Source organism: Dryobates pubescens, chromosome 28, assembly GCF_014839835.1.
Source record: "Dryobates pubescens isolate bDryPub1 chromosome 28, bDryPub1.pri, whole genome shotgun sequence".
Classification (NCBI taxonomy): Eukaryota; Metazoa; Chordata; class Aves; order Piciformes; family Picidae; genus Dryobates; species Dryobates pubescens.
The window spans coordinates 14,651,745-14,712,692 of record NC_071639.1 but is presented as its reverse complement, the minus strand read 5'-3'; the positions used below and the strand labels follow the sequence as shown (position 1 = coordinate 14,712,692).

General features: G+C 47.8%; 2 protein-coding genes across 7 annotated transcripts; one reads left to right on the top strand and one right to left on the bottom strand.

Moving 5' to 3' along the window:
* Window positions 1–332: 332 nt before the first annotated feature.
* Window positions 333–2,469, bottom strand: NDUFAF4 (NADH:ubiquinone oxidoreductase complex assembly factor 4). Its single transcript, XM_054174040.1, has 3 exons — window positions 2,326–2,469; window positions 1,728–1,825; window positions 333–1,092 (listed from the first exon to the last, which is right to left on the bottom strand). Exons 1-3 carry the CDS (start codon window positions 2,450–2,452, stop codon window positions 796–798), a joined length of 522 nt encoding a protein of 173 aa, XP_054030015.1. The 5' UTR covers window positions 2,453–2,469; the 3' UTR covers window positions 333–795.
* Window positions 2,470–7,209: 4,740 nt separating this feature from the next.
* Window positions 7,210–59,450, top strand: KLHL32 (kelch like family member 32). 6 transcript variants are annotated; one of them, XM_054174060.1, is made up of 11 exons: window positions 7,210–7,318; window positions 17,404–17,491; window positions 18,492–18,672; window positions 24,568–24,675; window positions 29,588–29,686; window positions 39,574–39,789; window positions 48,266–48,992; window positions 53,291–53,349; window positions 56,190–56,382; window positions 57,076–57,170; window positions 58,139–59,450. In XM_054174060.1, the coding sequence occupies exons 2-11, from the start codon at window positions 17,469–17,471 to the stop codon at window positions 58,298–58,300; spliced, it is 1,863 nt and encodes a 620-aa protein (XP_054030035.1). In that variant the 5' UTR covers window positions 7,210–7,318; window positions 17,404–17,468; the 3' UTR covers window positions 58,301–59,450. The 6 variants fall into 6 exon arrangements, with proteins under 6 accessions (XP_054030035.1, XP_054030037.1, XP_054030038.1 ...); XM_054174061.1 differs by lacking the exon at window positions 7,210–7,318 and adding an exon at window positions 7,542–7,598; XM_054174062.1 differs by lacking the exon at window positions 24,568–24,675.
* Window positions 59,451–60,948: the final 1,498 nt, after the last annotated feature.

Genomic DNA, 60,948 nt, shown 5'->3' with positions numbered 1-60,948 from the left:
TCTTAGAAATAGATGGGTAATTTGGATAGCTAAAGGTACAGCTTTCATACCATCTGCAGTGCCTTCACAATGCTGGTGACATAGCCCAGCATGTGGGGCAGGTGACAAGCAGAACCCGTGTGCCCACAGCAAACTGCATGTCACAGCTACCCAGTAACATGAACAACCATTCCTCATGCAGCAGCTGCCAGATCATCACTCCTTACAAACCCACTGATGGATTGTATCTGGGGCTGCAGGTATTTCAGCTAAATCTGAACAGAGTGCAGGAGGAGCCACACATCAGCCACTACTGTTCCAGCACCAGGAGGAGGCCTTTTGCTTTTCACCTCTGTTTTATTTTACATTTGACACAACTGAATTCCTGGAATGACCTTGTGGCTGACCATCTTTACAAAGCATGAACACTATCCCATCTAATACACAGGAATGCAGCACCTTGTATGCACACCTTGACAGACACTGTACATAGAATTACACACACAGAGCACTGGGCCAGCTTAAATCTCTGCTAAGGTCAAGGTCTCCCTAGACCTTGTGTGTTTAAACTGAACTTGTGACATCAGTACCCTGTGACAGGCTCTAATGCAACTTACAGTGACATTCTGTTTTGCAAACTGCACCTGTGTGTGCTGCACTTAACTGAAGCCATCCCATATGGAATGGAATTGCTTGAATGCAGCTTACTGGTGTGAGGAAGCAGCCGTGTGGGATGGTGTCACCAACTCCTTTCAAACACTGAATACACTGTAGAGTAAAATTAAGACACGAGTGAGATATGAGTAGTAATTATTTTTATGTTGCCTTTATAGCTTTTTTTGTTTCTTTAGGAAATTCCTGCACAGTAAAAGGAATGAAGAATTCCAGAAGAGAGTGGACGTCCTTCAGTTCCAGACTGTATTCCACTGCTATTTTCTCTGCAGTCCATGTTTGAGGATGAAGTTTATGATTGTTCAGAAGCGTCAGAGCCTCCACAATGGAAATTCTGCCTTTGGAAACTTTCTTAACATCTAGATCTCCCAGGTGGCCTAGTTTTGTAAGTCTCTTTTCCTCCAGTTTAGATGGAACATGTTCACCACCTTCATCTTTTACCTAATTGTGGGAAGAAAAACAAAAGAGAGGTTATCAGCAGTTGTGTTCATTAGGTTCCTAAGCAGGGCATTTCCAGATAGCTTTCCCCGTTTTCACAGCATTTAAAAAAATACAGAACCTCAGCCAGCATTGCTTCTTGGTATCAGAACTGTCAATTCTTTGACAGCCATCCTACACACAATGTCAACCCCCAGTTCCACGGGGTGAGCAGCCACTGAGCTGTGTGTGCTGTGAACCCAGGAGACCTTCACGTGTGGCCAGCTGCACATTTTGTGGCCAACCCTACATGCAGATAACCTGGTGCTGGTGCTGACTCATGGGGGGGGAGAGAAGCTTACTGAGTTGGTGTGCTGGTTCTGAAACCACTGAATGCTGCTTCACACAGCCTCTCTCTCCTTCTGTGCACTTTCAGGCTTAATGTTTGCAACTAAAGGCTGTCCCTTCTCTGGCTTTGTCTGGACAACAAACTCTGTTGGTGTATAAAAGAGTGATGACCACATCACTTGGATCTGTGAAAAGGTAGCTTTTGGGCACTAATGGAACCTTTTTCTTTACAGAGACTTTGTGCTGAGCTTGATACCCTCAGGGCTGCCGGTGCTGTGCCTCCTACAGCGCCGGCCCCATAGGGGACTCACCCGCGCAGGGGGGTCCCTGGACTCCACATAAACGTCCTTCAGCAAGCTCAGCAGCCTGGCGTCCTTCCTGCGGACTTCTGCTTCTATTTCGGGGTGCTCTGGGGGCAGCGGGGAGGAGGAGGGAAAAAGAGAAAGGCCAGATGTGAGTCAGCCAGCTTAATTTCCGTCACTGCTGCGGCTCCACCTCTTCCCCGGGCCCGGTTCATCTCCCCGGCACGGTGCTGCTCGGGAAGGTCTCCTTCACCCACCCTCTACAGAGGCAGCAGCGCTGCCGCACGGGGCCCGTCAAAGCGGCACGGTGCAAACAGACCGCCGGGCCCACGGGCACCCCGAACTGCCACCGCAGGAACCTGGCCCCGGCCCCGGCGCGGCCGCCTAGCAACGGCGCCGCCGCTCCCGGCGTGCCCCTCGCGCCCCGCTCTCAATGTCACCCCGCCCCGCGCCAGCCCCGGGGGATGCTGAGGCCCCGCAGCGCCCCGCGGCCCGGCCCCGCAGCCTGCCCCCGGCACTCCTTTCCCCCTCCCACGGCTCGACCTCGCACCGGGCCTCCGCAGGCCACCACACTCCGGCCCCGCGGCCCGCCCGGGCCGGCACCCACCGGCCAGCTGGTTGCGAGGGGACGTGGGGTGCCGCGGTGCGGGCGTGGGCTTCTCCTTGCTGATCTCGCGGCGGGCGCGGCTCTCCACGTTGAAGGTGCGGAACACGCGTGCCAGCCGCGCGCCCATCGCCGCGCACCCCGCGCCTGCGCGCGCCCCGCGCCTGCGCCAAGCCTGGCCGCGGCCGGAAGCTCGACCGCGAAAGCCGCCGCGGCCGGGAGTGGCGGAGCGGGCGGGCCCGCTGTCGCCTCCCGGCGGCCTGCTTGCGGCTCTGGCACTTGTGGGCGAGCGGAGGCTTCCCCGCGCCGGCGGGAGCTGTGGCAGGGGCGGGCAGCTCTGTCGGGGAACACCCCCGAGGCCGTGGCGCCCAGCCGCGACTAATCCTCGGTCTCGCAGCAGCATGGCGTGGTCCAGCTGCCGCCGCTGGGCTCCTCAGCGGGGCTGCGGCCCGGGGGAACGGAGCCCGGGAACGGGGCCAGGCGGGTGCCCGCCACCAGCGCAGCGCACCGGGCTGTGACCGCCCGGGCCCCTGACAGGATCCGTGGGGTTCTCGCTGATTTATGAGCCGGGCAAAGTGAGCGGAAGCTTTGTGAAGGGACTTGGAAAAGGTGGACGTTTAGATTGCTGTGCCCTTGCAGTGACTTCTGGCTGTGCTGTTACCTCATTCCGTTTGCGTTGCTGGCTCCAGCTGCGCTGTCTCTCACTGCCTTCTGAGGTCCCTACAAATACGCAGGAGGCTTTTGCTCAGTTGCAGGCTGTGAGCAGTGTTACTGAACACTTGCGGCTTTCCGAGGCTAGGTGGCTGCAGTGCTTTGTTTAAAATCCTTACAGGGATGAAGTTCATGGAGAATGCAGCAAGCTCACTTACAGGCTCACTACCAGCCCAGGCAGCAAAAAATGGATGCAAATGACAGTCTTTGCTTTCTACAGTCTCTACTTGCATTCTGCTTTGGCGAATAAAAATGCGCATTCTGACAGCTGAAATGGATGAAGTGCAACATGAATGGCAGTACCCTTTGTAGCTTGGGAAGGTGCACTCTGATTTGTGTGAAGCATGCTGACAGCGTTGCTTAAATTGTATCTCTACAGTATTTTTTTTATCACAAAAGGAATGAGCGATCCTGAGATCTGATGTAGACACCGTGTGTATTAACGACAGAAAAAGGGAAAGAGCAGATTTTAAGCTATGATTATCCCAGGAAACTGGACAAACTAATGATCAAAGCAGGCAATGAAATAACTTAGTTGTTTGACTTGGATCTGACCAAATCTTGCAGATTTAATCCCAAATGTTTCTTAGATTTGTGATTGCATTAATTTCCCCCCGTATTTTAAAGAGTAACTTTAGGGGCTGACCTTAAAGCATATAAAACATAAAGTCACATTGTCTTCAGAACAGGATAAACAGGGATGAAACTAGGAAAGAATCCAAGGCTCTACTGAAAAATCTACATTTGAACTGGGTCAAAAATTCTCAGCCTTGGCCTGTGATCGTGTGAGGGTCAGGAAGAAGATTCCTGAGGGAAGATTTGCATAAGTGCTGTTACCTCCAGCAGTGGGGTTGGTTGGTTTGCTCCATATCACTCCGAAATCTCTTGCAGAAGCGGTTATTAGAGACACTTGCAGACAACCCATTCCTGCTGCTGATTGGGGGGGGTGGTGTTAGGTTTATTCTCTGCTTGCTCCACTTACTGTGAAGGGTGATACTTTGATTTAGGAATAAAATCTTGAATTTGCTATTGCAACACATTGCGGGAAAGTGCACGTGTAGCAGGAGAGATGCTCACTACAGGGGGCTTGGTTTATACCTAATGCAGTAGTAGCCATTAATGATGTGAAGAACATCCAGGGTTCAGAGAATACAGCTGGGAGCAGTGATGCTGTACTGCTTGAGTTAACTTTGCACTGTTCCCAGCTAGCACACTTTGTGTGCAGTGATACAGAAAATGAGCTGCACTCCTCACATGGGGTTCTGAGCCTTTTCATCTGTGTGCATCATCAGCCTTTGCCTGAGAGCTTGCAGCTACAAATTGTGTAGGCAGAGAATGAATCAGAGAAACAAAAGAAGGTTTCAGTGATACCAGCACATGATGACCACTATTAGAGTTCAACTGGAAGTCATTACTGAAATGACAGAGACCTTTTTCGGGTGTCTCTTCTTTCCGCAGCATCAAAAATCTGGGGTCAGCAAGCGAGGCACAGATGGGGTTTGAGCAGTCACATTTACGAATTATATACAGAGAGAAACAGTGTCTAAAGAGAGAAGTGTTAGGTTGCTCTGGGGGGCTACTGAAATAGCCCATTAAAGAGGTCCTAAAATATTTAAAGAAGTAATACCTCTGTGTACTAGAAGTTCCTTTTGAGATTGTATAATAAGGACACAATTAAGCTTCAAAGCCCCAGCATTATAACACAGGCTTTGAAGGTAAAGTTCTTTATGTAGGACACCTTTGGGATCAAGATGAAGCTACCACACGTACCTGTACACGCAACACCATGTAGAAGCTCTTTTCAGCCGTGTCCAGTGTCCAGTGACAGGACAAGGGCCAATGGACACAAACTGGGATGCAGGAAATTCCATGTTAACACAAGGGGGAAAAATCTTCACTTTTGAGGATGGCTAAACCCTGGAGCAGGCTGCCCAGAGAGGTTGTGGAGTTTCCTTCTCTGGAGACTTTCCAAACCCACCTGGATATTTGGATCCTGGGCAACCTGCTCTACGTGATCCCGCTCTAGCAGGGAGGTTGGACTGCATGATTTTCAGAGGTCACTTCCAACTTGTGCCATGCTGGGATTCTGTGATTGCTTTTGTCTGGTCATGGAACTTCTCATGCATTGAAGCTCCAGCTCCTCTTGCAGCAGCCACAGGATGAATGGAGCAGCTACATTTCCAGAGTACTGGCAGTACAATATGCTTGCTTGATGTCAGGAATACATCTCCTGCTTCACTGAAAGAAAGACTGTGGTGTGTCACAGCTAACGTGCCAGACTGCTTTGATTTCAACAGTTCAAATGTGGAGAATCATTGAGTTTAAAGCAGCCTCAGGCTGAGCCATGCTCCACTTCTTTGGGAGTAGGGGGATCTAGAGAAAGAGATGGAGGAGTAAAAAAATTATTAACTTTCAGTGGCCAGCAATTTACTTGCCAGCAGGCTACTGCTTAGAGAACTGCTTTGGTAGTTTCTCACCTAATGTCCCCTTTCTTTCCTCCTTTCTGTAAAGAGCTGTATTCAGAACACCTGCGGAGCAGAGAAAGCACTGCAAGGTTCCAAAACAGGACCTCACATACCCCTCAGGAAGCTTCCTCCTCTCCTAGGCAATATCACTTCATCTCACTTGACCTGTAGTACTCAAGCAGTAACCTAGACAATTCCAACATCACAGCGGACACCACTGTTTATATATCTGTTTCTGAGAAGGGAGTAGGTTACTTCCTTACCCCTTCCAATTTTAGTTTTTTTCTTACCCACTGGGCTTCTTTTAACCAGGTGTTGCCATGCAGTTGGTGTTTGTAGGCTCCACCAATACACAGAAAATCTGAGGTGCCTATGGGCTTTTGCCTAGCTCCAGCTGCAATGTTAGAGAATGGCATTGAGATACACTTTTTTATTCCTTTTAAAATGTTTGGCCTTTATTCTGTGTGGTTTAGATGCTCGTGGTTCTGCCCTGTGACTTGGGAAATGCTCCTTTGAGCAAACTGCCCAGAGCTTAGTGTAGTATTTGAAATGGTTTTAATCAAAATAGTGGTGCTTGGTGTACTTCCAAATGTAAATAGGATTTGGCTGTGCTTATCTTGGCAATTTCCAGGTTGTTGTGATAACATGCAGCAGTACAGCGGCTTTGCAAATTGGGAAGACTAGAAGAGGAAACAATGATCCAACCACTTCCTAGCATGGCTGGAACCTCTAGGTACTGTGCTGTTCACAGAGGTTCCAGCGACAGGAGCTTTGAATTCACTCTTTCTGGTGTCAGGAGGAGTAACATAAAATTCTGTGTTTGCAAACAGTCCCAGTTTTACGCTCAGCCCAGCCGAAGCCTGAGGCTGAAACATGGCCATGTTTTGGCAGCAGAAAGACTGCCATATGTTAAAGTGATAAAGAAATTACATTGATGCCAATCTCTAAAGTCAGACACAAAAAATAGCTAAGGGAGTATATTTGAAGCAGTATATGCTTTTATATAACGTAAAAGAGCCTGACAAGTCTCCATTTAAGGATGAATTTTCTGTCTCTGTAGCAGTCAGCTGTGTAAAACCTGTTGTTCTTGAGAGGAGCAGCATGTGATATAGACATCCATTTCATGTCCCTGCGACACAGTGGCTGTCTAGCTCCCGGCTTCCGACAGCCAGAGGACAACTCCATTCTTTAAGTTCTTACTGACCGGTTTCCAGTGAGCACGTACTGGAAATCAATCAGAAAGCTCTTTTTTGGGGCATTCTCATTCAAAAATGAGAGCACGGATGTGGAGACCTCGACCCTGCCTGGCAGCACCATGACACAAGGGCACCAATGACACACTCTTGTTAGGGTCAGCGTGGCTGCTGTTTTCTGGTGCGGGTGTTGGCACGGCTACATCGGAATCCGTAGCGGGGCATTGCCGCGCCGATGCTCTGCTGCCCCTGACCGCAGCGGGGCTACCCTTCTGCAGCTCTCCCTTCCCAGTCCCAACTCTTGTCCTGCAGCCCTGTCCCACCGCCCCTCGGCTGCTCTGTCCACCAGCTCAGGGCCCCTCGGCCGGGCCCTCTGCCCTCCCGCAGCCGGCGCCGCTCCAGGGGCTCGCGGACGCCAACTCGCGCCCCGGGAGCGGCCGCCGCGGCGGCCGGTGCGGCCCCGCCGGGCCGGGCAACATCTGCGCGCTGGGCGGGGCGGGGAAGCTCCTCCTGCTCGGGCCGCGGAGCCGCGCAGCCGGCGCGCGGGGCTGCGGCGCTTGGGCCGGGACTCGGCCGTCGCTGCCGTCGGAGCGGGGCAGAGGAGTGTGCTCCGTCACCTGCCGCGAGGTGAGCGAGCGGCCGGGCTTCGGGCGCTGCTTCCCATTACCGAATCGCGACCGGCGGGGTGAAGTCGCCTGGGGGCGGGGGCGGCTGCCTCCGCCGCCTGCGAGGCGGCCGAGAGTGCGACTGTCCTGGTTGCCACGGGAACGGCGCAAGCTGTGACTCCGCCGCGGGGACGTTCCCGTGTACCGGCCGGCGCAGCCCCAGCGGTCCACCGGTCCCCGGCTCGGTGCAACTCCGGCGTAGGAGGCGACGGGAGAGGGAGGGATGGAGCGAAGCCCGGGGGGTGAGTCGGGGACGCGGCAAGCCCAGCTCCCGGGTTTGTGTGGGGACGTGCCGCAGGTGCTCGGCGGTGTCCTGTAGGATGGCTCTGCCTCCTCGAAAGGGGCTGAGAGCGGATCCTGCCGGGCTCCGAGCCGTTCTACCCGTGCGGCGGGCGGAAAGCCGCCCGTTGGGGTGACAGAGCCGAGCCTGGCTCCTCCAGCACTTAACCGTGCGGGAGCTGGCAGCCGGGAAGCAGCGAGTCATCCCCTGGCCGCACGCTTGGATGTGCAGCCCCAGGAATTCAAATAGTAATGCTATAGGGGGCTAATTGCCTGCCTTGGGGTGGGGAGGTGCTCTGTTCTCGGCACTCAATTTCCTATACGCCTGGAGCAGTAATGCCCAAACATCTCGGATCCCTGCGACCTGGACAGCAGAGGGACAGCAGCCCGCAGGGCTTGTCCGGGTCCAGCTGGCAGCTGATGGATGGAACCGTCACACACCGTCACATACAAGTAGCGTTTGCCGCTGCGCACCACAGATTGTGAGGACACGGTTTTAGAAAGGTTGTTATAAATTTGCCCAGTTTGGTAGGGGTGGGAAGGTATCTTGGAATGCTTCAGAGTCAAGCTGAGGTTGGTCTTTCGGTGCTGAAGAGATCGGTAGCCCCCGAGGCACAGCCCTGCTGACTGCAGTGGGCAGGGTAAGGAACTGCCGTAGCCTTGCCAGGGTCTGCGATTCTGGGATCTGCCTGTCTGAAGCAGTAGGCAGGGCCATGGCCTCTGAGGGATGTTCAACAATTGTGTAGAGTTTTCATCAGATAACCAAGCTGTGCTAGCTCCTGCAGAAATCAGTGCTGTGCTGAACAAACCGTAGAGGTACCACAGATGCTTAACAATGTACCAGTGCACAGCTCCTCGGCCCCAGCTCTTTGCTTTGTTCCAGTTTACAAGTGATTAGAGAGAATTTTTTACTTAACTTTGAAAGTATTCCCGAAAAACCCCTTTCATCTTTTGTCTGCCTTTCAGATTATGAGTAATTTGACAGTGAAGTACTTTGCAGTCATTCTGGGTGGAATACTGAGCTAGGTGCGTGCACTCTGAGAGGCTGCTAGGCAGTAATGAGCTCCTGTGTTAGTGTGGCACTAAAAATAAAGCAGCCGTCGCAATTAGCACCTCTTAGACACCTGCTCTTTTTTTTGGGTGCTCACCGTGTTTATGACAGATTCTGCTGTGGTTTGTTGTGCATGCCAGCAGCAGAAGTGCCTGCTCCATCCTGCACAGGCACACAACGGGAACGTGCATTTGGGCACCAGCTGAGGGGATACCACTGCTCCCGGTATGGAAGGGGGGCCTCAGGCTTTCTGCGGAAACGCCCAGTTGGATGTCAGGTACCTCTGGCGCTGGGTGCCGAGCGGAACAAGTGCGAGAGAATTTAAGGTGGAATTTGACACGTGGTGTGTTTAACACTTCCCAGTGCTGCGTGAACCGGGCAGGTGAGGCTGGGCATTTACCCTCAGAAAACCATCTTGCGGTCTAGCAGCAGGGATGACTCTGCACACAGGAATTCTATAGAGATGTTGTTTTTGAAAGAAAACCTGGAAGTGGCCCTGAACAGATAGTGTTGCCTTGGACCATGAACACAAGATTGCCTGGGATCTTCTAGCTGAGCTGTGGTCTCGTTTGGATCTCTCTTCCCTGCAAGGACAGAAGAGCTGGCTTTGAGGTGGCAGCCCTTGTTCAGCAGTCTGCATGTGGCTAAATGCAAGGGGAGTTTGGCTCAGGATTCCAATTTCAACACACAAATTCCAGTAGCATCCGGAAGGTGGCTTTGGTTGGGATTTGTTTCCTCTCTGATCAATCTCTTTGTATTAAGTGGAGCAATGAATTTGTAGTTTACAGTGATGATGAGTATTGGCAGCAGATGGAAGTGCAGGCTGATGTGGGCCTTTGCTCCAGTGGGTGCTTGCAAAGAAAGTGAGTGTGATTTGACCAGAGAAAAGGCAGTGCTCATTAAAAAAATAACGTTTTTTATTGTCTCTATTTCTGGAGCAGATTGCCTTGCTTTGGCTGGAAAACTGACAGTTGATACCATGTGGCTTCTGACACTGCTGATCAGCTTCTCCAACTTGGAAATAAAGGAATCTTTTGAATATGAAATTCATGGCACTGCTGTGGTGTTTTCCAGTGCTCTGCTGACTGGAATATGATTGACTTAATGGCCAAGAATTACAGTAATTTAATGTCATGCTAGTGTGGGGAAGTGATGATTATAAATTGGTCTGGAAATGGGAATTGGATTAAGTGAAAAATGAAATTAATTTAAACTCCCGGGTGAGAACAGTTGACAGCGTTATCAGGAGCAGCTAGCCACACATAAATATCCTCCTCCACTCTAATTATGCTGAGCTACAGTAACTATGTAGTTGTTTCATTTTAATTATTTTTAGCTTAAAGAAATTACCCTTCGTATTTGTCATCTATCCAGGATTTCGCATGGCACTTGCTGTTGTGTTCTGTGCTCTGAGGACTTTGAGTACTCGAGCTGACTGTGGGGTGAGGTGGAGGAAATCTCTTGAACTTTTGTATCTCATCTCTTTGAAAATGGAGGAACAGTTCCAAAAGGCTGAAAGTGGCAGAGAGTTTCTTAAAAAAAGTATTCCAGTTTTAGAAACCTGCTTTGAATTTTTTAATGTATGGTGGTGGTGGTGGTGGATTGCCCCAGTTCCCTGAATTACCTGGCACTGATACTTAATAGTGAAAGAAATAAGGTCTTTGACATAGAAGTTTCTAAATCTTCATTTAGTTGTGCTCTTGGATGGCATTTTGATGAGGTCTGATGTTCTGCCACTCTGTATGCTCACTCATCTTCAAGAGCTTGTGCTTGGTGATGGGATGCTTTCATTTTCAGAGGGATTGCTGAGCTCTTGCTACCAAATTCTGGTTACTGGAAATGAGTAAAGAGCAGATGCTTTTTTAAAAGCATTTTGAAATGTTGTCTCACAGGTGGGCTTTGCCTCTTATTGAGGTTTGGGCTTTAAACAGTTAGAACCTTCAATCTGAGATGAAACATACTCATGTCTGTGAAGAAATTCTGAGGACCAGAGAGAATTCTGGGAAGTAGCTTCAAGAGAAGAAAATGAAGCAATGGTGTCTGAGCTTGGCAGTTTAAAGTGAGAGACCAGGAGAGCCTTGAAACTCCTGCTTGTGAGTGTTCCCACCTGGATCAGCCACCCTGATTCTAAACCTGCCTGCCTCTTCCAGAAAAGGGCAGAAAGAAGCTGTGGCATTTTCTGGGCAGGTGCTGGTCTGTGTCCTAGGCCACAGTCTCTGTTTTCCAGCATGTGTGCAGGAGCTTTGTACTGTTAGCTGCTTGGTAATGTCTCCAGCAGCAGGGCTGCAGAAATGTTCTGTCAGGATTTTATCAGGCTGGTGTTACATTTGTACCATTAGCTATGGAAAATCTTGGATGTAGCTAGGATTTGTCACTCTACTCCCTTACCAGACTTTCTGTGGACCAGCAGTGTTTGGCTTCCTTTCTTGAGAAGGAGTTTTGCACCCATGAGGTGGCTGAGGTGGAATCCTTCTTGTGCTCCATGCTGTAAGCAGATGGTTGCATCAATGAGAGCTCCTCTCTGGTACCTGGGGTAGTGCTGAGGGGTCTTCACACACACTGCTGCCTCTTCAGAGTACATCTCTCTGGTGGCTTGAGGAGCGCAGGAGTTGCCATTTCATGTTCTGACACTCCAGCAGTGGATGCTGTGCAGTTCCTGCTAGGTTGAGGTTACTGACGTCAGCAGTTGGAGATTTCACTCTGATAAGAAAGCAGCAAAATATGTAAACAGCTGTGAGGAGAGGCAACAGGAGGCTCCAGAACATCTACTCCTTGGGAGTCTGGGGCTGCTCTGCTGGGTGGCTGCTCTCAACAATTATGTAAATTGAGAACGTCTTCTGCCAAAATTTCAGGAGCAATATGCTGCAGCAATTGAGAAGAACTTTAATTGTAGAGAAGGAGCTTTAGGGGGATAAATATTGTAAATATTTTGATTCAGCAGTATTTAAAGGTTGTGGTGGTTCTGAAGAGTCTTTTCTGCCACCATCTGTCTTTATTTTCCATGACAGCCATGGTGGGCTTTGCAGTATCAAAGATGTGGTGTTTTAGCCCAGCTTACGGTGGTGTGTTCCTGAATGCTGTGATTACTTAGAGGGTGTCTTTAAAATCTGTGTGTGGATTTTTACCCTGTAACAACCTCCAGCTTTTAACCCCTTGTACTTCCAGCATAGCCTTTCATTCATCTCTGCAGTAAGAATATGCCTGGAAAAAAAGATTCTCAGCACCACTAGTTTGGATAGCAGGGGACTTTGGTTCTGAGGGTGTCGTGCAGAGGGATCAAGGTCTGCTTCTGCAGTGTTCACAAGGCTTGATTTCTGTCCTGCATGGTTTTGGGTGGTTTGTGGAGGTTTTTGGTGCTGTTTGGTTTGGGGTTTGTTTTGGTTTTTGAAATGATGGCTGAAGTGAAAATAGCATTGCTTAGATTAGTAACAGATTTTGAAGTGGACATGAGCAAGCTTATGGCCTTATTATGTCTGAAATATTTTCCACCAGGTTTCATTTCAGGTTAAATAAAGTAAAAGGGCTTCATGAGCTCAGCTGGGACCCAGCTTATCAAGGCAGAACCTGGGACTGGAGACAAGTCACCAGGATATGTGGAACATGTTCTTTCCAGGTTTACTTTTGAAATTCACTACAGCTGCTATGAATGTTTTTTCCCAACAGCTACATGTGAAAGAAGAGAGTGGCTTTGAGCAGTGTTTTCCCCTGATCTAACACAGATGTTAAAATTATGTTATAATAGACCATCAAAAGGTTTTCCTTTGAGGGGCTCCATCTGTTGTATTTTTTTCTCCTTTCTGTGTTTTGGTTCTGAAAGCCCCCATTCAGTCCCTGAGCTTTATTTTAGTTGCATAAACCAGAAAAAGAGTTGAGGTGACATTTTCAGAACTTAACTGGCACTCTGACTTCAGTGAGCTGTGGAGATCAAAACAGAGACCTCAAGAGCTAAAAGCTGAAGTGTAGAACATCTGTAGTGGGATAACAGCCCCTGTTTTATGTTTTTGGTGTATTCCTTGGCTGAACTTCCTTTTTATTCCCCCTTCCCACCCCCCAAAAAAATATTTTTCTCCTTTAAGGGGAAACTAAACAAAAGTCTGTTCTCAGTTAAGACGATTTTCCATCTGTTTATCTCCATGATGAACAGTTTCAAAACCTGTGGGAAGAGACAGACTTTACCAGAACATTCATCCTAATGTATTTGTGATCCGTTAAGCACCTTGTCTGGGTGGATGGATGACAACTGAGCAGAAGCTGTGCATCAGTCTTCCCTTGCCCTGCTCTCAGGTTTTGACATGAGATGTTCTGCAGTAGTACTGGCCTGAGGTGCTCAGCACCCCTCTGCCCTCCCTGCTGCAGCTCCTTGCTCTTGTGTTTTGCTTGCACCACTCCTTGTGCAAGTGTGCTGTGGGCTGTATCACCAGCTTGCCTCTCAAAGTTTTAAGAAAAATACCCCTCCAAAATGAAATGAAGCCTTCCACAAGTTAAAAATCCCCTCCACAGAAGTCTCTGTGCACTCTCAGGCCAGGTCACTGCTGCTGCATTCTATCTTCAAAGCAGAGCAGCCAGTTGCTTTGCCTTGTAGTGAGTGTGTGCAGGCTAGGGAAAGACAGACTCGAAGTACTTAATTTTCTTTCATATACTAGGGGGTAAAAGGTGTGAAATGACTCTTCTGATGTACCAGATTCTTGCACTGATTTGAAGTAAGCAAATGTTTGTAACTGCAGCTTGCCATGAATGAACAGAAGGGGCTTGGAAATCCTGACCAGCTTTTGTGTAGGAGAGAGCAATCACAACAAACTGCTTCTGTGAGAAACTGCAAACAAATAAAAGATGAGCTGCTATTCGTGCCTCACAAAAGCAGGAGAGATTATGCACCAAAGAAACAAGGGATTTCCAAATGCTGGGGACCCTTGTTTGCAAACCTGGGGCACACTGCAGTAACATTTCACAGAACCACAGAATCACCAAGGTTGGAAGAGACCTCAAAGATCATCAAGTCCAACCTGCCACCACAGACCTCATGACCAAACCATGGCACCAAGTGCCACATCCAGTTCCCTCTTGAACACCTCCAAGGACGGTGATTCCACCACCTCCCTGGGCAGCCCATTCCAACGGCTAACAACTCTCTCTGTGAAGAACTTTCTCCTCACCTCGAGCCTAAACTTCCCCTGGCACAGCTTGAGACTGTGTTCTCTTGTTCTGGTGCTGGTTGCTTGAGAGAAGAGACCAACTCCCTCCTGGCTACAACCTCCCTTCAGGTAGCTGTAGAGAGCAATAAGGTCACCCCTGAGCCTCCTCTTCTCCAGGCTAAGCAACCCCAGCTCCCTCAGCCTCTCCTCACAGGGCTGTGCTCAAGGCCTCTCCCCAGCTTTGTTGCCCTTCTCTGGACATGTTCAAGTGTCTCAATGTCCTTCTTAAACTGAGGGGCCCAGAGCTGGACACAGGACTCAAGGTGCAGCCTAACCAGTGCTGAGCACAGGGCACAATGACTTTCCTGCTCCTGCTGGCCACACTATTCCTGATGCAGGCCAGGATGCCACTGGCCTTCTTGGCCACCAGGGCACACTGCTGGCTCATGTTCAGCCTACTATCAACCAGTACCCCCAGGTTGCTTTCTGCCTGGCTGCTCTCCAGCCACTCTCACCCCAGCCTGTAGCACTGCCTGGGGTTGTTGTGGCCAAAGTGCAGCACCCAGCACTTGGATTTGTTGAATGCCATCCCATTGGACTCTGCCCATCTGTCCAGTTGGTCGAGGTCCCTCTGCAGAGCCCTTCTGCCCTCTAACAGATCAACTCCTGCCCCCAGCTTGGTGTCATCTGCAAACTTGCTGATGACTGACTCAATCCCCTCATCCAGATCATCAATGAAGATATTAAAGAGCATGGGGCCCAGCACTGATCCCTGGGGGACACCACTGGTGCCTGGCCTCCAGCTGGCTGTGGCACCATTCACCACCACTCTCTGGGCTTGGCCCTCCAGCCAGTTCCTAACCCAGCACAGAGTGTTGCTGTCCAAGCCATGAGCTGACAGCTTAGCCAGCAGTTTGCTGTGGGGTATGGTGTCAAAGGCCTTGCTGAAGTCCAGGTAGACCACATCCACAGCCCTCCCCGCATTCTCCTGCTTTCAGCCTTTAGATCTCAGGAAACCAAAGGCAATGAGTTTAACCAACTCCAGCCTTCCAGAAGGATGAAATTCTTCTCAAGCTGCTGCACCCCATGCTGCTGAAGTCTTTTGAATCTTCCCCGAGCTGTTTCCAAGAACACTTCCTACCTGCTGGAGTGTTGCAGTCTTGCAGCCATTTAAGGATCCTGCAATGAGCTGAGCCATTTCCCCTAACAAAACTTTTTGTAGAAGGAGAGATGCTCCTTTAGTCCTTAATAAGGTTGTTACCCACTACACTGAAGCTGCTTTCAGTGTTTTGAGTTCCTGGCATTTTCAGTCTGACAGTACTGTACAAAGGGGTGGGTAGGCGACACAGATGAGCAGAGTAGCTCTCAGTTCTAGTTTGTAGTTGGTGCTCTTTCTCTCCTGGAAATGAGTGGGAGGAGCCTTTTTTGGCTACCTCAGAATCACTATAAATGTATACAGAGCTAAAAGCTTGCATTTGTTTTAAAAATATAACAGAGTGGCATGTGAGTGTTCTGCAGGGCTCCTGGCGATGCCACAGCTGCTGCCTGCTCACCGGTGGCAGCGCTGTCAGAGCTAAGAGCCCAAGTGCTCAAGCCAGAGCTTCCCAACCTACTTCTGCATTATTTACTGGAGAGCAGGTGTAGAGCTGACCGTGGTGTCAAACCTGGCCGAAGCTAAAGTCAGCCCTTTGCTCACAGTGACTCAGGTCATCTGGATGCAGCCCTGCACTTGTTGGCTGGACTCAGTGTTGGTGTCCAGGGATGGAGGACAAGCAGAGGCTGGGCTCGTTTTGAAATGAAAGCTGCAACTGCAGCTGCAGATACATTTGATGACAGAGAAGGAAACCACTGTGCCTGCTCTATTTTGGCTTTTCTTTACCTTAAAAAGCATTTATTTTCTGATCATTGCTTACCCTGGATTGCCACAAAACTTTTCTCTAGTGATAGAGTTGGCATTTTCCTTCCTGAATCAGGTTTTGATTTAGAAGTTCAGTTGCTTTAAGGGTGATGCTGACCCAGTGATTCTCTTAGAGATGTGCTGGCACCAATCTGTTTAAACTTCATCATTTGCTGTGGGCCAGATGGAGAGGCAGCATTGGTAGCTTCTGTGTGGGTTAGAGGCTGGGAATCTAAACTAATGGAAAAAGTAATTGGAGTGAAAGAAAACCTTCACTTGTTGTGATACAGTCTAGAAGTCAGAATAATATGGTGAAATGCAGTCATTCAGATTTCTCCCAAGCAAGTTAACCTTATTAAAGCTTCTGAAGTACCTCACACAAAGTGATATTCTTTTTTTGAGCATGTGCAGTTTCATTTGGTCATCACTCCTTTAAGAAGTGGATTGTCCCTGTCGGCAAACATTGATTTGCTTGTTTAAAACCTCTTAGCAGCTGGAATCAAAAGCTTTACACTCAGACCAAAATGATTATTAAGAAGGTAATCTCTGATCATGCTGCTACCAGCAATATTTAATGTGTGTTAAATAATTAAAAGTACTAATGTGAGACCTTGAAGTGCACAGCAAAGGCAATTAGCTGCATAAAATCTAGTTAGAGGAGTCCTTTGATGTAAATTCTTTTCCACTACCAAAAAACCCAGCAAACCAGCCAGGATTTCAATGAGAACCCCTCTGTGTAATGCAGAGATTTTGCTTCTCCTGTCCAGCTGCAGCTCTGTACAGCCCAGCTGGGTGTTGTTTTTGGCTACGAGGCACAACATCCCCCTGCATTCTTCCATGCTGCTTTCCCCATCCCAGACCAGGCTTGTCTCTGCTGTTTTCCCACTTAGCTGGGTAAGGTTACAGAGGCGGCAGCAGCTCTGTGAACATGTCACAGGAAGCAAATGTAAGAAATAAACTGGTCTGCAATAATAAAATGGGGCACCTGATGGAAATGCTGATTTTTCTCCACAGCAGATGGTTTTCTGATCTGCAGAAGGCAGCCTAGGGCAGGGTGAAGGGCTGGAAGAAGTTATCCCTTTGGGGTAGCAAGTGAGGGATTGTAGCTGGGGAGACCAGTGTCCTTCCAGAATGACATAGGCTTGTTCCCTGGCTTTGGTTGTGTAAATGCATGGCTGGTGTAGTGGTGCAATGGCGCTGGGTATTGGTTCTGTATTGGTGGTTGTGGCAGAGGGCTTGGGCTGTGTTACAGTTTTTTTGTCTACCAGTCAAGCTGACTGTTGAGTCTCTCCTCTTGGTATTGCAGAATACAAAGTTTGGCCTTGGAAGCCTGTTTCAGCCACTAGTAGGTTGCAGAGGTGATGGGGATATATGCAGCATGCCCTGATCAGGGAACCCGTGCACCACTAACTCATCAAGCTCTGTTCTGCTGCAGGAGGAGATGTGCCTTCAGGGCAGGGCATGCAGGAAGCTCAGGTGGGAGGGTGAGAATTGCCAGAAAAGACTGGAGAAAAGGCCACTTGCAGGCCATTACTCTAGTACATAAAATGCCACTTTCTCTTAGCTACATGGTGTGCCTTTCTGCAGCAGAGTTAAGAATGTTGCTTTTGAGTTGTACATCCTGAAAGCACTGATCTTCAAGGCTGGAGCTGTGCATGCTCTGAATGTCAATGTCTCTCTCTTTCCAGCTGCAATGCATGCTGCTTTCTCTCCAGGACTGTGAGCTTTGATACTCGGAAGAGAAAACTCAAAGATGCCATCTGAGAAGTGCCTGAGGTACAGTACTTGGAAGCATGTGTGTGAAGTCATTCACGCTTAGGATGATGTTTGCCAAAATATCGGTCAACAGATACTAGAAAAGTGAAACTGGTATCTTTGTTGATCAGTAATTGAGGTTATTTAATGCACACCCATGTTACAGTCTGCAAAATATCACTCCCTTGCTGTCACTTAGCTCTAGCAAAGTGAAGCATGCCTGGGATTGATGTGGGTCTTACGATCTCTTCTGATGTTCTCTTCTTTATACCTTTGTTTACACTTAGAAGCTGTGATTGTGGAAGCCATCTCTAGAGACTTAGAGTCTCATCAGTATAAACTGGAGTAGTCTCACAGATTCCAAAGAAGTGCTGCTTTGTGCCAGAGGATTTGCAGATTTCATTTGTTTCTGTTTGCATCAAGTGTCATTGTCTCTCCTTTTTGCTCTAGGAAAGAGCTGTAAACATCCTGCTCCTCACAACACAAATCACACAAACAAAAACTCCACAGGACTTCATAGATGTGGATGACCTGAAATGCTCTGAAAACATTTAGTAATGCAGTGTGAGTCTTAAAGAGGCTGCCTAAGACCACGCTCTTTGTTCTTGCAGTAGTTCCATCCATCCATCCATGCTCCATTCTGCTAGCACACCAGTCTGAGCTGCTAAAAAGTATTCTGTTGCCCCATTAACCTAGGCCCTTTGTTCTTCTGGCTTCACTCTAAAATTACTCTGGTTTAATCCTGTGGGTCCAGCTGGCTTCCAGTACAGCAAATGAAAATCAGAGCAGCTGAGGGTTTTCTAAGCCAGGTATGCAACCAGGTTTTGTAACTTTGTCCTGCTAAGGTTTCCTTGTGCTGCCTATATCAGAGAAAGGTTTCTGCCTGACAGGGCTTGTGACTACGTTTTTCTTGTCAAGAAGTATCAAATTACCTTGCCTTAGACACAGCTGTTCTGTGTTTCTGGCAATCTGCTTTTCTCCTTTGTTTTGTGGATGAAATCTTTCCCCTTTCTTCTCTCAGTGTTCAGGAAATGCTGACAGGTCAGAGGCTGTGTCAGTCCCGCTCCCACAACGATGCTGTGCTGGCCGCCCTGAACCAGCAGAGGAGTGATGGCACTCTGTGTGATGTCACCCTGGTTGCTGAGGAGCAGAAGTTCCACGCTCACAAAGCAGTCCTGGCGGCCTGCAGCGACTACTTCCGAGTAAGCCCAAAGGTTTTACTTTCTCTTTTCTTATTACAAAGACTCAAAATGACCCTGTGTGGAGTGGATGGGTATGGCTACAGCTATCATACTGAACAGGCTGCACGTGGGAGCTTGTAGAAGATTCAGGATTATTGCCCATGTAGTGAACAGAAATGGGTGTTTCCAGAGAGTGATGAAGGAGGAGAGAAGATGTAAGTAGAATAAGATGAAATGACCATTCTCCTGGATTTTCTTGGGAGGGATTATTGGATAAACCTTGCAAATTCTCTAACCCTGAAGTCTTTGCCATAGGAAACAAACTTCTCCGTAGTTTGTGTGGGATGTAAGTACAGGACTGCAGTCAGGGGACTCTGGGAACGTCAGATGTTGGAGTTGCCTAAAACTGAGATGACAACACTGAACATCAGTGTGACACAAAGAACTTACCTACTGCAGCTTCCGGTTTCTATGACTCAGATGTGGTTAATGCACCAGGCTGCCTTCAGTTCTGTCTGGAGGTCTGTGAAGCAGCTCGTGTGATCTCCTAAACTACTCCAGAAACACGGTGCTCTGCACAGGCTCTGTCAGGAGCAGCCAGCATGGCTTTGTTTGCTCTTTCTCTTTTGCCACTGAAAACTAGCTTGTAAAGGCACTGAGTATTTCCTTTCTGTGGAGACCTTTCATGTTTTTCTCTGTGTTCTGTGTCTACTTTAATTTAGATGGAGCTACTTCTGACATTGTTGTGTTTGCTTGATTAGAACAAGTCAGCTGGGCAGCATTCTTACGTTTTTCCAAACTGACTCTTCTTTCTTTCTCTTCCTGCAAAGGGAAGTTTGCTCAGGCTTTAGAAGGGTACCTGACTGTATCTGGGCCATTATACGTGGAAGAGTGGTCAAGGTTGACAGAAACTGTCTTATCAGGTTTTGAGGTTATAGTCTGGAGTAAAATCTTCATTTGCTTTTCCAAGACAAGCTGGAGACTTGAGCTGCAGCAAGATCTGAAGGGCCAGCCTTCTGGGCTGCCTGCCTTTCCTTCTCCTAGTGGATATAGGTAGTCTTGCAGCTCCAGCTGGGCCCAGACCTTGGAATTAAATCCTGAACGTGACACTGATTTGGGAGTTTGCTACACCTGTACACCAGCACGTGGTGGTGTTTTCTTTAAGAACAAAATCCCTTAGGGAATTGCACAGAATAACTGGACTTTTAATGCAGTCTAACTGCAAGATTAGACTCTTTAAAAAAAGTAGAGGGTTTGGTTTGCTCTGTGCTCAGGATCTCCTGAAGGACCTCTTCTTCCCAAAGGATCTGAAGAATACAGTCGTTGGCTCTGTACCCCAGAAGACTCATGTAAAGAGCAGTAACTACAGGTATTTTCATGACCTCTATTTTAAACCACAAGCAGCTTTTCAGACAAGCTTCTCCATGTGGCATGCTGGGCTGGCTGTCGGTGTGGGTCTGCTGCAGTGAGAGCAGGCAGCTGGGCCAGTCAGTGTGCAGTGTGGCTGCTCCGGCAAGCTCAGTCATTTCCAATTAGAAGTCTTTCTCTTTTTCCCCCCTCTGGGAGCAAGATGAAATGTTACTGCATGACTTCATTAGGAGGCATTTACAGTGCTGGCAGGTGATTATGTAACCTCAAGATTTCCTGGTACAAAATGCACTGGTTTTCCAGCTCTTTTCTTCTGCCTTATTTTTCCTTTGAGTGGGTTTATAGTCACAGGACTTTGATCTTCCTCAAACAGATGCAGATTCTCCATGCAATCTGGATGAGCAAAATTGTATCAACTAACTAGAATCAGTTTTAGAATGTCAGTCACATTCTAAGTTATTTCCACGATGAGCGTGTTCAGTTCTTGGAAGACTTTCTTCTAGGAGCTAGGCAGCTACTTACTCTGCATACAGACTTTGTACTTAATGCTGTCCCAGTTGATTCTTGCACATTTTCTTCTCAGGATGTTTGTGTGCTGCCTTTCCTCCTTGTCAGCAGAGCTGTTTCCCATGCACACAGCATTGCTGAGTGCTTGCTCGTTTCAGCCTTTTCAGAGGCTTGTGCTGTCAGAGCAAATGTCCTTCTGTTGCAGTTCTTACTGTGTGTAAAGGAATTAGTTGCAATTCTGCTGCTGCTGGATGGTGGACAACATAGTGTCTTGTTCTGAGTTATCCCCTTGAGTATGTTTAATTGCTTTTGTAGGCTCTATCAGCAAAAGGACAGGGAAAACAAAATGAAAATGGTCAGTGAAGTGGTTTTATTCTTTCTGTAACTAATGCCTATGAACAGTTTGTGCAGAGCGATGTGTACATCAGTAAAGGTTGTCGTGGCACTTCAGGGTACTTCTGCAGCAAAACTAGGCTGTAATCTTACTGGAGAGCAGGGTTTACAGTCATGGTGAGAGATAGGGGTGGTTTAAAAGATGAAAAGGGTATCTGGTTCCAGCCCTCATAAAATGTGCCAGATATGACAGGTATCCAGTGCAGAGCTTCATAAAATGGGCTGTTTCCAGGGTCAGCATTAGTAGCTCCTCTTGTAACAAGGGTGGTTTGGCAGTTACTCTGCAGAACTAAAGTTTAGTATTGGTTGGGACATACGACTGCCAGTACCTAATGGCATTAACATCATAAAGGGCTTTTTAAGAAGCTAATTATCACATCTAAGATTGTTACTCCGGTTCTGTTAGATGGAGCCTTGCTGTAAAACTGGTCCCAGCATGTGTGTGCACGCTGAGGTGGGGGATTTGTCCTGATGGCCCTCTAGGAAGCTGCTTTGAAAAAATCAGTCCCTTAGAGGAGCCAACATTTTGATTGTGGTTCTTCCTGCAAAAAGAAATTGCAAGAAGCTCTGCCTCCCTGAATGAAACATATTGTGGTAGTTAAAGTGCTACTTCAGGAGCTGGCTGACGTTTATGCCAGTTTTATTTTGGGCTTGCTTTTGATATCATTTGCTAAAATCATCGAAAGCTGTGAACAATGGGCTGATGCCCTCACTGGGAAGCATTAAACCAATTTAAGCCAAAATTTGCAAGTGTGACTCATACTGTTCTGTGCTTGACTGGAGGTGTTGGAAAAAAAAATACGGCTTTAGTTCTGGCGCTTGCTTTGTACTCAGAAAGGCAGGGCTGGCTGAGGGTGCCTGTTGTGAGCAGGGGCATCCGGCAGGCTCTGCACGCCTCTGGCCTGACAGGGCACAGGGAAACAATCGTTTGGGTGTGCAGGACCACCTGCAGTGACTCAGTCATTTTGAAGTATTGAAAGTAATGACGTTACTGTGGCTGTGGCATTCACTGTTAACTTATTTTATTCTGGTGTAGACTTGCACATGAAAATTGTGAATTATGTTTGTCTACAGCACAACTTAGCCTGCTTTTGACTGTGGTGCTGATACAGCAATTCATTGGGAGCAGTGTGCTAACATCTGTCCTTTCCCCTTCTGTCTTAAATTGTGTTTGTGAATCTACACAGAAATTTGGGGAAGACAGATCACACTGACTATCAAATTCTAACTATCAAAACATGAATTAGGTTTGATGCAGGTTCAGCCAGGAATTTCAGCTGTTAGCAACAAATGCTTTTATTGTTTGCAATTTTGACCGGGAGTCAAGATCCTGGGTCTTGTCACAAGCAAGAAAATCGCTTTGATATTGCCAAGTTACTCACACAAAAATGTGGAGCATACACACAGGAAAAAATAGCACACCCTTAGCTCCTCTAAACATCAGGGTAGCTCTTTGATTTTAATTGCTTAATTCTAAAGATGCTGGCAGCACAAGACAACAAGTGCATCTCATCTCTCACTGGTGTGGAAGCTCCAGGGGCTGTGTCCTCATGTCTGACACTAGTGCATGAAAGGAAACGCCAGCAGAATTTGCTTTGCTCACAGCAGTAGGTGAGCCTGTTCTGCTCAGTTTTTCTTTCCTTTCTTCTCATTTCTTTAACTACATATTTCCTTTATCTATGAATTATCATTCCTAGATGTCTTTCATGACCTTTGCATTTTACAGGATTCATTTTAGCTCTGTGGCAAATGCTTAAACCCCACTATTGAGGCAGATTTCATTGAGCAGATGCATTGTTGCAGGCTCAGTTAGTGGCTGACATTCTCTGGGCATTGAGAACTTTTCCAGAAGAATCACCTAACAAGCCTTGTGCAGCTGGGATGGAGGAGCTCAGATCTGAAGGAATGCAGGACTGACCTGTTCCACACCAGTAGGATTTCTCATGGACTTCAATTTGCATGGGGTGTGACATCCTGAGTTCCCTGAGCAGTGCAGGAAGCTGTTCCAACACCTCTGCAGAGTTAGTTTGCTGCCTTTGTGGCTTTCCTGGTTGGGGTGGTGAGCAGTATGATTTCTTCCCTGTAAAGAGAAAGTTGTGGAACAGGTAAGTGCTGAAGTCAGAGCATGCCCTGTGGAGGTGAGCTTGAGCAGCACACAGCAGTTAGTGAAGGGGCATGCTTTCTTCAGATATTTCTGAACTGGATGGAAAAAGTTTAGTTAAATAGTTGGTGTGACTCCCAGACAGGTTGCATGGTGCATTTGAGTTGATTTCCTCTGGAGCCCAGCCTGTCATAAGGAGCTGGGCAGGATGGCATCAGTGGGATTTAATTCATGCTTAGACTGGTGAGGATTTTTTGCCCAGAGTGCTTACAGCATAGTTGATAATTACAATAATAGAGTTGATAATTACAATATAGTTGCTAATTAGTAGGAAAAGTAGGAGTGAGTTTTTAACACACAGCTCTGTGCTGACTTGGAGATGAGAAGGCTTGTGTGCATGGAGCTTAACTTGCTCTTAATTCGTCTGTACGTCCTGGTGTTTATCTTTTGAAGGTGTGCAATGAGAGGAGCTATGAGAATGCCCCTTCACTCCCTGCCCCACAAGAGCAGCTGAAGGCTAAGGCAGGCTCTAGAGCAGCAGCTGCAAAAGCTGCAGTTACTCCAGGATGAGAGGGACCCGGGTAAGCTGAATGGGAGGTGGATCCAGAGAGATGCAGAGCACGCTTGGCGTTGCTGCAACCCCATGAACATCAATCATGTGAATGCAGTGCTCAAAGGAGTTAGTTCTAAAGCATCCCAGAACTCTGTCATTGTGCTTGCTGCCTGCTGCTAAGTCTTAAACATCCCTGAGCTCAGCTGGAATTTCAGGAATGTGAACTTGTGACAGAATGACAGAATGTTGCAACAGGAATTTTGGAGCAGTTGCCACAGAACAGCAAGTGAATTGTGTTTCCTTCTCTGGAGGAGGGACTAAAGCAGCAGGGTTGAAACAGGCACTTCCTTTCCCAGGGTGTGGGCTCAGTGACCAACCTGATGGCAGAACAGGACCTGGACATTTAAAGGCACCAGAAGAATAGGGAGGTGTCCTCACCACTGTTTTGTTATAGAAGGCACAGTAATTCGAGTGCTGTATTGCTCACAGTCCAACCTGAGATGCTGATTTGGGAAGGATTGGTGACAAAAGATGCTGTGTGACCTGACCCTTCTCACTCAAATAATTCATGTGGCTTATTGGTCCTCATTTCTAAGGGTGCTCTGCATGAGTATTGCTTCTAGTGGTGCTTGTGTAGATTTGCTTTGCCAGAGTTCAGTTCTTTTATCTTGGTTATTAAGACATTGTTGTGTGACTGATCCCATTGGTTCCAGCTGAATTACTTAGTTCAGAAGTGTTTATATGGACCAAAGAGCTGTGTTTCAGTTTTTCCAGAACAAGTTTTTATGTTTCCTTATTGACAGAAGGACTCAGCTGCAAGGTTGGTTGCTGTGGTGGTAGCACTGAAAGCTTGCTCTAGACCTCATCAGAACTCAAGTCTGCTGCTATTCTTTTCCAAGGGAAATGAAGTTAGTGGTGATGGACAAATCAATCCTTTTCCTCCTGGATTTCACCAGCCATTATTTTAAATGGTGAATAATATTTCTTTCCATAGGCAATGTTCAGTCTCTGCATGGTTGAAAGTGAAGCTGATGAAGTGAATTTGCATGGTGTCACGAGCCTTGGATTAAAACAAGCCCTGGACTTCGCCTATACTGGACAGGTATTGTACAGCTCTTCAAATTAAGTGACCCAGGTGAAAGCAAACTGCAATGAAAACTGAAGAAGACTTTGGCAGAGGTGCTAGAAATTATTCTTCTTGTGCGCTGCCTAGTAGGTGGCCTCCTGATGTAACAGATCTTACTTTTCATATGGTGTTGTGGTTTGGGCTTTGGTTATGGCTGTTCATTGTTTTGTTTTGTTTTCTGTAGAGGAATTGTCTAATAAAAGTACTGTTTGTGTGCCTTGTTGCCAGGTAGTGAGCCATGCAGGACTCGTGTCCCCTTTATGGTGGCCTGGCTGTTGATGAAAGCTCAGTGGGAGTTCATCCTGCTTGCCAAATGAGCACCTGTGTCATGTTGGTAATGTGAAGCTGTCGGTTGGTCACTCTGAAGAGAGATTAGATGGGAGGACCTTTGGAGAAGATGAGTTGTAACTGATTTCTGTCTGACCCATCCTGTCTGCTGTGAACAGAGGGTCACTCTTCTCCCTTTCAGTCTAATAATGATGTGTAAAATATGTTGAGAACCTGGAAGGGATGGATTTGGCTTTTGTGTAAGCCAACAATCCTCCACACATTGCTTCCAGGATAGTATTCTCAGCTCCCTGGTAAATAATGTGTTTGCTGCCCTGGATCGTACAGACTCTGGAGTCATTTTTCAGAGATAATCTACTTTCAACAGATGAGTTTGGCCTCTTCAGTTAAATGTGCTGCATCGTGTGCAGTTGCTCACGTACAGAGGTGACTGTAAGGCAGAGTTTGCTGTGTGTCTATCAGGTACACCCAAGTACTGCTTTGAAGCCCCAAGAAATGAGAAGGGTTCTGTAAGAGTTTTTCAGAAGAGATAACGCAGTGATATGCAGGTCTGAGAATGAGCAGTGTCAAATTTTCCTTGGGCCCTTGAAATTCTCCTCCAGCACTGGCTTTGTCTGTCCTGAGCATGGCCTGCGCTGGCTGTGGCTGGCAGAACCTGGGTGAGGGTTTCAAGGAGTGAGGGGGAGTAATCCCCAGGGGCTTGATGCCACTTGCACCAGAGTGCTGAGAGCAGAGCTGGCTTTACCCTGTGCTGCAAAGTCTTTCTGAGTTTAAAAACTAACTGCACAAACCATTGCAAAAGCCACTCATGCTAGTTACAACCTTAGATCTCTTTGAAGATGCAGGAATCAAGACATAATCTGGTGTCCTTAAAAGTGAAGGCCACAAGATGCAAACTGTTGTGGGCTTTTTCTCTTCGGTGTTTTTGAGCACATTTGTCTGAAATGTTAGCCCAAACAATTGCTGTTTCTTTAGATAGCAACATGGAACTGACAGCAGTTTAGGGACAGTCCTAAGGCATCCATATCTAAAGAAATAAATATTTATTTCCAGCCTTCCTCTCTTCACTCTTTACTATTATTTAGCCCAACTTGCACTCAATTTGGAGTGAGCTCAGAGGTAAGTTTCTGTCCAACAATGCCTTGGAGACATCTGGTGGAACTCCTGCACACTGCATGGCGACAGTGCTGCATACCTCCAGCTTCTGAGGGTTAACGACATTTAACTTTTAGCACGACACAGTCTGAGACGAACTCTCATCATCCTTGCCTCTTTCCTTTAATTTGCAATATGTCTGTGGACATCAAGCACAAACTTCACCTTCCTGCCTCCTCGGGTAGGCAGTGCCTTACTGTAACTGTGGCTGGAGTGCTGTGTGTGCTGTAAGATGCTTCGCTGATGTCTCTGGTCTGTGCTGGTAGAAGTATTTTGCATTTAGATAGAATTTTATTTGAGGACCTCCAAACACCTTTCAAAAGCAAGCAGTCACTGTCCATCCTGTGCTGCATCGCAGGCAGGGGATTGTTTTGGGAGAGAATACCTTTACAAAGGCAGCACAGCAAGCTGGCAGCTGGCTCAGGGCTTGGCACCAAGTTCTCCTGACCGAGTCTCTCTCTTCTTTTTCTAAGGCATAATGTTTTGTTTCTGTGCTAATAGAAATTAAGTTGTTCAATGATCCTTACAGGTGCTTTCCAGCTTGAGACGTGCCAGTTTCTGTGGTTTGCAGCAGTTCACACAATTTTATTACATGCCTCAGGGTTCCCTCTGGCTAATGAGACAACTGATAGAACTTGGTACAAAATCCAGGCTTGACGTGCCAGAGCTTGGGGTTGTTTCCTGCAGGGGATGGGAAGGTTCTTCCCTGCTCACAGGGTTTTGGACTGGCACAGAGCTCAGGAGTGAGCAAGGAGGCAGAAGTGGTGACTGGCTGAGAGTGAAATGCAGCCTAAGTGGTGCTAAAAGAAAAGTTAGGGGGGTTGATTGCTCTGAAGCATGCAGCATGGTCTCCAGGGGGGGAAGTCAACTAAGTCAACTGGTACCTTCACTACAGCCTGTCTCCTTTGAAATGCTGATCACTAAGTAGCATCTAGAAGGGATTTTCTTTTCCATCAGACTGGCAGAAATCTCAGGATTTTTTTTTTTTTCCTTGTAGCTTCCTGTGTTAAATTCCCTATGCTTCACTTTCTAGAACTTTCTGATGTGGCATTACACATTTCCTCACTGTTGCAGCATAATGTGAATGGTGCCACCACTTAATGCATGGCCCCACAAACAGCTGGGTGGAAATTAGAAGGAAATACAGGGATATAAATGAGTAGCTGGAGTGAAGGTGGCAAAATTGTCCTCAATCTCTCCATATATGTCTGGGCATAAAATAGCTTTAGTGTCTTTATATTTCACCCAGACACTTTTAATAGCCTGTAATATGCAGGGAATAAATTAAATGATCAAAGTTTTCTTTCCAGATATAAACCTCTTGAGACTCCACAGAGGTGATAGTTAATCTAGACCTTACCTTTTCTCCCATGCTGTAAATTTCCTTGTTTGGAAGGACTGTTAAAGGAATTTCCTCCTCCCTGTCTTTTATCCATTGCTTCTCTCTTTGCTATGGTGTTGGTCACAGTGGGGTGGGAGGCATTGAAAGATTGGGAGGATGCTCTCAGTTCGGGAAACACAAAGGTGAGTATGCTGCCTCAGCAGGAGAAATCTTGCATGGAAAGCTGTAAGAAATGGAAGAAACCTGTAAGAAGTCTGTCTGCCCTCTTGAGCTTCTGTTGGTGACTGTGCAAATTGCCCCTAGGTAGTAGCTAGCCAACCTCCCTGCCCTCTGCCCTGCTTCTCATTGCTGTGCTGCTGGCACACCCTGTGAGTGAATTGCTGGAGCTTTAAAATACAGCAACATTAGCACAGTTTAATATCGTTTGTGCCTACAAGGTAGTAATATGCTCAGGGTTCTGGGTCTCTTTGACAATGCTAAGCTAGTGGCTGACACTTAGTGAGTAACATGACAACAGATGACAACTTGCTTGCTGTAACTGGAGTCTGAGTAACAAACAGTGCAAGGTCTGAACCAGCTTTGTTTTGCCAGCCTGACCTTGAGTTCTCACTTGAAAATATTTGACAGTGCTGCTCATTTTTTAAAAGAATACATCTCCTGGAGTTATTTCTGTGACTGAAATCCTCTCCAGCTTTCCATTTGAAGCAGCTCCTGTCACACACAGCAGCCTCATTAGCACCAGCCAGGCCCCTGAATTGTGCTGGGCTTGATTCTGATTTGCATTAAGGTGCTCCCTGTTGTCCTGGCTCCATAAAGAGCTTGCTCCTGTGTGTAAATCACATATGTGTTCACTTAAAGCCTGCTATGAGTGCCCGTGGTGGTTTGCACGCGCTTCAAGCACGTTGTACGCTGACAGAACTCAAGGAAAATGAATTCTTGGTACAGACAAGAACTAATCCCCTCTGCCCTGTTCCTAATGACTCCCTTCTGTTGGCTGTGATGATGTGTTGAAGAAATGCATCCATGTCTTTTCCATCCCCCACAAACCCAGTTTATCTGCAAGGGCTCTGCATGGGTCTTCCCCTTTGTTTGCCATCCTCCTTCTTCCGCTGCGTTTGAGACATATAAATGATGCTGAGAGATAAAACTAAATTGTGTGGGCAGAAGAAAAACGATGGGAAAAAAAAAGCTTTACTTCCCTGTGGAGCAGTGAGAGACTGACCTCATGTGGTGTGAAACCAAAGCTGCCAGGGGAAATACAACAAGGATGAGACTGAACAAGCTGAGTGGCTTTGAAAAATGAATGTTTATCCTGCATTTCTGAGTCCTTGTTGGATGCTGCACCATTTATGTTTAATAATATTCATTTGGATAGATTGAAATGTGATTGCTGATAAGAAGCTGACCAGTGTCTGTGTTCCCAAAGACCTTTTTGTGTCCTGAAAAAGATGTTCTAACAAGCTGACCCCAAGACAGCAGGGTAGGAGCTGAGGCCCAATTATCCTGGCTGCTGCCTGTGCGTGATTATAATTGAAATGAGGAGGAGTTTTGTGTGAGCAAGTGACAGGATAATCAGTCCTGGTTTCTAAGCCCTTTCTGGCACTTCCCCAGCAGCATACTAGCTCTGTGCCTTCACAGCTTTGCTCTGTAAAATGGAGAAAGTGATTAGGGGAATTCTGAAGCGGTGCCATGCAGGATGGGAAGGGTGTTCCTAGCCTGTGTGTTTCTGACAAGCCTGAGGAATAGTAGCCCTGGAGAGTCGGTTCTCATAGCCCAGTTCACTGCATGTGGAGGCAGCCAGACCTAAAGATAACAAAAGGAGGTTCTGTTGTTTGGAGAACCCTCCCTTCAAAATGAACAACATGTATTTTTTTTCAAAGGGTTTAGAGGATAATGTGGCTTATGGACTCTCACAGGAAAATCTACTTTTTAAAGGTGGACCTTAAAAACTCTGTCCCCATGCTGCCAAAGACTTCTTTGTATGCTCAATTGTACTTCATTGGTTTTCACCTCAACTTAAATGTCTGAAATAATAAAGACCTGAAGCATTTTCTACAGGGACTCTGAATCTGCATGACAAACTTTCCATTTTCTTCTTTACAGATCCTCTTGGAACCAGGGGTGGTACAGGATGTCCTGGCAGCTGGGAGCCATTTGCAGCTGCTGGAGCTCCTTAGCTTATGCTCTCACTATCTGATTCAGGTGAGGCTCTTCTGCCTGCTTATCAGCCATTCCTGTTGAGTAAACTCTTGTTTCAAGCCTGATTTCAGGAGGAGGGGATCAGCACAACACCTGCTGTGACCTAACTGAAGTTCAGGAGACCTGAATTTGAACCTGTTTTGGGTGTCTGTTTGTGGTAGGTGTTCTCTCCTCCCATCCATTGTGACCATCCATTGGTTTGAAGAATAAGAAATGTGAGATGCCAAATAAGCCACAGACTGACTCTCAGTTTTGTCTGAGTTTCTTTAAAGGAGGCTCATGTAGAAATCTGCAGCCAACAGGTAGACTTTGAACTGCAGGGGAATGGGTTAGTGTCCTGTTTCCCTTTTAAAAGTTTCAGCCTTTAGCATTCCACTGGACCATAACTGTCCTGCTGTTGACATTGGAGAGGGCAAGGAAAAGGTAGCTGATGGTGCTGAATATGACAAAGATTTGAGAATGGACCTCTTGTATGGAATTGTGGAGAATGTGGTGCTAGGCACATGGTTTGCACTTTAAAGCTTATAAATGTTGGGTTTCTTTCAGAAGAGTACATGATGACTTTGTCCTTATGCAAGAGAATAAACCTTTAAAAGATTTATTGAGCACATAGAAATGTTTATTTCATAAAGATGTCTGAGTTATGTAACTGACTGCAGATGTAAGGAGTTCTATCTCATTCCTGGCTGTTTTCTGTATTCAGTACCACAGAGAGGACCACGAGCTGCGAATTGTTTCAACAATCAAAGAGTCTTAATCAGCAGGGAATGCTACTGACAGTATGGGGTTTATGGAATGTCCTCCTCCTGATCAACATCAATGCAGTATTGTGTGGGAATAGCTTTAGCAATCAATTTTCAAACCAGTGGTTCATTTCCATTGGCATTCAAAGACTGTCCAGCTTTGAAATCTTACAGCTGAGTGATTTTTCTGTGTTTCCTAAAGTCCTGTGTTATTTCCATCCTGAGTATAGCTCAGGAGCTAATGTGATGGTGGCTGTGAGTGAGGGCTTTGGAAGATGCAGAACTGTTCAAAGCACCTGTAGTGCCTAGGACTCTGCTACAGGAATGTCTGCCATTTGCTGCTTGTGTTGGCTTTTGTTGTGTCTCTGCCTAATTTAACCTGAAAAGAGCATTTTAGGTAAGTGTTTAAAATGAGCCTGGAAAAATGTAGTACTGTACAGCAGCAGTCAGTTGGAATCTTCTTGAAGCTGCCTCTGTGCTGGCTGCTCTAGATTCTTGTATGTAAAAGCAAGCAGTGAGCAGCTTGGTGAAATTAGATTAATCTACTCACAAATGATAAAAAAAGACCTCCTGGAATAACTCTTGGTAATAACTGAAGCAGGCAAACTGTCTTGGAGTGGGGCTTTTTGTTTTTAACCTTCTACTATAATGGTCACTTCAGGCTTGCAAGCCAACACTCTCTCATGGTGCATGAACACCTAGCCATCTGCATCTTTTCCTCAGCTATTTGAATATGTTTATAGATGGCACACATTATTTAAGAGGAGGAAGCTACAAATGAGTCTGCCTGCGCAATTAAAGGCAGCATGCATGGTTTACATCTGTGGTGGGGTCAGAGCTTCAAAGCTGTTTTCTTAAACCCAGCTTCTCCACTTGGAATGCTGCCCACAACACAATCCCAACTTTCACCAAGATACACTCCTCCAGAGATGAATTAATTCTTACAGTAGAGATTGAGAGCATCACCTTTGTATTGCTAGAAAACCCAGCACAGTTGGGATTTTAGCTCCTGGGTTTTTCATATAGAGCAAATTAAACTGCTGGGGAAAAAAAACCTAAAGGTCATCCAGCAGCCAGAACTTGCCTGTTTAAAACTGTTTGTAATCCAGGCACAGGCATGCACACTCTCCACCCCACCTAGGACTGGAGTGGTGTTTTACAAAGCCACCACCATCAAACTTGAGTGTGCCAACTTTATTCCATGGTGGACAGAGTGACCTTCCCATGCTAAGAATGCAAAGCAGACAGAAATGATGTCCCCATTTCACAGATTTTCAGTGTTCTGCAGCCAGCAGTTGCTGTGCTGGATGGCTCCTTTCTGAAGGTGCATGTTGTGTCAGCTGCCAAGACACTTAGCCGTTGACAATTGTTAGGAAGGTTCTTGAACGGGGCTCAAAAGCACCTGTTGGAATGCTTCATCTCTCTGTCACACAGGGCACAGGGATACAGATCTGTACATGTGAGATGTGAATGCACTGGAGAGGGTTCCAACTTGGGTACTTGGGAAGAAAATGATGGTGGTTTTCTCTGTTCTTCAGCTGGTGCCAGTGAGGAAAGTGACAATGGCATACCCAGTGGCTTTGAGTGGCAACGGCACAGCCAGCAGCTCCGAGTCCCATTCTTGCTGTAGTCCCCTTGCTGCTGTTGAGCTGTGATGTGATGGTAGATGTTCTGTGGTTCTGTACACCTGGGTGCTGGTGCTGTCAGTCACAGGAGAGGTCACAAGCTAGGAAATGCTGCTGTGTCTTCCTGCTCTGCAGTTTTCTGTCAGGAGGGGAGAGCAGCTTTGGTGTGTGTCTGCAATAGGAAGGGAGAATCTGTGCTGCTTCACTGTACCCTCCCTGCCCTTCTCCTGCTGTCTGTGCAGCCAGTGTGGGCTCCATGCCTGGCCTGGCCTTCCGGCCCTCTGCCCCGAGAGATTCCTGCTCCTGCCATCCCTCTAACACCTGTGTAACACTGCAAACAGGCTGATGAGTCCCCAAGTGCTCAATCTACAAAATTCTCCTTTGGTTTTATTACCATGTGGTCAATACCACTGCTCCCTGGCCCCTCATGGCTCCTGCCCCCATGTTTGCAACCTTAGCCTGTCCTTGGGAAGGAGGTGGCTCAGGTGTCGAAGCCCCAGCCGGCTGCCCTGCGCTGCTGGTGTGTGCCCAGCTGGCAGCCTGGCAGGGCAGTGCCCGACTGCGAGCGGGGCCTCCTGCCTGGCCGGGCGTGGGCAGCAGGTGGCGCTGTGAGCACGCCAGGCCGGCCGCGGGCACCTCCCGGCCGCCCGCGCGCAGCCCCGCTGGAGAAATTATTTATTTCCCCTCCGTATTCGTTTTCTGACCTAATCAGTAAAAAAGTCATTATTCACACAACACTGGGCAATGTGCATTGTAATTTTTAACAAATAATAGGAAAGTGTTGATGTTTTTGCAGGAAATACAGCTCTGTCTGGGGCAGTGGTGGTCATTTATCACCACACTTTGTGAAATCACTCATTTGTTCTAATTTGAATGTAAATGACTCTAAGGTTTTACAAATAAGGTGACAGACTCACATAAATGTAATTGCAGGGTTCATCTCTCTCTTTTTATATATCACTCATTAAGTTATGAATTAAATACATCGTATTAAACCAGGGGCATGTCCAATGATGATATTGTAATGGCAAATTACTCTATGCTATTAGAGGTGTATTTTTTATTCATGGACATTAATTTGTCATTAAGCAGCATTAGTTTAGCACTTTTATGTGAAAGACGTGACCTGAAAGAGGAGCCTTGCAGCTCTGGAGGAAAGGAACAGGAGCACAGGCGCCAGGCAGACACAGCTTTGCTTTTGCCTCCCGTGCAGAAGCTGAGGGACATTTTATTTACATTTGCTTTGATCTAAAGCAGTCTGAGGTGTGCAGCAAAGACACTTCTGGGACATGGACATGCCTTGGCTGTGAAGTATTTACCAACATGGGAAAAGCCAGAATGCTAAGTGCAAAACAGCGACTATAAATCATTTGTAACCTATGAACTTATGGGCCTGGAGTGAGTTGCAGCCTGATTTTTATCTCGGAAGTGTCCCTGTGGCAGAGAGTTAGTTGTCCTTCTTTTCTTTGCTCTCTCTGGCTTAGTCAAAGTCAAACTGACTTTTCCCTTCTTCATTATGAATTAAGTCTATGTATGCCTCTTCTGTACTTTTTAAGCATGCTGTTATTGTTGTTACTTTCACAGGGATCCGTTCCAGGTTTGAAATGTTAAGCAGCAGCAGAATCTTTCTTAAGAGAAATGTATTATTTCATGGCAGTTGAGAGGTGACTTGGCACCCGAAACTGAGGAAAATAGTGAATGCCTCAGTCTGCTCCACCTGTAACAGATATGGAATAGACCTTGTAAAGCTGAATTTCATTTTACAGTCTGGTGCTGGTGAGGAAGTGGGGCCTGTAAGGCCAGTCTACATAAGCAGCTACAGAAATGAGAGCACCTCAGATTGTCACCTAGGTGTCACCACTGCTAAAAAGTACTTCAGTAGCTGGTAGGGAAGCATTTGTTGCTGAAGTGTTTTGGTGTGCAGGGGAGCACAAAGAAGGAAGCAGGTTTTGTGTGAGGCTGTTGATGTCTTCCAGTCGACCTCAGCACCAGGAGCTGAGGAATCACTTTGCAGCATTGGTAGTGCATTGTTTGCATGACTGAATCAGAGAAGGTTTTGCCAGGGAACCAGAGCCTGGCTTCAGGATTGCGACCAATTCTGTTTAAAACTAAAACTCCATTTCTGCTCAGAGTTTTGTCTAGGCCTTGAACCCAGAGTGAAAACCTGCATATAGCTGCTGTCCTGCTGAATCTGCAGCCAATGTGATCAGAGCTTGGAAAGTTACAAACTGACCTCATCCATCTCACTAGTTGTAGAAATTAAAGGCACAAACCTAAAGATTAGTGCTCTCTTCATTAACCATCAGTGATGTCCTGCAAGTGTCTTGTTTCAAACTGAAAAATATCTGCAGTTTTATTTGTTTTTCCTGTGTCATCTCTTCTAAACATGTTTATTAATTTGGAGGAAGTTGCTGCTAAACTTCCCTTCTGTTTCAAGAGAGTCTTAGAGAATAGGTGATTTCTATCTGCATAGGTGGCATTAGATCTTGAATGACCTGAAGCAGGACTTGTGTTTGTGGTTCAGAGGGAGCTGAGCCGGCAGCAGGTGGAACTGTCCCTGCAGGAAGTTTCATGGCAGTTGTGTTTCTATGTTAGACAGCAGCAATTGCTGCAGCTACCTTGCCAGCAATGCCTGGCGGCTTATGAAGCCAGGTGGGGCCAGCAGCTTTTCAAAAAACAATAAATTTTAAAAAATGAAATTCCCAGAGCAGCCCCTGCTCAGCAAGGGAAAGCAGCTACTGGAAACTGAGAGCTTGCCTGTGGCCGTTCCCATCAGCCTCCAGCTGCAGCCCTACTGTGTCTCTGTTTCCATGGTGCACACAGCCACACCTGCAGTGCAGAGCTGTGTGCAGGCAGGGTCACATGAAATACTGACCTGGGCTGCCGCTTGGGAAGATTTGCACTACGGAGTAACTTAGACTGAGATTCCAGAAAGTGTTTGCATTTTCAGTTTCACCTCCCAGTGTCTGTGTGGGTCAGGTTTCCCTTTCTGAAGACCACATCACATGAGAGCCTCACATCTCTGCTCTGTGCTCGCCAGCAGCGGCCAGCAGGGTTGAGCCTGCAGATGCAAGGGATCATGAAGGGAGAGGGAAATGAATATGAATGAATTCTCGTGGCTGAAATGTTTTGATATTGTTGCTTGTGTGCTTAGCCCTACACCTACTTTGAAAAAGCAGCAAGGATGCAAAATAACTTCTTGCACTTAAAAGGGGAAGCAGAAGCAGGAATTACAGAAAGTGATGAGAAAACAGTGACCTGTCAGAAGTAATGGAACCGGTCACTAAAGTCATGCTTAGCTGCAGCTGCACTGACCTAGTGAATGTAAGCACAGTTGTGTACATGGCAAAGTCCTGCCCTAGCTGTTCCTCTGCCACCAGGCTTCAGCAAGGTGCCTCTGCTGGTTCAGCTGCATGACTCCAGGGTTTAATGGAGGCAAACTTCAAGTAAGAGCTGCAGTCCAGTATCTGAAGGTCGTGCTGTTGCTGTGTCCTTAGGTGTATGAGCTGATAGCTCTCAGGGCAGTGAGGGAGGTTTTGCACAACCTTGGACACAGGAAAGAAGGGCTGGAACTGGCAGCACTGGATTTCTTTTCTCTAAAGTTGTGCTGATGTGCTGTCAGCTAAATGGGTTTTGTCACTAAGCCTTTTCACTTTGCTGCTCTCCAGTATCTAGAGTCTGATGCTGCTGTGATGGATATTGAGGTTCTCTCCGGATGGTGCAGCTGGTGCTTGGTGTGCCACATAGCAGAGAACCTGGAGGACACAGGGCCACAACCTGTGCTTAAGGTGTCTAAGGATTTTGGGTAGGCACATCCCGGCTCAAGTCCTCACACTCCTTTTTTTGTTTTAGCGATGCTGAAGCCCTGTTCAGGACAAGGGGAAATGGTATCAGTGTGCAACTCCTCTGCCAGAGCAGCAAGGCCAGGCCCTTTGTGCTCTGATTTACAGTACTGCTGTAATCCAAACGGGAAGCAGGTGGAATTACAACTGGGTAGGATGCTTTGGATATTAATGGCTTGGCTTGGCAGTGGCATTCGAAAGCTGTATATACTTTTTCTGTCTTAATTATGCATTCATTAAAAGCTTTTATACCCAACAGAATAAAGTAAATATTGTTTGATCTCTGTAGTGTGCTCCCAGACTGTAGATTTGCACAGCAGGGTCTTGATAATCTGAATAAATTGTATTTCCCCAAGGAGTTTATCTTTCAAATAAGGTCATAAAGAAATGCATTCTTTTCCCTGAGTTCTCCTTGTGCTTTTCCTGCTATTTATAACAGGGAGCAGAGGAGTAGAGGTATATTGTGGACTGCTGTGTACTTGGTTATGATTAACTCTAATTTATCAATCTGTTACTTACATCCTTTGCTGTGGCTTGTGCAAGGCAATTATTCTTTAAAGTACAAACAAATAGAGATGGATTTGGAAGTAATTTAAATACAATATTTATATCTATTCTTCTTGTTTGACAATTTATCATATCTCTATATTAAAACACACCTCAGTATTAAAGCACGGACACTGTCACATCATTTATTGTGAATATTTAATGTTGTCATCTTTCAGATTGTATTTGTTCAGAGAACTGATTTTCTTTTATGAGAGTTTTAAGTGCCAGCTCATTGTCAAATTGGTTTGGCATCTAAAGGTTGCTGCTGCCAAGTCAGAAGGCCAGTGGCACAGAACAATTGATCTCTGCCTTCGGAGAGATGGGAAGCAGTGGCACGCAGAGCGAGCCGAGTGCATGGCCTCAGACCCAATGTCTTGTTCAGAAGTAGACACTGGTAGATAATTTGGCCAAATTATGAAATGTTTTGAGTTTATGGTTGAAATTTTAGAACAACTTCAGCTGTTGGTTGGCAGGTCTGTAGATGCTCATACACAGCTCCTTAGCCTGACTGTTTCAGCAGGGCAGTGCACAGATGAGAAGGGATAGGGTTGCTACCTTCCCTTAATTCTCCTCAGCTCTTAGTGACACTGCTTGTGCTCACGTTTCATCCCTCAGTTCAAGAAAGATAAACTTTTAAATATATGTCAATTAAAAATAAAAAAAAAGGTTAAAAGTTTCAGTACTTTCCCTAAGCCTGCTGCATGCTGCCTGCTTGTAAAGAGCAGCTGCCATGATACAGCCCTGGGAGAAAGCTGCACGCAGATTCCAGTCTTGCACCTGCTCTTTCAGAGCAATATAATCAAACCTGAGACTGCCACAACTCCTCTTCTCCTATTCATGACCATTTAGCTGCTTTATTGGGTTATCTCCAGTAGTGTCCTCTTCTGATGCCCACCAAAACCCACTGGCTGCTGCTTGCCGTGATTGTAGTCCTGTGTGGTGTTGCCACCATGGCCATCACAGAAACAGAATCAGGAATTGTTTCAGTAGGTAAAGTCCTTTCAGAGCATCCAGTCCAACTATTCTGTAACTTTGCCAAGCCATATCCCTCAGCACCACATCTCTGCCTTTTGGAAATGCCTCCAGGGATGGGGATGCCTGTGTCTGAAAACCCTCTCAGGGAAGAATTTTCTTTAGCTGTCCAATCTAAACCTTCCCTGGTACAACCTGAGGCCATTTCCTTTGGTCCTGTCACTCATTGCTTGAGAGAGGAGACAGCCCCCCACCTGGCTCCAGCATCCTCTCAGGGAGCTGCAGAGGGCAATGAGGTCTCCCCTCAGCTTCCTCTTCTCTGCACTAAACACCCCCAGCTCCCTCAGCTGCTCCTTACCAGCCCTATTCTCCAGACCCTTCCCCAGCTTCCTTTCCCTTTCCTTGACCCGCTCCAGCACCTCAGTGTCCTTGGAGTAAGGGCCCAAAACTCACCAGTGCTGAGTACAGGGGCATGATCCACTCCCTGCTCCTGCTGGCCACACTGTTCCTGATCCTGGCCAGGGTGCTGGTGGCCTTTTTGACCACCTGGGCACAGGCTGGCTGAAATGATGGTGTGAGGTACCATCTGTGATCTGCAGGTATTAAATCACTGAGCAAGTGCACAGGCCAGATACTTCTCATGTAAAATTCATCCCTTTATCTTTCTTTCTGCAACTGGGGAGGATTTATCCTTACCTCCTGTGTGCTCTTGTGAAGAGGAACTGACACTGGAATGTCTGTGGCTTTTGGGGATGATGGCTGTTCTTTACCTTGTCAGAACAAGCACTAACTTTTCTTTGTTCCTCCAAGAAAATGATGTGAAGCTCCTCTGCAGCAGTTTAAGTAGATAATGAATAGGATTTATCTGTAAGGTACAGCTCTGCCAGGGAAGGTGTGCTGTTCAGACTGGGAGATTATGGATCAAGCAGCAGCCTCCCCAGGAACTCGATTCAGTTTCCTCCAGCACTGAGTCTTCTAAGCAGGAGGAAAAAAGTCCTTCCTCCAGCCTCTGTTGCATATGCATCAACAGCTCCACAGCCATGGGGACAGCCACACAGTTCCCACCTTCACAGTGGAGTCCATAAAACATTCCAAGCCCCCCCTGTTTGCACTTCCCCAGCTCCCTGAGCTCTGCTCTGCCAGCTGAGAGCTGGTTTGACATTTACAGGATTTCTGTCAGTTCCTTTTGGTGCTGCCATTCCACCCAGCAGAGTAGCCACAGCCAAGCCCACTGCAGGGAGTGCCTCTCCTCCCGCTCCAGTCCCCCATGAGCAAGGCCAGGCTGACAGGACTGTGCCACGGTTATGCCTGGAGCTGGCCAGGGAGCAGTGTGGGAAATGGGAAGAGCTGCATGGTGTGGAGCAGCAGCAGCTAGCTGGCTGGGCACTAATGCCCAAGCTGGAAACATTAGCCAGAGGTACAGGTTAGCTGTTGCCAGGATGGGACAACTTCCCACCCTGGGTCACTTACAGCTTCTGTCTCTGCAGGTTCTCTGCTGCTGTAGGGAACAGGATGCCACAACCACCACAGTTTGGTGTCATGGCTGGTGAAAAAGGGTCTGTTTGCTCACTGAAGATAGACTTGAGTTTAGCAAAATGTAACTCAGACACACCTATTTTGTCCTCTTTCGTGGACTGAAAGTTGTGCTGCAGCAGTGCTCTAGCTGAATGAAAGCAGTGGACAGTGAGCCCACCCTTGTCTGCAGTAAGCCATTCTAGCTAGCAAGTGTGGTTTTTGTAAGCCACTTCTTAACTCCTGCCAGCTCTTGCTGTGCAGGGTAAATCATGCTGCTTTATTGTGTGGTGCACTAATCCAGGTTTCTTGCAGATACTTTGTGCATATTTAACCTGAGCAGCTGTGCTGTAAATCAGCACCATCCTGTGTATTTGCATCTGCACGGGGCACATTTACACGTTTGGAACCAGGCTGTGTTAATTAATTTCAACTTGCCTACCTTCTTCACAGCTCCAAAAGAATAATCTTGTTTATTATCTGAGACCTGTGGAGTGCTTGTTCTCTGCTTTGGGTTTGGCCTTGTTTTGGTGGGCAGGTGCTTGTTTTGGGATTAGTTTTGTATTTTGTTTTGTTTTCCCTTGTTTTTTCCCTTTTTCTCCCCCTTTTTTTCTCTGAGACATGTTTTGTTTGCTTCACCCATTCAGGAATTAAATAGCTTTAATTACTTGGACCTGTATAAGCTCGCGGACCTCTTCAACCTCACTTTGTTGGAGAATGCAGTGGTTGACTTCCTAGTGAAACATCTCTCTGAGCTTCTGAAGAGTCATCCTGAGGAAGTTCTGGCACTCCCATATTGTCTCCTCCGAGAGGTTTTCAAGAGTGACAGACTCACTTCCCTCAGTGAGGAGCAGATCTGGCAGGTAAGGAGCTGGCGAGCCGCAGGACGTAGGACACTGTGAGCCAAAGCAGTGGGCAGCTCTGAAACCCTGAAGCAGTCTCCAGGGAGTAGCAGCACTTCAGCACAAACTGAGAGTGACAACTGTGGGAAATTTTAAAGTGACATTGAAAAAATACTGTGTTGTGTTAATGCAGTTAGCTTGTCTGAAAGGAAACTTGGTGCTTCCCTTGTGTTACTCAGCCAGAGGTCTTCCTGCAGATCCAGCTCTGCTGAAGAGATGGCTGCAGCCTGGTGGCCTTTGCCTCTGGTGGGGCTGCTGGCAAACCCCTCCACTTCATCCAAACTCAGCTATGTAACTGCAATTGTGATTTAAGCTGTTTGGGCCGCCACAGCTGACTTTGCTTGAAGCAAACTGGAGAATCATCACACAGGCTGTTCTGCTCCAGTCTGGGCAGAGGCTTCGATAGGTTTGCAGCAAGAAGCTGGAGATGGCAGTCGTTGCCCTGACAAAAGCTGGATATGGAAGGGGTCAGGTTGCTAGCACAGAGTATAAGCAGGATAAAAGCATTATGTTGTGACCTTTAATATCTGTGTGGGAAACCTAATATGAAAAAAATCATATAGCCTGTACAGGGAAACATGAAACTAACCCCAGATCTGTCCTTGGAAGCATTCCCATCGTGTGAAAATTGCAGCTCACAGCAGAGTGGGAGGAAATCTCCAAACACTCTTCTCTTTCTTGCTGTCATATTTCATCCAGGAAAGTACTGCAGGAGGTTTCAAGGAAACCTTTGCTTTGCTTTTAGCAAGAGTGTTACATTGGTCCACCAGAACAAACCGAGTCAGGAAAGTGATTTGTCTTTCAGTCCTCTTATTTATCTCTTTATCTTTTGCATTATCGTAAGCAATAATTTCATTTCTGTGCCATTGTTTTCTCCAAGTGTAAAATGTGTGCTCATCTGTGGGGCATTTCATGTTCTGTGGATGAATGATGGCATGCAGGAACAAAAGACTTCTTCAAACACAGAAATGTCTGGCTAAGCTCTTCAAGCCACAGAGGAATTGTGCTGGTGGAACTTAACCTTTCAGCCTGGGAACCAGCATGTTTGCTGTCAAAACTTGGAGGCTTTAGATGATGGAGTATTTTACTAAGGTGAGATTATTTGCAAATACTGAGAGCAAATTAGACTCTTTCCCATCCTGGTCCCTGGAGGATGTCAGTTACCTGCAGCACACTGCCCATGATGGTGGCCTTGGTTTGGGTTTTCTAGGTGCAGTACGCTGGAGTTCTATCCCTGTTCCCTTTATCAGAAAAGGTTTTGATGTGTAAGATCCCCTGTGTAGCCTGGCTGATTGGCCAGCTGGGTTTGATCCCAGTTTCTCTGCAAGGTCAGGGAAATCTAGCTGCATGCTTTGCTAGCCCTTTGCTGGAGAAAGCCATACAAGTATAACTTAATGCCAGCTCATAACGGGCAGCAGACCCTCTGTAACCTGCTGGAGCAAAGTACAGGAAGTGGGAATTTTCAGGTCTTGTGTCATTGTCCTGTTCTCAGGAAGAGCTCAGGAATCACTTTCTGAATGGTGTCAGTCAGGAACATTTCCTGAGACAAGGGTGACAAACTTTCTGTTGCAAGGTCGTGTTGGGGAGAGGTTCTTGCGGGTAATGTGCTGCTTTGGCAGTGCCAGCAGACCCCACACTGTCCGTGTGAGTGGTCTCATAATTGCTTCTCCAAAGGTTACTAATGCTGTGCTGGAGAGTTGTTTAAACTCACTTCCTGCTGCAGGCAAAACCTGTGTCTGTGCCCTTTTAATTCAGCCAGTATAGCCAGCAATAAATATGTATTTAGAAATAGACCAAGTCCCCAGAATGAATTAAAAGGCACACATAAATATTTACCAATGTAGGCATTCAGAAGGCAGTGAGAAACTGGTTTTTTTGCTTTCTCTTAGTAAATAAGTAATTCCCTCGTAGTCAACTCAATAGAAGAAAATCAAATCAGACCAGCTGTATTGCCTCAAGTGTAGTTAAGTTCATCATTTTTGCTAAGGTTATAGTGGTAATGCAATATACCATGGAAGAATCTAATATTCAGCCCAGGGTGAAGATTGGGTATGCCAGAGGATTAGTGTCAGGGTGCTTTATAGAAGTGAAACTTGATGGACAGGTTGGAGACAGATCTACAGAATCTCATTAAATTGCTGAATTGTTCATTACTGAGCACTCTCACTGTAATAAAGTGCTCATTGACTTTGACAAATCCCCATCCCATGTCTTAAGGAAGAACAGCAAAGCAAGAGGTGCTGGGGAAGCTGCCGGAAATTGGCACAAAGTGGGGCAGATAATGGAAAAGCTGAGGTGGGGATGCTGCTGTCTCAGTTCTCTCTTACCTGTGGCTGGTGGCCTCCTGTGGCAGCAGGAGTTGGTGCGGCCCGGGAGCACCTGCTCTATCAGGGCTGCCAGGGAGCATGAATTAAAGCTTCCCTCCTGGAACCTGCGGAGAGAGGCAGAGCACAGGAACTGTCACTAGCTTGAAGTGCCAAGGCCCCCTGGGCAGTGTGCTCAGAGCACACCGAGATGAAGGCAGTTACTTCCAAACGCGGGATGACGCTGGATGTGATTTGCATAGAGGTGGTCGCAGCTCCTGTCTGGCACCTCTGGGAATTCTTGTGAGACTACCAGTTCACGGTTGCCTAATTTCAGGGAATATGGGGAATCAACCCTGGAAAAATCAAGGCTGAGAAGGCTGAGCAGTAGCATTAAGGTCAGCCTGCTAGGAAGGGGATTTATGTCCTGCAGTGATTCCTGCAGATTCTTTCAGAAACAGAAACGTGACTTCCAAAGCAGGGTGCAGGGGCCAAAGCAAGTAGTTAACTCCTTTCCCTGCCTCTTGAAGTATCTGAAACTTTTTGGCTTGGTGTAGGTGGACACAATAGACAAAGACTAGAATGATGTGTTGCTTTAAAACAAATGCACAACCGAGAGAGCTGGCCAGGAGCCCCCTGTGGGCTGTGATTGGCGCGATTTACTCCACCATTAGGATATGTTTTTTAGCCAGGCTAAGCCAGTGACAGCCATCATTGCTGTACCCAGGGTGTGTTCTCATATTGTCTTTTTCACTTATCACGGGAGATGATGAAATACTGCTCTGTACAGCTGAGATTTATTATTTGTCAGCTGCAGTAAAACGTGAGTAAACTTCGAGCAGTGACAAGGGTGAAAGGATTAAATAAATAAAACTTCAGGGCTGTTCCTTGGATTTCTTCTTAGAAATTGGAGGGGGGAAAGCCAGTTCTTCAGTATTTTTTCTCCTGGCTGTGTGTGTGCAGAGTACTTGTTTCACAGGGAGCAGTCATGATGAGGATGCGTCGAGTTTATCACAAGGTGAAGAGTGAACCTTTGGATGATTGTCCATCACCAGAAGGGCTCACTGGCTGCACTTTCAGGAAGCAGATTAATTCCTTCCCTTGAAACTGAAACGCAGTGTTTTATTGCTTGTATGAAGATGTGCTTCTCAGTTGCAAACCTCTCTCAAATACTTCTGTCAGATGTTTTTAGGGATCTCTTTTTTTGTTCTCGGTCTCAGCTACCTCCATTTCACCAGGCTTTGTTCAGTGGCATGGGGCATAAAAGCCTCCACAGGATTTTGGTAGTGGAGTAGGGAGACTCATTTGTGGACAGCTTGAAGGGACAGAAGATTTGGACTGTGTGCCAACTATGCCACTGCTGTCTTATGCTGTATCACTTCATTTTTCTCTCTTAGTTCCCATGTTGGGAGAATGGTTAAGAAGTACACTGCCCTGGGAAGCTTGACTTTGACTGCTTAAAATTGCTTTGGGATACTTGGAAGGCAAGTGCTACATGACTTTGAAATTCAGATTCCACAGAAGGGGTAAAATGCCAAACTTCCATGAGCTGTGATAATTTACAACAGCTGAGAGTTTACCTTCTGTCCCTATCTTCCTTCAGTTTGAGCTCGAGGAGATGAAAAGCTTTGTTCTTTCACTACAGCAAGTCTTCGCTTTAATGTAATATGAGTCATTACCATGTATAATGTTATATATTGCTGTAGATCAGCTGGCCACCTGTAAAGATGAGTTTTGATCATAGTTGTTTTATTGCAAACCAAAAAAATGAAATATTTTTATTGGGGTTAGTCGGTGTCTCCGTGGTGGGCAGCTGTCTGGTCTCATTTCCAGTAAATACAAGAAATAAAAACAGATGCAGTGGATAAAGTGCAGAGGAAGTGAACACCAGCTTGAAAAGTGTAGCTTCTGTCCTGGCCTGGTAGGGAAAAGGCTTTTTTCCTTATGTCCTATTTGTTTCATAGGAAACGCTGGGATAGGAAATGAAACTACCACTGTCTCTCACCACCTCTTTGGTGGAAAAACATCCCTTTGGGGCAGGCGGTGGTCAGCACGGAGCAGTGCAGCTCTTTGGTTGGGTTCTCTGTTTCTATCTGTGTAGGTTTGTTGTTTGGGGTTCAGTTGTTTGTTTGTTTGTTCTCTGTTAATTCGTGAGGCACTCTCTCTGTGCCAGTAAGGTAAGAAACCCCTAGTGGGGCTGATCAATTTCCCATCCCTTAGGAAGGGGAAATGAACAACCCATCCCACCAGGAGGCTAAATATTGATGCTGTCAGCGGTGTGATATTTGGTCTCTGCATTCATCACCAAACAATGCCTTGCTTGGATGCTGTTATTCATTCTAAGAGGAAAAGGGTTATTAATGTGGTGCTCTTCAGTGATTTTGTGTTTGTGAGTGGAACAGAAGAGCAATAACACAACAATGCACTGGCTAAGGGAAAACGTTTGCAAGAGATCCTTGCCCATTTCTTTTTAATCTCTTATCAGGAAGAATTTGAGCCGTGACAAAAGGTTCTGCTAATCAAACAGCACTGAAAGATTAGGTCATGGGAAGTCTTTAGTCATTTTGTGCTTTTTCAAGAGTGGATTTGTTAAAATTATGCTGAATACCCACTTAAAGCCTGGGCTGAAAACCCTACCTGTGTTTTATAACTCTGCACTGCCAGAACTCATAATAAGTCAAACATTCTTTCAGAGGTACTCATAAGGGAGAAAACCCCCCTGTAAATTTAAGAGTAATTTCAGATTGTAAATGAAAAGGAGAGGCACGACTGTTCATTTGCACCAATCATGCCTTCCTTTCATCTGCTCTGATTAGGCCTGGTGCGGTTTCATCAAACTACTCCATCACCGAGCTGTCACTCCAGTCGTCTGTTGATTGAAAACAATCAGGGCTCTGATGGCACAATTATTCTGACCCTTTAACTAGAGGCTGCTGTGATAATGAAAGGTTGATTATGATAGTTTGTGCCTCTTTCAGTTTGCCAAGAAGGTTAATTTGGGCATCAGACGGATGTTTAATGGGCGCTTGCTGGCTACACCGAGGTAAATGAGAACGTGCAGTCTTGGATATTGCACGGATATAGTTTGGCTGTCAATCATTGTCATTTTGAGTTTGTGCCTCACACTCTGGAAATCACATTTTATTTTTTCCTTGGGATTTAATTTATTCTGTGCCCTGAGGAAGTTCTTTCACTCTGTGACCTTCACAGCAGCTTTCTCTGTCTTTTTCCCCTCCCCTCAAATGGAGCCCAAAGGCACAATACATCTAGAGGAACGGTTTGCTTTCATTTTGCACATTAAAAAAAAAGGTGGGAGGGGGGGAAGAATTAAAAAATCCCTGTTTATCAACTTGCCCTGAACACAGCAAATGTTTTCACTGTGGTGCTAAGACCAGGCTGTGCCACTGGCAGCGTGCCCGATGCTCTGGCAGCGGCACGGGCAGGTTGGTGACGCTGACACCCAGGGAGCTGTGTGACAGACAGGGGCGGGGGGGGCACAGCTGCATTTCCAGGGCTGCAGCTCGCTGCCCTGTCAATATGGTCGCAGTTACTGTACTACAGCTTCCTGAGCTGGAAACTCTCTCTTCAGGGTTCAGGGGCAAAAGGCATTTCATTGCTGATTCAGAGATTATTAATATTTACTGTGTTCAGATGGAGAGAATCCTATGCATAATTTTGTAGTTGTTTGGCTCAAGGTGCAAAAGAAATGCAAATCCTTCCTAATTTTGATTGTTCTCCATGCAGCTCATCACAGTCTTATTTTCATGCACATTATTAATTCAAAATAAAAAGAAGAAAAAGATTTCCATGTTTAAAGCTCTCCTGCATCCAGGATTGAGCCACTTGTCTTCCATGCTGCCCACAAGCGACTGATGCACTTGCAAAGGGAGTCTGGAGGCTGAGCTGCATGGGTGCTTACTGACTTGTGAAAATATTCACCTGTTGGCTCAGGACTTCAAAATTTGTGTGTTTGGGGTTTTTTCCCAGCAACAATTCTTCACCCATATGTATCCATCTTAAATGGATGCTACAGACCAATTTAATTCACTTTACCTGAACAGAACACTTAAATGAAAATCCTAAACCTCCTGAGGTTTGTCCTTTGTAGTCTCTGGAGAAAGAGAGGAATGGAGACCCTTTAGAGAGCCAAATTCTGTTCCCTTTGGAAATCCCCCTTCACTGTAAATAGGTGAAAGCTGCTCCATGGCCCTCATGGACTTTGTGCCAGAGCTTTAGTACATGCTCCAGTTTACCCCCAGCTTCTGCTCCTGACCTCGAGGTTCAAAGAGCCAGGGTGGTGCTGACATCGCCAACCAGAGAATGGTTTTGAGGCAACACCTGAGGCCTGCTGAGCTAGATAAAATCCAAAGGAAAGCCAAACCATGTGCAAGTTTAGAATAAAAACATAGAACCCTCTCACTTTTCCCACTGCTGTCACTGTTGGGGTCCATGTCTATGACCAGAGAGACTTTAGATGGCATAAAGCAGCACAATTCCTTTGCAGTCCAAGGTCTGCAGCACAAATAGATCAGCTTCAGAGCAGACCGGGGTGGAGTTCCCATGGCCTGCACCCCTGCAGGCCAGGCTCAGAGCAGCGTTTTCTGCCTCGGAGTGCTCTGGACGTAAACACTCCCTGACACTGTGACTTGAGGCACTTTCCAAGTGATCCTGGGTCTAATGAGCGTCAAGGGTTTTGCACACACAGAGCAGCTAAGTTTTTCTGGTTGGGAAACTTGCCATGATGTCAGGTGAAGGTCTGGCATGGTTCCCAGCAGAGTGGCATGAGGAGGGTGGCAGAGGGACGCCAGGCTCTCTTGCTTCTGGAGGAGCTCCATTGCTAAGTCAAGTAATGTAACCTTGGAGAGGAAAAATTCTCTGGGTTAAGGCTTCAAAATAAGAGAATTAATCTGGTTTGAAAATCCTGTCCTTCTGCAGGTCTTCTTTTGTCATTTACTTAGTTTGGGAAATGAATATGGCAAAATATATTATTTATTAAAGTTGATATAGGCACTGGGCTGCAGCTTCCTTTTCTCATGCTCAAGCATTAAAATTAATAGAGAAGAAGCTTCTAGCAGCTCAAACAGAAGGTGCCTGCATGGCAGCCAGAGCAGGAGGTGTGCCTTATTTTTGTAAATTATTTACCAGCAAGACAAATATTTTAAACCTCAAAATTGTGGATAGTCTTTGTTGTTGTTGTTCCCTTTGCTTTCTTGTTTCTGTTTTAAACACACTGGTAATACCAAGTGGTATCTCTGTGAAGAGGCCTGCACATTGTCCCTTGCAGTGTCACCAGTGGGAGTTTCTTTCACCAGTGCTGGTTGGCATTGCTGATGACTGCTGCCAGAGAGGCTCAGTATAGGCTCTGTAATTAGTGACAGGTGGGGTGAATTTTGGAGGTTCTGTGGAGGCAATGGGTTGTGAGTCTGGATTAAAGAAGCACTGAGTCAAGGTAGTAAAACTTGCATTGATAAATAGATGTTTGCTGATTTCCACAAGCATGGAAGTTTGCCATATGTTCATGACATTTGCTCCCTTTGTGCTGGAGGAGAGGAGAGCTGCATCACAGCCCAACAGTGGCTGTCCCTGCTGCAAGCAAAAGATGTGTTTGGGAATGTCACTGTCTGTCTTCTGAGCTTCTCCAGCCTTCCAGTAGCTGCCAGAGCACCCAGTGACTAGAGCAGCAGTGCAGCCACTCAGATAACTGGATTTTATTCCCTGACTCCATAGTGTGGGACACCATTGTGCCGGGGAGCATCCTAACCATACAAATGGTTGTCTGCTGCAGAGCAGACAGAGAAGTCTAAGGCTCCCTGAAACCACAGTCCCTGTTTCATAGCCTTGTGTCACAGCTTAGCAGCTGGTCCTGTAGCCTGTGAGTGTGCATACAAATATCTGCCCTGGCAGCTAAGCTCCTGGCAGCTGTTTTGAAGCAGTGTTCCTGCCTTTAAGGAGGCAGAGCTTGAGCAGGTCCCTTTTGCACTGCCTCACCTGCTTCCATGACTGCTCTGTGTCCTGGTGGTGTCAGCCCTGGGGCAAGCAGCTGCTCAGGGGATGCAAGGTGTTTGCCCCAGGCCAGTTTGGGCAGCATTGACACAAATAACTGGCTTCTTGTTTTCCCTTCCTTCCCCCTCCAGCTGGCTGTGAGGTGGCTGGAGCACAACTGCCGCTACCAGTACCTGGAGGAGCTGCTCCAGTACGTCCGCTTCGGCCTCATGGATGCCGACACACTGCATGCTGCGGCTCTCGCTCACCCTCTCGTCCAGGCAAGCGAGGCTGCCACGGCGCTTGTCAGGGAGGCTCTGGCCTACCACCAGAGCACCTTTGCACAGCCTCTCTGGCAGAGCAGGAGGACCCGGCCGCGCTCCCAGTCGGACACTCTGTACATCATCGGCGGGAAGAAGCGGGAGGTGTGCAAGGTGAGGGAGCTGCGCTACTTCAACCCTGTGGACCAGGAGAACGCACACGTGGCCGGCATCGCCAACTGGAGTGAGCTGGCACCCATGCCCGTGGGCAGGAGCCACCACTGCGTGGCCGTCATGGGGCACTTCCTCTTCGTGGCGGGCGGCGAGGCGGAGCAGTGCAGTGGGCGCAGCTGTGCCGTGCGCACCGCCTGCCGCTACGACCCCCGGCGTGACCGCTGGGCAGACATCGCGCCCATGAAGAACTGCCGCGAGCACTTCGTGCTGGGCGCCCTGGGTGACTTCCTCTACGCGGTAGGGGGCAGGAATGAACTGCGCCAGGTGCTGCCCACTGTGGAGCGCTACTGCCCCAGGAAGAACAAGTGGAGCTTCGTGCAGCCCTTCGACCGCTCGCTCTCGTGCCATGCGGGATACGTGCTGGATGGGCTTCTCTGGGTGTCAGGTAGCAAACCTTCCACCAAGCACTGCCTCTGGGGAAAGCCATGAATCTTCTTGGCCTGGAGCCCCAGCTGGGGTACAGATAGGGACTCCTGCTCTGGGGGGCTGGCTGGGTGTGCCCAGAGCTGCTTGCTGCCTGCCCTCTCCTGTCAGTGCAGGGCTGGGTGCCTGTGCCCGTGCCAGTCACATGCGTGGCTGCTGCTGTGTCCTGACTTTTATTAATGGCTTAGGGCTAGGCTGTAGCTGGCTGGCGGTGTCTGTTCAGGGGCAAGGGAATAGCACAGAGACATGTTTTACTGTTCCAAAAATAACAGCAGTCACTGCTGAAAACCCCACTGCTCACCACCAAAGGCAAGGTGTTAGCATGGGAGTCATCAGGAATGCAGGAGGGAACCTGTTTCAATGTGGCCTAAAAGGAAGCAATAAAAAAATGAGTCTGAGGTAGGGATGTATCCCTGCTGCTTGTTCTGGCCATGGGGGTGACCAGCAGGAGCTCTCAGTCGCTCCACCACTCCCAGGTGGTGAGATAACCACGACAGTGTGCCCAGCCTTCAGTGAGGGGTGATGTAAGTGTGCAGCCCTGGTGTTCATGGAGAGAGCCTGCACACAGACACTGCCTAGTGCTGTAGCCAAGGCATCAGTGCCTCTGCTGCAGCCTCCTGCCTTCTGAAGACTTTGCTCATCAAAAGCTGACTCAAGGGATTTTTGTTGTTATTGGGATTAATTTTCAGCTTTACTATGCTGCCCTTTGGGACAAGTAGAAGGAATCACAGAGCATCCAGTCACAGCAAAGGAAGTGTGCTGAACAAAACACTGAGTTAAGCACACGCTGGTGGCAGGAGATGGGTGGTCAGTGTTTCAGGTGACAGAGGGATTACTAGGCTTCTCCCACCCCTTTGGGGTTTTTGACCTCCCAGAAGGCTTGGAGTGGAGCCATCTGCATATGGAGTTAGTCAAATCCCCTGGTCAGCACAGGTGGGTTCAGCACTCCAGTGTTCTGAGCTCCCTGAATTGTGGAACATGCTTTTATACGCGTGTCATCATTTATTTACTTGTTTTTTATGATTTTAAAAAGTAGAGGATAATTCATTAGAGTAAATTTTGTGCCTTGACAGTACTGCATCAAGCAGATGGTTTTGACATTTTATAGGAAGATGAATCTCAGCCCCAGTTAACATCTGACACCATGACCCATTTCAGGAACAAATTGCATGCCACATGCTCAAAAAGTGAAGTCTTTGAGTGAAAGAGAAACAAAACGCACCAAACCCTTTGGAGTTCAGCACTGCCTACAGTCATTCCCTGTAAAAGCAAGGAAATATTTTCCATGAGGGAGGACTTGACCTGTGCCCATTTCCAGCATCCTGGGTGGCACAGACGCAGGTCTAGAGTCCTGCTTTCCCCTCTCCGTTGCCCTCCTCTCCATGTGGGTTCAGTGTCCCTGGGGACAGAGGAGCAGGGAGCCTCTGCCAGGCAGTTCGGCTCTGGGCCGTTCCTGCGCCTGCAGCTGGGGATGAGGAGGCTTCCCCTCCACCTCCCGTGGACATCTCCTCTGAAGCAAAGTGTTTGCTGTTGTGTGCAGAGCTCTAGGCTGCCTGACCTTCAGCCTGCTGGCTGAAACCACTTCTGAACATACAGGTGGGAACTCAGCTTGGGGGTGGGGGGAAGCCAGCCAGCTTGTTCTTCAAAATTCAAGACTTTTAAAAATTACTCTTACTTTTGCCATCATGGTAGAGATTTTGACCAAGGAAGTGATGGAGATCACACATCTCGGAGAATTATTCTGAGTCTGCAAGAGGTTTGGGGTGGAAAGTATTCCCTTGTTGTCAGTATGGTGTTTGCTGTGGGGAGAGGACATTTTCTCCTCACTAAATGCCTGTAACATTCTTTGGTGGCAACTAGATCTGGACTAAAAAGGAATGTACAGTGTGTGAACGAAGCAAGCTGCACAGTGACACTGGCATCACCAGGAGCTTTACACACAACTGTGTGAAAGTTGCTCCAGTCTCAGTTTGTGTGTGGAGCAGGGTTCTTTCTGATGATGAGGATGATGATGATGATGTGGAGATGACCCCCCAGAAAACTCAAACCAAACCAAGCAGCGTTTGTGCCCACGTTGTCTTCAGGGACACTGTTGAGTGAGCTTGAAACCCAGGCTGCACATCCTGCCGTGGGTTCTCCTGCCTGCAAGAGCAGAGACAGAGCTGCCCCTGAGGGTGCTCCTTGGCTCCCACAGACTGCAGTCCTCAAAGCAAGCTGCTGGTGCCAGAGCAGAGCAGGCAGCCCCCTGCTCTCAACCCCCCTGCGCCAGACCTGCTTGTGTCTGGCTTAACTGATGGGCTGCCACCACATCAGCTGCTACTGCCTGACATCAAATGCAAAGCATGGTTTGTGTTGTTTAAATACTGCTCTCCAAGGGTCATTGCCTCCCTGCCTCTCCTCTCCCTTCCTCACAGAAATCGCTGCAGAGGAGTTGAAGAAATTAGCTCAGAATTGCCTGTTATTTTTTCTTCTGAGCCAGTATGTAGTATTTTTAGTACCATTTCAGCTTTTCATTTCCTATTTCATAAGAGAGAAGTTGCTCTTCTCTTGCCCCTCCCCAGCTGCCTAGAGGATTTTTGTTAAAAAACCACAACAGTGCTCAGGAGGACATTGCAGCCTTGTTACAGTTGAATCTTGGCAGACATTTTTAAACTTTTGCTACAGCACTTCAAAGTTAGGAGGAATTTGAGTTTGAAAATTGATGCTGATATAAGATGGCATATTTAATGACAGATGTATCTATAGAACCTGTTAAGATGCAGATTATCCCCCTGGGGAGGGGAGATCAAAACTGCCAATCTATAAAATATACTTGTTAGGGGAAGGCATGGAGTCTATCTCTGTGAGCACTTTGATTGCAGGGGACAGTGTAGCAGCATGTGGCATCATAACCTAAGAGCAGACAAATCAGCTTGATGACTTTCAAAGCCAAGAATACTGCTGGAGGCAAGAGTACTCCAGTCTAGAAGAAATTAAAACATATAGAGACTGTTATTAATTCCAGATCTATTTTTGTGTAGTCAAATCTGTATGCAAATCCTTAGCATCTCATTTTGGCAGATTAATCTAAAAGTGAAGAGGGGAATGTGAAGGGAATGTAATGATAGCACACCACAGATGAGCAACGTTGCAGTGGAAAGGATGTAAGCTGTGTACTTGATACGAGGGGCTCTTTGTGAAGAGGCAAACAGTTCTCTCTGCTTGATGACTTCATTATTTTACATGCAAGGAAGCAACCCTCTTTTGTCTCTTCCTCCTCCACATCTTTCCCCCCAAGGTGGCCTTTCTGAATGGAAATACAAGACCCAGCATCGTGTTGCTGATGCATCTCCTGTAGGTTGTCATTCTGGAGATGATCACCCAAAGGAGTATGACTTTTATTTTTCAATATCCTAATCAGACATCTCATTCTTAAGCATTGTGCTGGAGTGAAAATGGCCATGTAGAAGGAAACCAAATTACAAAACAGACATGAGGAAAGATTTTGTCTGTGTGGCTGAAGGCCACTGGCACTGTGAAGGCTACAGGAGAGTGAGGAGACAAATAACAGTGTGGTGTTAGCCATGGGGACAGTCATGGCATTCCAGTGCCTGCTGTTGAGTGGGTGCTTCTGGGTGCTGTGTTGGGCAGTGTGCCATGGTGTGATGGAAACTGCTTGGAAATGCCACAGCAGCATCTCTGAGCTGCTCCATGAATAGGGACCCCAGGACAGGGCTCACTATGGAGGAACTCCCAGCTGAAGCCTGCAGCTAAGCCAGATGTTCTCTAATGCAGGTTTCCTATGCAGGTGAGCACAGCTGGCCAGGTTTGCACTCTGCTTTCCAGCTGGCAGCAGTGTCCCACACCATGCTCCTGCATAGCACAGTTCCTCTGCAGCCTCTTCCTTCTCCCTGTTGCCAGCACACTTCCTACTCCTTCAAACCCTGTCCCACTGCATGCTCCATGGGCTGAGAGGGGCTTTATCTTCATGCTGCTGGCTGAGTGCACAGGCATTCCCAGGCAGATCCATTTCCATCTCTCCTAGCCCACAGAACTGGCTTTGCAAAGGAGGTGTGTGGGGGGTGTTGCTGTGCTGTGTTTCTAGGTTTGCTTATTACCTTGCAACCAGATGAAGAAGTGCAGTGGAACGGAGGCATAAGTGGTGGTATGCAAGGTAATTATGTCAGCAAATGAACCCTAGAATTGGTTATTTTGCTGTACCTGAACTTGGTCCTGGGTTTGCAAGCGTTGCAAGCGTACCTTGTATGAACTCTTTTGCAGGAGGAGTCACAAATACTGCACAGTATCAAAACAGGCTCATGGTCTATGATCCTAAGCAGGTGAGTGTCTGTGTTGGATGTGGCTTTTTCATGTTCTGCTTCAAAGAGGTCTCTGTAAATACATAGGAAAACTTTGTAAGGCTGACAATGCTGACCATTGGAATGGGCTGTGTTTTAACTGTCCTTTGCACCCATGAGTGGATTTCCACCCTGTCTCTTTATGATGTTTTTTAAGCCCGTAGGCATTAGAGGTATCTTAGATTAAACACAGAAGTGTGCCTCACATCTCCTGTACTTACCAGGATTTGTTTTGCTTGCTCATTTGTTTTTAATCCAGCAGCCCTGGGCAACGTATGCTCAGAGTCAGTGTCACAAAGCTGCTCCTCATCACTGGCATTCCTGCTTTGAATTGCATATGGGAGCATTTTGCTTCCTGCATACTTTCAGAGCTATGCTACCTGGCTGTGACTTCTGCTGCTGACTGCAAGGGTGCCTATCATTTCATTACCCAAGCACCTAAAATACCTTTTAGGGATTATTTCATGCATTATGTATGTGTTTTGATTAGGTTAGCATGGCTCAGTAACCGTTTCAGAAGGTTAGGGCATGGCTATGCCCTCTTGCTTGTATTAGGAATTAAAAGTCCTAAGCCTGCAATCAGAGTTGCATAGCCTGATTTACAGCCACGTGGCAGCATATTGACTGCTCTGGTTGTAGGATAGGGATTTTGATTGCTGTATTTGGAATCAGATTGTACCAGGAGGTGCTTCTGTGGCTCACACTGACTTGTGAAAGCACAGCCTCTGTGTGTCCTGGAGCAGGCAGCCAGCAGTGACATGCCTGCCTCTTCCTTTCTGAGGTGCAGTTTTGTGCACTGCTGCTGCTGCAGGTGCTGATCCTGTCCCAAATCCAAGCACTAATTACAGGCATCATCCCTATTTTGCTTGTGAGGGGCTGCCTCAATCTGCTTTTGCAGAAGCGATGGTGCTTTTATGGATCCCCCAAATGGAACCGAGAAGGAACTCAGTAGTTGGTTTGGGAAAAACACGTGGGAAAGGTTGGAAATACAGAAAAGGAGGAAGAAGTAAGCAAGGGGTAGCAAAGCAAAAGATAATTACCACTGTTGATCCAGGTGCTGTCTTGCTGATCCTGAACGTCTTGATGGGTGGGGAAGCTTCAAACTCCCTGCTGCCTCTGGGGATTTTTACCTTTCTGTCCCCACAGGCAGTCACACTGCCCGCTCAGCTGAGCCTGGCTGGTGTCAGCACCGCTCCCACGGGTGGGTACCTGTGCCAGCTCTGCTCTCACAGTAAACGCTCCTGAGAGTGGAACTTGTGGCCTTGTCTGGTTATCAGCTGCTGTTGGCATTCAGCTTGTGGTAATGGTGTGTGAAAACACCTTGGGAAACTGCTGTCAGTCATCTTTTGAGAGTCCTGTCCAGGACAAGATCCATGAAAACTTGTCACAGTGAGTCCCAGCATCACAGAGTGTGGTCTTGTAGATAAGCAGGGATCCCTTCTGAGACAGTGATGTGAAGGCAGGCAGGAGGATGTGCTGTTTTGACTAGAGTCCTGTTCACAGTGAGCCCCAGCATCAGCACCCAGCTGGAGGCAGGGATCCCGCCGGGGCAGTGGTGTGAAACACTTTGGGAAGGCAATCAGAGGAAGACAAACTTAACTCCTTACAGGGGGATGTGCTTGGAGACTGTCTCTCGTGTAGCTGTGCTGGGTTCCCAAAGGAGCTGTGCTGCTGTTTGTACACACAGCCTGCGCTTAGCAATTCCGCTGGCAGATTGTTTGGGGGTGCTAGGAAGCAGTACATCTGCTCGCCTCTCGCTCGGAATCTCAATGGCTCCATCACTCGGTGCCCGCACAGGGGCCCTGCGGCCGGCCGGTAATGGCTGCCATCTGCCAGCCAGCACACGGCTGCCTGCAGCGGGCACAGGGCGGACCTGAGCCCCCTGCTCATCAGCATGCACCCCCTGAGCTCAGAGCTGACCCCCGCCCGCCCTGCTCTGCGCTCGCCTGGCAGCGCCGCCTGCAGCGGGCAGGGGAGGGGCTGCAGATGGTGTCTGTGGCTGTGGGGACGGCGCACTGCTGATGGCAGTGTTGGTGCCTGGTGCTTAGCCAGCATGCCCTGGGGTGTGTGGCTGTGCCACGGCAGGCTGACAGGCAGTGATGGAGGGCACTGGAGTGAGTGCAGCACACAGCACTGCCCTGCAGGTTCCTCCACTTAAACGTGGATCTCCTCTGGTTGGTTGACGTGGTGACCGTGGCAGGAGCAGTTGCTTTCCCGGTTTAAATGCTGTGCTTTAACCCCTCCTCCTCGGGGTCCATTTGCCAGTCCCTGCACAGGGAGCATTCTTGAATAATGGTATCCAGGGAGGAAAACTGCGCAAGGGAGTTCCTGTGCCCACAAATAAAGGATTAGCATCAAACCAGCCACATCAGACATGTGAGAAGGTGTTTTAGGAGATTGTTTTTCCCTGTTGTTTCATTCCCCAAGGATAAGATTAAATAAGCTTCCGAAAAATGAAAGGCAGAAGAATCTCATCTGACAGCTAGTTGGTACCCACACTTTTAGCAGCATGTGCAAAGGAGACATCTGATAGTCCTGCTTAAGGAGGATTTGCTACTGGATTGTAAAGAAGCAAAAAGCTTTGAGACCTGATGAGCTAAACAGAAAAAATACAAAGCAAAGAATGCCACTAAGTGAATGAGTTTAAAGGTGAAGCTGTGTGTCTGGGCTAGGCAGTGCTGTACCCGAGGGGCACACCTAGCAGCTGGACATCACCAGTGTGCATGCCTCTGGTTTCTGGCCCAGGGTAGGAAAGTACCAGTGACACTGCTGGCCTCAGTGTGCCTTTGAGCAGTGCTGAGACAAGTCTTCTCCCTGCCCAGAACAAGTGGCTAAGCCGCAGCCCCATGCTGCAGAGGAGAGTTTACCACTCCATGGCTGCTGTCCAGAGGAAGCTCTACGTGCTGGGTGGGAACGACCTGGACTACAACAATGACCGGGTCCTGGTCCGGCACATCGATGCCTACAGCATCGACACTGATCAGTGGACACGCTGCAGCTTCAGCATGCTGACAGGTGAGTCCTGCATGCCACAGGGACACTCCTGCAGAAGCACTGACCCTGCAGGCATCCTGGCTCTGGAGCTGACCCTGCGCCATTCATGGGACAGCAGCCTCTGCTCAGGTACAACCTGCTGGGCCGTTGCCACAACCAGCACCTTACAAAGCCTCCTAAGACTTTCTTTGTGGCAGTGTGCCTGTTGTGCTGCGTGCTGCAGACTTTTTAGGGCTGTGTTTACCCTTCAAAAGTTCTGAACTTGTCCAGGAGGCTGTTACTATGGGAATGATCTTGCAGAGCAGCTTCTGCAATTTTCACCTTGGTTGTACCAGGAGGAACTGGGAGGTGAGCAGCTGTGGGCAGAACGTGAGGGGCATTCAGCTTTCTTGGCTCATGTGTCCTTCTGGATTCATGTGTGATAGGAGCTGAGGCAGAGGTGTACAAAAGCCTGTGCTGTTGGGGGGACAGCAGATGGGCCCCTTACAGCATCAGCCGATTGCTCACCTGGGGTGTCTCTGGCCCACACTGCACAGGGCTCCTGCCAAGAGCAAAGAGCAGCCCTCGTGCTTCAGCTCGGCTCAGGCAGGTATCAGTTATGAAATAGTCCAATTGCTGCTTGGTGCATTTGCATCCTACAACAGAGCTCCAGCACTCAGCATTATAAGGGTTAATTGAACCCCCAAATCACTCTCTGTTCCCTCTGTGCTCCAGGTCAGAACGAGTCTGGCGTTGCTGTCCACAACAGCAGGATATATTTAGTTGGGGGCTATTCCATTTGGACCAATGAGCCTCTGGCCTGCATCCAGGTGAGTGATGAGGGCTCTCTCAGTCTTTCCCAACAATGTTGCCCATCTTGCAGAGAGGCTGTTCTAACAGGAAGATGCATGTGGAGAGATGAAGGGTGTTTCCTGTGCAGCCACTGAACCTGCACAGACAAGAGGGGAAATGCTGTGGATGTTAAAAACATTCCCAGAGAAGCCACATCCCCAAACAGGGGCTGAGCTGGCAGCCTCCCTGAGACCATCCCTGCATGACTTTCAAGGGACAAAAGTGTAATGAGTGCCTTGGCAGAGCTGAGTATGCTGTCCCTTCCCAGCTGCTGGCAGTGTGCCTGGCTGTAACAAGCAAAACAAGCCCGTTTATCTCCAAATTCAGCAAATCTGAGCAGGTCCTCTCCTTTTGGAAGGAAAAAAAAAACACTTTTGGTATCCATCTTCAAGTCATTCATTGCTTTGGCCTTTCCAGCTTCCAGAGCTCCCCTGCTCGCTCTGTACCACCAGGCTGGCAAATCTCAGACTCACAGAATCATTTAGATAGGAAAGCCCTTTCAGATCACCAAGTCCAACCATTCTCTACCTCTGCCAAGGCTGGTGCTGAGCCATGGCCCTCAGCACCACATTTCTGCCGCTTGGAAGCACCTCCAGGGATGGGGATTCAGCCACTTCCCTGGGCATTCTGCTGCAGCCTCTGAGAGACCTTTGATTCACTCTTGCTCACAGCAGCACTTCTGTGCCCCATCCCCTGCCTGCACTGCTGCACCTTCTGCTGCCAGCAAGCAGGACCCCATGTCACAGAGTACGCTACCCAGAGTGTGAGCTAGCCCAAGATGATGGTGGTGAGGACAGCAGTAGATCGTCAGACCCATAGATGCAATCTACAAAGGGTCTGAAGCTGGCTGTCTCTTGGGACCAGGAGCATGTGTGGTGTGTGCCAGCAGCTGTGTTCCAGCTTCTTGCTCTGCCCCCTGAAATGCTTGGTACACTCTGCCCTGCAGGTGCTGGACGTTAGCAAGGAAGGGAAGGAAGAGGTCTTCTATGGGCCCACTCTCCCCTTTGCCTCCAACGGCATCGCTGCCTGCTTCCTCCCAGCCCCTCACTTCAGCTGCCCTGACCTGCAGACCCTGCAAGTGCCTCACCACCGGCTCGGGGCTCTGTGAGCCAGGGGGCCTGCCCCACGGCAGCACCAGCGGGGCAAGGCTCAGGCTGTGTCCAGACGGGCTTCCGTGGATCAGGGGAGGAATCAGCCCACGCTGGCTGCTGCTCTACCTTCACACAGTTGTCTTAAAGTTGGATCACGACAGGAGGAACGCTACAAAAGCTGTCTGCAGTTCCTCCCCTCTGCCTCAGATACAGACATGAGAGCATTGTGGCGTTTCTGCTGGGGACCACTTACTACCTGCCTCTACTCCGTGTCCTTATGAACTTCCCAAGACATTGTGAATGCTCTCAGCCTCTCCTGGGCTGCTGCTCTCCGGAGCCTGCACGCTGGGTTTCGCCAAGGCACTTTCAGGACTGGCAGAAAGCTCTGCTGGCAGAAAGGATTCAATACTGTGGTAATTATGCAACTTACACCATACCAGTGGCAAAAAAGAATAACAAATGTGTTGAGTTCCACTTCCAACCTCTGTTGTTTACAGTTTCTCAGTTAATAATGCTTCATACACTCAAAATCCTCCAAAGCAGATGAAAACAAAGTTAAACCCAACCAAGACCTGTAGTATCTGAGGAACAGAGAAGAGGATGAAGACACTGAAGCCTTGTGGTTAAACTCAAGCCCAGACTGAATGTGTTTGATCATCTCAAGATCATGATTTGGGAGGCCATTTACCAAGGACCACTATCAAATAAAAGTTACCTTCGTCACATGATCGATTCCTCCTGCCAGCTGCAGTCACTTACTGGTGGAGAACACCATGATTAAAATATGCCATTTGCTCAATGCCCACTCTGCAAGGGGTCACCACATTCACAGTTGTCAGTGAACAATCTCATTCTGTCCAGCATATGGTCCCAGAACTCACTGGTCTCCAGAGGCTGACCAGGTGTGGACCAGTGTCACATTTATTTCTTTACTCTCAGCTCATTCATGGCTCCATGCCCTGCTCCAGGCATGCCCCAGGGCACAAACTCCCTCACCTGGTCTCTTTTGGCCTTGCTCAGCTGCTGCTGCCCCTGCCTCACCTCTGTGCTGTATCTCCATATGTACCAGCAGCCCCAGTGTTTGTAAATGTGAACCAAAAGTGTCATTAAATCTTTATTTATGGTTTGTGAGTGCCATGCACTTTTCTGCCTTCCCTCCTGACCTGCTCCCTGCCACCGAGCCGAGCAGACCTGTGACACCCTGATGGTGCTGCTGCAGCCACGGGACAGGACCTGGCCTGGCTGTCTGGTGAGCGGTGGCCCTGGGCTGAAGGTTCCTTCTAGCTTCCAGGGTCTGGGGGCCATTGGCACAAGGAGGTGGGCTCTGTTTCAGGCTCCAGCTGGGCACTGCACTCACAAAGCATCACCTTTTTCTGCCAGTGATTCTCAGGAGGGCTCTGGGTATTTGCTGAGCTCTCGCTGCATGCTGCAGAGCTGCAGCTGGCACCAGCAGCTCCTCTCTGCTCCCACTGCCAGCCTATGTCCAGGCAGTTCTTTGCTCTAAATGCATGGAGTCTGTAGGCTGTACTTCAGGATTTATTTGTTGTATTGCTTTGCTCTCCTGGAGGTTGGCCTACAAGGGCCAGCTCTTCTTGCAGGCCAGCTCTACCCTAACCATCTGCCTGGGGCCCTGGCTGGCTGCAGAACCTGGTCCCTGCAAGGGTTTCAGCTCTGCTGACCTGTGAACTGCAGGGACACCAGGCACTCAGGTCTCATTTTCCAGAGCAGGGTGGCTGAAGTGACCAGAGGTGTGTGCAGATGCTGGGGGCTCTGAGCCTCACCCTGGCTGTCAGCAGGTGAGTGAGCTGTACTCTGCGGGTGGAGTGGGGACCCTTCTGCAGGGGAAGGCAGGATCCAGCTCTCAGCCTGGGTAAGCTCAGGGAGTGTCAGGACCAGGGTGCCAGGTGCAGTTTGTACATCTCAGCATAGTTTGGAGGCTTTTCTTCCTGGCCCTGACAGCTTACCCCAGCTGCAGCTGAGATGACTCCTGAACTGCTCCTTCTGGGAGGGATGAGGGGATCTGGCTGTGGAATGGCAGCAAGAGCTGTGCCAGAGGCCTGGTCTGCAGAGGTAGATGGGGCAGGTCCATATACAGAACAAGTGCTCTGTGGCTGCAGGGCTGAAAGGCAGGCAGGCATGTGTGGGGAGAAAGGCTTTGGTGGTGTTTGTGCTGCTCTTCAAAGGTTCTGGTTGGTACCACCCATTGTCTGCACTGTGGAGCAGCAGTTCAAACAGCTGTGCCACTTAGCTAAGGGTGCCACACACACATGCTCCTGTTCACATCAGGATTCTGCTCTGGCTCTTCCTCAGCAGACTCCACTGATTACAGAGAAGTCTTTCGAGGTTTTTGTGCCACACTTTCCAATCGCAGTCTTTTTGTTTTCCTTGCAGGACCTACAGGACGGATGGGGGTGGTTTTGCTGCACCTGAAGTCAGAACGTGCCACACAGTCCTGTCCAGGTGAGCAAGCCCCAGTTATTTATTGCCAGAGAACTCCCTGCTGCTGCAGGGACAGAGCTGTCCTTGACAGTGATGGGCACAGCAGTACCTGTCACTTTGGAAGCCAGTGCACTTCTGTGCCCTAAATTCTGTGGATTTACAGATTAAAGCTGCTGACTGAGGTCTGCAACCAGGCTCTTGGGTCACGAGGTCCTGACAACTGTGT

What these genes read in the sequence shown, in the direction of transcription:
- NDUFAF4 (XM_054174040.1), bottom strand. Translation starts at nt 2,452, where the DNA reads ATGGGCGCGCGGCTGGCACGCGTGTTCCGCACCTTCAACGTGGAGAGC. An exon ending in CCCTCGCAACCAGCTGGCCG is followed by an intron (nt 1,826 to 2,325) that starts GTGGGTGCCGGC and finishes CGCTGCCCCCAG; the next exon opens with AGCACCCCGAAATAGAAGCA. An exon ending in CCAGGGACCCCCCTGCGCGG is followed by an intron (nt 1,093 to 1,727) that starts GTGAGTCCCCTA and finishes TCCCACAATTAG; the next exon opens with GTAAAAGATGAAGGTGGTGA.
- KLHL32 (XM_054174060.1), top strand. Translation starts at nt 17,469, where the DNA reads ATGCCATCTGAGAAGTGCCTGAG. An exon ending in CAGCTTCAGCATGCTGACAG is followed by an intron (nt 56,383 to 57,075) that starts GTGAGTCCTGCA and finishes TCTGTGCTCCAG; the next exon opens with GTCAGAACGAGTCTGGCGTT. An exon ending in AGCCTCTGGCCTGCATCCAG is followed by an intron (nt 57,171 to 58,138) that starts GTGAGTGATGAG and finishes TCTGCCCTGCAG; the next exon opens with GTGCTGGACGTTAGCAAGGA.